Source organism: Chrysemys picta, unplaced genomic scaffold (assembly GCF_011386835.1).
Source record: "Chrysemys picta bellii isolate R12L10 unplaced genomic scaffold, ASM1138683v2 scaf226, whole genome shotgun sequence".
NCBI classification, from domain to species: domain Eukaryota; kingdom Metazoa; phylum Chordata; order Testudines; family Emydidae; genus Chrysemys; species Chrysemys picta.
In genome coordinates, this window is record NW_027052933.1 from 26,252 (window position 1) to 94,000 (window position 67,749).

At 49.0% G+C, this 67,749-nt stretch overlaps 5 long non-coding RNA genes across 7 annotated transcripts; 1 reads left to right on the plus strand and 4 right to left on the minus strand.

Moving 5' to 3' along the window:
* Window positions 1-1,125: 1,125 nt before the first annotated feature.
* Window positions 1,126-7,849, minus strand: LOC103307292 (uncharacterized). Of its 2 annotated transcripts, XR_010595776.1 has the most exons (6): window positions 7,523-7,849; window positions 5,950-6,397; window positions 5,649-5,735; window positions 4,981-5,107; window positions 4,353-4,466; window positions 1,126-4,022 (listed from the first exon to the last, which is right to left on the minus strand). It is a non-coding gene; the product is annotated as an uncharacterized LOC103307292 (long non-coding RNA). The 2 variants fall into 2 exon arrangements; XR_010595775.1 differs by lacking the exon at window positions 5,950-6,397 and having other exon boundaries at window positions 7,523-7,838.
* A 5,339-nt stretch (window positions 7,850-13,188) lies between these two features.
* On the plus strand, window positions 13,189-20,362 carry LOC135978365 (uncharacterized). The gene is made up of 2 exons (XR_010595777.1): window positions 13,189-14,095; window positions 18,987-20,362. It is a non-coding gene; the product is annotated as an uncharacterized LOC135978365 (long non-coding RNA).
* On the minus strand, window positions 13,590-16,502 carry LOC135978366 (uncharacterized). Its single transcript, XR_010595778.1, has 2 exons — window positions 15,749-16,502; window positions 13,590-15,444 (listed from the first exon to the last, which is right to left on the minus strand). It is a non-coding gene; the product is annotated as an uncharacterized LOC135978366 (long non-coding RNA).
* Window positions 20,363-27,012: 6,650 nt separating the features above from the next.
* On the minus strand, window positions 27,013-38,002 carry LOC135978364 (uncharacterized). Of its 2 annotated transcripts, none has more exons than XR_010595774.1 (5): window positions 37,733-38,002; window positions 33,130-33,217; window positions 32,574-32,700; window positions 31,951-32,064; window positions 27,013-31,614 (listed from the first exon to the last, which is right to left on the minus strand). It is a non-coding gene; the product is annotated as an uncharacterized LOC135978364 (long non-coding RNA). The 2 variants fall into 2 exon arrangements; XR_010595773.1 differs by having other exon boundaries at window positions 27,013-31,617.
* Window positions 38,003-39,323: 1,321 nt separating this feature from the next.
* On the minus strand, window positions 39,324-44,922 carry LOC135978362 (uncharacterized). The gene is made up of 3 exons (XR_010595768.1): window positions 44,786-44,922; window positions 43,732-43,791; window positions 39,324-41,121 (listed from the first exon to the last, which is right to left on the minus strand). It is a non-coding gene; the product is annotated as an uncharacterized LOC135978362 (long non-coding RNA).
* Window positions 44,923-67,749: the final 22,827 nt, after the last annotated feature.

Here is a 67,749-nt window from a genome sequence, read left to right on the forward strand (position 1 = left end):
GCAAACTAGACACAATCAACTCCGGTTTGAATAAGGACTGGGAATGGCTGAGCCATTACAAACATTGACTCTATCTCCCCTTGTAAGTACTCTCACACTTCTTATCACACTGTCTGTACTCGGCTAGCTTGATTATCACTTCAAAAGTTTTTTTTTTTTCCTCTTAATTAATTGGCCTCTCAGAGTTGGTAAGACAACTCCCACCTGTTTATGCTCTCTGTATGTGTGTATATATAGCTCCTCATTATATGTTCCATTCTATATGCATCCGAAGAAGTGGGCTGTAGTCCACGAAAGCTTATGCTCTAATAAATTTGTTAGTCTCTAAGGTGCCACAAGTACTCCTGTTCTTCTTTAAGCAGTTATAGGGTCACTCCTCTGCATGGATTCTCTGATGTAAAACTAGTGATGACCTCTATTTAGAACATTTTTCCATAGTCTAAGCACTTACAGGGGTCTCTCTCAGGGATGGATTGCCTGATGTTTAGAAGGGCTGATCTGTTTCTGAAACCTTTCCCAGAGTCTTATGGCCTTATGGTCTCCCTCTTGTATGGATTGCTTGATGTTTAACAAGGTCAGACCTCGGTATGAAACTTTTCCCAGTCTAAGCACTTATGGGGTCTCTCTCCTGTGTGTATTCTCTCATATTAAACCAGAACTGATCTCCATGGGAAACTTTTCCCACAGTCCAAGCAGTGATGGGGTCTCTCTCCTGTGTGGATTGCCTGATGTTTAAGAAGGGTTGGCCTCTCTTTTTCCACAGTCTAAGCCAGGGATGGGCAAACTTTTTGGCCTAAGGGCCACATCGGGGTTGCAAAAATGTATGGAGGGCAGGGTAGGTAAGTCTGTGCCTCCCCAAACAGCCTGGACCCCGCCCCCTATCCTGCCCCCTCCCACGTCCCGCCCCCTGACTGCCCCTCAGAACTACTTACCCATCCAACCCCCTCTGCTCCTTGTCCCCTCATTAACCCTCCCAGGACCCCTCCCCTTATCCAACCTGTCCTACTCCCTGACTGCCCCCATCCCTATCCACACCCCCACCCTGACAGGCCCCCTGGCACTCCCATACCTATCCAACATCTCCCTCTGTTCCCCATCCCCAAACCGCCACCCCATCCAACCGCCCCCTGCTCCCTGACTGCCCCCTGGGACCCCCACCCCCTTACCATGCCGTCACCAGCCACGCCACCATGCTGCCTGGCAGAAGCAGTAGGCCAGAGCGCTGGCGGCACGGTGTGCTGAGGCTGCGGGGGAGGAGGGACAGCATAAGAACGGCCGTACTGGGTCAGACCAAAGGTCCATCTAGCCCAGTATCCTGTCTACCAAGAGTGGCCAATGCCAGGTGCCCCAGAGGGAGTGAACCGAACAGGCAATGATCAAGTGATCTCTCTCCTGCCATCCATCTCCACCCTCTGACAAACAGAGTCTAGGGACACCATTCCTTACCCATCCTGGCTAACAGCCGTTAATGGACTTAACCTCCATGAATTTATCCAGTTCTCTTTTAATCCTAGCCTTCACTACCTCCTCAGGTAAGGAGTTCCACAAGTTGACCGTGCGCTGCATGAAGAAGAACTTCCTTTTATTTGTTTTAAACCTGCTGCCTATTAATTTCATTTGGTGACCCCAGTTCTTGTATTATGGGAATAAGTAAATAACTTTTCCTTATCTACTTTCTCCGCATCACTCATGATTTTATATAGGGGCAGGGGAGGGGCCGGGGGCTAGCCTCCTCAGCTGGAAGCTCAGGAGCTGGGCAGGACTGTCCCAGGGGCCAGATGTGGACTGTGGGCCATAGTTTGCCCACTTCTGATCTAAGCATTTATCGGGTCTCTCTCCTGTGTGGATTGCCTGATGTTTTACAAGGGATGACCTCCGTATAAAACTTTTCCCACAGTCCAAACACTTATGAGGTCTCTCTCCTGTGTGGATTGCCTGATGTCTGACAAGGACTGACCTCTGTATGAAACTTTTTCCACAGTCTAAGCACTTGTGGAGTCTCTCACCTGTGTGGATTGCCTGATGTGCCATAAGACATGATCTATGTGTGAAACTTTTCCCACAGTCCAAACATTTATGGGATTTCTCTCCTGTGTGGATTTTCTGATGTTTAGCAAGGCCTGACCTCCGTATGAAACTTTTTTCACAGTCCAAGCACTTATGAGGTCTCTCTCTGGTGTGGATTGCCTGATGGCTGAGAAGGCCTGACCTTCGTATGAAACTTTTTCCACAGTCTAAGCACTTATGAGATCTCTCTTCGGTGTGGATTGCCTGATGAACGACAAGGCCTGACTTCCGGATGAAACTTTTTCCACAGTCTAAGCACTTATGAGGTCTCTCTCCAGTGTGGATTGCCTGATGATCAAGTAGGGTTGACCTCCGTATGAAACTTTTCCCACAGTCTAAGCACTTGTGGGGTCTCTCTCCAGTGTGGACTGCCTGATGTCTGACAAGGTCTGACCTCTGTATAAAACTTTTTCCACAGCCTAAGCACTTGTGGAGTCCCTCACCTGTGTGGATTGCCTGATGTGCCATAAGATATGATCTGTGTGTGAAACTTTTCCCACAGTCCAAACATTTATGGGATTTCTCTCCTGTGTGGATTTTCTGATGTTTAGCAAGGCCTGACCTCCGTATGAAACTTTTTTCACAGTCCAAGCACTTATGAGGTCTCTCTCTGGTGTGGATTGCCTGATGTCTGACAAGGCCTGACCTTCGTATGAAACTTTTTCCACAGTCTAAGCACTTGTGGGGTCTCTCACCAGTATGGATTGCCTGATGGCTGAGAAGGCCTGACCTTCGTATGAAACTTTTTCCACAGTCTAAGCACTTATGAGATCTCTCTTTGGTGTGGATTGCCTGATGAATGACAAGGCCTGACTTCCAGATGAAACTTTTTCCACAGTCTAAGCACTTATGAGGTCTCTCTCTGGTGTGGATTGCCTGATGTATAAGAAGGCTTGACCTCTGTATGAAACTTTTCCCACAGTCTAAGCACTTGTGGGGTCTCTCACCAGTGTGGATTGCCTGATGTCCGACAAGGACTGACCTTCGTATGAAACTTTTTCCACAGTCTAAGCACTTGTGGGGTCTCTCACCAGTATGGATTGCCTGATGTCTGACAAGGCCTGACCTTCGTATGAAACTTTTTCCACAGTCTAAGCACTTATGAGATCTCTCTTCGGTGTGGATTGCCTGATGAATGACAAGGCCTGACCACCGGATGAAATTTTTTCCACAGTCTAAGCACTTATGAGGTCTTTCTCTGGTGTGGATTGCCTGATGTATAAGAAGGCTTGACCTCTGTATGAAACTTTTCCCACAGTCTAAGCACTTGTGGGGTCTCTCACCAGTATGGATTGCCTGATGTCTGACAAGGCCTGACCTCCGTATGAAACTTTTTCCACAGTCTAAGCACTTGTGGGGTCTCTCACCAGTGTGGATTGCCTGATGTCTGACAAGACCTGACTTTCGTATGAAACTTTTTCCACAGTCTAAGCACTGGTGGGGTCTCTCACCAGTGTGGATAGCCTGATGTCTGACAAGGCCTGACCTTCGTATGAAACTTTTTCCGCAGTCTAAGCACTTATGAGGTCTCTCTCCAATGTGGACTGCCTGATGATCAAGTAGGGTTGACCTCCATATGAAACTTTTTCCACAGTCTAAGCACAGATGGGGTCTCTCACCAGTGTGGATAGCCTGATGTCTGACAAGGCCTGACCTTCGTATGAAATTTTTTCCACAGTCTAAGCACTTATAGGGTCTCTCTCCAGTGTGGATTGCCTGATGTTTAACAAGGTCTGACCTCCGCATGAAACTTTTTCCGCAGTCTAAGCACTTATGGGGTCTCTCTCCAGTGTGGACTGCCTGATGATCAAGTAGGGTTGACCTCCATATGAAACTTTTTCCACAGTCTAAGCACAGATGGGGGCTTCCCACAGAGGTCCCCTGTGATTCCCCGTGTCCAGGAACTTCCTGCTGTTGATTCCCCTCCTCGTTCTCACTCATTCTCTCATCACCTGCTGGGAGAGAGAGAATCCAGACAGGAGTCATTGTGCTGGGGAGAGATTAAGAGGAATAGCAGCAAGGAAAAACCAACATACTAAAGCTGCAGAGACGGAGCAATTGGATTCTGCCTCCACTTCCCAACCAAACATTCACAGAGAAGGAAAGTTGGGAAGGAAACTCCTGCAGATAACAGGACACATGGAAAGTGATGTCATTGATATCTGCTGCCTGCAGCCCTGCCCTGGGTGAGATGAGGAAGAGCAGAGGGCACTTATTGATACTACATTTTTGGGATTCTCTACTTTGTCCTTCATTCCCCAGATGGTTTGTGTGTCAGTCCTCACCTGTGTGGGCGCCTCTCGGGATCTCTCTTTCCTCACAGGACTGGAGATCGGGCACCCACGGCTCTTCCCCTCGTTCCAGCCGGGTGATCAGGTCTGGTTTGGGAAGGGGGAATCCTGTGCAGGGAGTGAAATCAGACCAGATCAGGGTGCATGGAAGATTGAGAGAGCGTCTGTCAGAAAGGACATTCCATGAGTGGAACCTGTCCCTGTGCTGTGCTGGGGAATGTGGAATCTAAGGGGACGGGAACGTGGACACTGAGACCCCTCGGGGGAGGCAGACATCTGGTGAGGTGAGAGGAACTGTGATACACACCCAGCTCTAGTGTTAAACCCCTGCCTATTTTTAAACCTGTGGAGCTCAGAGCCCTCCACAAGGCTGGAGCTGTTCCCAAGGAGGAGGGAGAAGAGGGATTCTGTGAGTGACTGAGGAACAACACAGACAGGACAATACACGGCTTTTCCACCTTGCAAACTAGGAATGTTGGGTGGGGATGATTTAATATGTGCCTTAGGTTTGGACACCCAGGTCTCATTGGAGAGTGATGAGGGAAGAACCTGACCGGTGTCAGACACGCAGACCCCCTCCGCCCCCAAGCTTCCAATAACCAAGGGGGCGGGAATCCCTTACCCAGCGATGTCACTGTCTCATAGTTCTCCCGCATGACATCCCTGTAGAGGGCTCTCTGAGTGGGGTCCAGCAGAGTCCCCTGCCCCTGGGTGAAATACACAGCCACCTCCTCGAAGGTCACTGGCATCTGAAACAACAAGTGTCCCTCACTCAAAACCTGCTGCCCCAGCCGCAATCCCACTAGACATGGGGAAGGAGGGCCAGAGAAGCAGAATCCTCCCTCCACCCTGCTCAGAGCAGCCAGGAGGCTTCAGGGGGTAGCGAGAAGATGAGAGCTTGTTGTCCCCCCCAGCAGAGAGAGGTTGGCACATTTCCCACACGCCTGCCAGCCACAGGCTGATACGGGAAGCAGAGCTCTGAGCTGGGGACAGGGACAGAAATCCCAACAGCTTCCATTTGTATTTCACAGCAGCCTCTGGCAATGGGGTCAGGCTCCAGCACTGGGAGTCTGGTCAGTTTCCCCAGCCCTGCTCAGCGGGGTGTTTCCTGGTTCAGAAATGGGGGAATGTTTCCCCTCCCCCACACCCGCCACCAATGGGCCTGTTCAGAAAATCAGGCCCAGGTTGATTATGTTCCAGCAGGCTTATCAGACCCTGTCCCACCCTGTGCGTTTAACCCCTCTGCAATACCCCTCCCCCACCACCAAAAGCTCCCTAAAACTCCCCTACCTGAGCCAGCTCCATCACAGCCATTTCCCTGCCCTGTCTCCTGGAAGATGGGCCCATCTGGAACAAACGTGGATGTGATTCCTCGGCCTGTCGGGGCAACAGGGGCGATGGAAGAGATTACAGAAGGGGCTTGAGTCTATGTCCCTCCCCAATTCCCGCCAGGCTCTCTCTCTGCAGACAGACGCTATGATTCTATGACTGCCATGAAAAATCCAGTTAGTTCATTACCTCCACAGCCAGCCCCTCCAGCCCCCATTAGAACTAAACCCACCAAGTCCCTTCTAAATGGGGCCAAACTCACCAGCTGGTCCCTGAAAGGGGCTCTTTGTGCAGAGTCATTTCGCTGCCCGACTCCAGCCCTTTCCCCAGGTCTCTCCATCACCTGGAGGCTCAGGCTCAGGGGCGGGTATGGTTAGACTGGTTCCAGCCACTGGAGAAAGTGCCCCTGGGCTGGTCTCAGAGGGGTGTGATGAAGCGGAAATGTTCTGAATGTTTTTTTTTAATACCACGTGTGTGCCTCAGTTTCCCCATGTGTTACTCAAATATCAAGCTGGTGGGATACAGGTGTGTGATCATTGCAGAGACTTCTGGAGGGCGGGTATGACTGCAGAGTGGCTGCGTGGGCATAGAGAATGGCCAAAACTCTGTATCCTGGCAAGCAGTGGCCGAAAACGGTCCTCTGCAAGGAGGCAGCCAGCCGAAGGTGTTGGAGAACAAAGAGAGAGGGGGAGACCAGGTGACCTGTTTTCCTGGGAAAGAGAGAAAGCACAGAGGAGGGGCAGCTGGGCATCATTGGGGATGGGGGGCTGGAAGCGGTCAGTCTCGTGGTTTGGGACTCACAGGGGAGAGTCCAGGACTCGGGATTCCCCCCCGCCAAATGGACTTTGTGAATGCTCCTGATTTCTGTGCTAACAAGCTCTGTTCTGTGCTGTGTTCCCAGCGACCAATAAACCCGTCTGTTTTCCAAGCTGGCCGAGAGTCACAGCTGACTGCGGAGGTGGGGTGCACGGCCCCTGTGGGGGAGCGTGTCAGGCTTCTCCTTAGGCTGCCCCCGGGGCTCAGGCTGGGGCCGTGCGCCCTTCCTGGGCTCCGAGTCTGAGGCCACATACTCAGTGGGTGGAGGGGAAGTTGGGTGGTGCTCAGGGGCTTGGGTCCTGCCTCTACAGTGGTAGGGGGGGGAAGCTTTCCTCCCTCAGCCCTAGGTTCAGGAGCACTGCCAAGTTTTCTGCTGCCCCGAAATGCCGCGCCTCCCTCCACTGAAAAACCGCCATGGTCACCGCCCCCCAAATCACAGTGCCCTAGGCGACCCCCTAGGTCACCTAATGGGTTGCGCCGGTGTATCAGCACAAACTGGCTGTACCACATTCTTATCGCCGGCTCCCAGCCCCAGGCAGGGTGGCTGAAATAATCTGGTGGGCACTGAGCCATTGAACCAAACTATAAAACGTGGATAGGATGGAAAGCCCTTCAAGCCAGGGGGTGCGGCAGGGCCCCACCAGCCTAGATTCAGCACCTGTGCTGCCCCCACCACCCTGGTTGTGCCCCTGGGACCCGCTCCTTCCCCGGCCCCCAGCTGGGGCCCCCCACCCGGCATTCAGTTTGGCCCCGACCACCTTCTGCCCCTCCCTATTTGCCCCCCTCAGATCTCCCTGAGCTGCAGCCTCCGTCCACAGCAGCGCGGCCAGGGGCAGGGAAACAAAGCACCAGATGGGGGAGACGATGGGTGGTAGCGTGATCCCGCCCCCGCCCCGCACACACCTGGAACTGGCGGCAGCTTTCCCGGGCCCAGGGCGGGAATCGCAGCCAGCTCCACTGGGAGCAGCCTGGGGCCAAACCTCCCCCTGCAACCCCGGGGGTGGGCGGATCTATCTCACCTTCCCTCCGAGCGGGGCCCCCCTGGGGCAGGGCCTGGCCGGGCTGGGGGTTCTGCCCTGGGAGAGGCTCCTGGAGCAGCGGGAAGGGCCCTGCTGGAGATTCCCCTCTCCCGGCTGCAGCCAGGGCTCCGGGCTCCCAGCACCAGCCGCCGGGGCTCGGGGATCTCGCCAGGAGCCTGGAGCCAGAGTCACCGCAGCGGCTGCGAGTCACTTCCTGCTGTCGGGCCTGAGCCCAGCGATCGCTCTCCCGAGAGCCGCCTCCCAGCTGCTCCTGGGTCCTAGGGATCAACTCATCGAACTGCAGCATCTCTGTGTCGGCTCCTGTTCCACTCACAGGCTCTAATGTCAGAAGGGAGGGACCGTCTTTCATCTAGGCGGGGAATGAGTGTCACATTTTCCTAAAATACTGTGTTCTTCCCTTGCAATTGCATGTCCTGAACAAAGCTGTCTCTGATTCTGTTGCTTCCAACCTGAATGGAGTTCGCTTCTTCCACACCACTCTGACACTTTTTACCAAAATACTTAATAAACTTTAGGAGAAACCAGTAAACATGCACAAGGTAAGCGGTGAAATGGTCCTGCTATTGGGGGGAACTTTCCTGATTTAAACATCCCCCAGGTGGAATTGAATAGCAGAAGGATCTGAGTTCTCCCTCCCTCTTCCTTCACCCAGAGCCTGCCTCACCTTGAGGGCTCCCCTTCCACTCCCCTGTGTGGCAAAGTCCTTATAACCCCAACAAGGCTGGGCCCAGGCTTCCTGAGGGGCTCGCCCCCCCACCCTGGTTGTGACCACTGAGGACACGGGCTAGAGCGTCCCCACTCCGGGGCACTTCCTCCGCTCTGGACTCTTCCCTAACCTCTTCCCTGGCCATTGTCTATACCCCAGAACAAATGCAATTTATTAAACAGCAGCTAATAAAAGAAATCAGGAAACAATGGGAAAGGCGAAAGCAAAACTCTTAGCCCCACTCTGTGGGCACTGGGGAAGCACAACCAGCGGCTCTGGAATGTCAGGGCACTTCACAGCATACGCGTGAGCAGCACATTTCATTAGGGTGTGCACCCAGGGAATTTTATTTATTTATTAAGGCGAACATTTATTGAATATTCAATCAAAAAGGATATTATATTTATTCATCAAACTAAAGAAACTAAAACTTAACTAGTTTTTTTTAAATTAACATGTAAACTTTACTTAAAAAATACAAACTTAAAAAATGAGACACGGAATACCAAATTTTTGCTGTAACGATAACCAGGCGTATATAAAGATACAGTCAATTTTCATGATCTTTATCTTTAACCAGATAATGAGCTAACCCAAGTTGACCAAAACAGATTAAGGTTTCTTCATCTTCCTGTCCTAGAGAATGAGACGTCACTCACCAGGTGTTATGGACTTAAATTCCTCAATCACATCATTGTAATTAACTGATGAAGGCAATTCTTGTTCAATGTTCAAAATCATGAGTGAGTCGAGGCGCTGTTGGGAAATTGTACTTCTTAGTTTGTTTTTTACATGTGCTAGTTTCAAAAAGGCTCATTCACATGAATGGCTTGTAACAGGTAAGACTGCAAAGCATTGAATAGATTTATAAAAGGTCTGGAACATGGAAGACCGATCTGATTCCTTTAGCCAATCAAGCCACTCTCTGTTGGTGTTCGTCATGCTACCTTTAGGAACAGATCCGTCATAACCCCGAAGCAATCCGACTTCAGCTTCCAACTCATCCAAGGACACTTTAAATTTGTTGGCAATGATTCTCATATCATCCCTGCCAATGTCTAAGCTCAGCAGTTTTCCCATTGCAGTCACAATTTTACAAGTCTCCTGCTCAAATCGCTGGTCAATGCCAGTAATCATTGAGTCTAGGAGTGGGTAAAATGAAGTTATTCTCTCCAGCTCCTCTTTTGTATCAAAGTGATGCTGGGACTCAAATGCGTCATCAATACGAGTGGACGTTTTTCTCTTCTTAACTGGGGGAACCGATATATCATTCTCTACACACCTTTTCACACTGTCATTGAAAATAGATTGAAAATATTCTGGGCCACTTCTCATCGCAGCCAAAGAGTTACACAAGCATTTCACCACTGTCATTAGAGTAAGTAAATTGAGATCTGGAGTTTGAATAGCCTTACTCACTTTTACCACCATCTGGAGAATAGGGTGCATCATGTGAAGGGCAAAGATGAACTTGAATGAATTTAGTTCATGGATAAGTGAGTTGTTTCGATAATCTCTAGTAAAGCTTGTAAAATGATGGAGTAGTTTTATTTTACAGCAGCCACTGCTTCTGCTCTGCATGCCCTTCTTGTGTTCGACAGTGACTTCAAAATCTTCAACTAGGATCCTTCTTCTTGTGAAATCTTCTCCATTACAGCATGTCACACAGGACTCCCCTCCATGAAGGCATAAAGAGTCTGAATAACACTAAAAAAATCAAAGACAGTTCTGTTTTGTTTACTTGAAGTGCATGCATCTACTAGGACGAGGTTCAAACAATGCGCATAGCAGTGTACATAGAGTATTTCACTGTTTCTTTCTTTACTTTCCATTTGAACTCCCGCAGTAAATCCAGACATAGTAGATGCACCATCAAAACAGACGGACATCACCAGTCAATTTTAAGACTGCCAAGGACGTCATTTAACTGGTCAAAAATAGACTGAGCATCAACTGTTAATAGTCTCTGAACAGACACAAAATGTTCAACTGGACTATGTTTTTCATGGTCAAAATACCGCACCACAACGGACATCTCTTCGCGGTGTCCACAGTCAGGAGTGTCACCGGCAATTATTGAGACCATTTTTCCATTTAGTGAAGACACAATCTTTTGTGGCACAACATTGTGCAAGGCCACAATTAAATCATTGATGTGGGTGTGCCTCCCTCCGTGCTCTCCTGCCCAGCGTGCCGTCGTGGCAGGGCGAAGTGAGGCTGCAGAGGAGGGGGGACAGCTGGAGGGGCCGGGGGCTAGCCTCCCTGGCCGGGAGCTCGCAGGCCAGGCAGGACGGTCCCGTGGGCTGGATGTAGCCTGTGGGTCGTAGTTTGCCCACCTCTGGATTAGGCCTCCTGCTCAGGCCCTGGCTATGCTTCAGGGATTCTGCGGATCAGACACATGCTCCGGCGGTGGCCACATGCCCTCAGGTGACAGGACCTTCTTCCCAGTGTCCCTGTATAGGTGCAAATCCAGACGGCAAATAAAAAGCCGCACACACTTGATAATCTCTGTAAGATGATTGGAGGGGAAGGGGGACAGACTTCTGATCTTTGAGCACTTCTGGCTGCTGACCTAGTTTTGTCCCTGCCCTCCCCCAGGGTTCCACAGGGTGCAGGCCGTGGACTGCGACATCCCATGGTGGGTGGGGGTGAGGGAAATGCCAGTAAGACGGAGATGACTTCATCAGCTTCTACGTCCGGCCTCAGGCACCTTACCCCTGTCTGCATCCCGACTCCCCCTCTTCCGGAGCCATGGTCTTTCTCCCAGCCCCACCTCAAGGGGGCGGGAGGGGCGCACAGACAGTTTAAAAAGTATTCCACTGAGCCCAGAGCAATTCCAGCTGCCACGCCTGTGCTTTGCAAGGCTAAACCAGTCATGGTGGCAGCCAGGATGGTGGGCAGATGCCCATGTTATGAACTCCTTAACATGTTACCAGTACAATTTTAATAGTTGAAACGGTTACTTTTTACATGCTATTTTCATCTCTAGTCTGGACACCTTCCTTGTAGCTTCTGAGCCTCTAGGCGGAAGCCTCCACAAACCCCCAAAGCTTCCCTGACTGGGTGGGACAGCCCCTTCCCCACTCCTACCCCATGGGGTGGGGGAGCTGCCATTGTATCTTTGCCTCTCCTTCTCCCCGACCCCCACCCTCTTTCCCTCCCTTCCCCAGCCAGTCTGCTCTTGCTTTCACAACCTCCCCGCAGCCTCCTCTCCCCATGTCCCACCTTTTTCTCAGTGACCCCCCCAGAGTGTCCCTCTATTGTAGCCCTGTTCCCATCTGGCTCCTAAGTCTTTCCTAATTCCCCTGCATCGCCCCATCCCCCCTTCAGCCATTCCCTGCCTCCTGCATCTGCCCCTGACCCATCCCTCATCCCCCCTCAATCGCACCTTATCTACACCCCCTTCCCCTCTTCAGCCCTCTTTCAGTTCCCCCTTCCTCTTCCCCCTCCCAGGTGTCACTGTCCCAGCCCTCAGTGCAGCATGGGTTGGCTTCCCCCTGCTCTGCACACAATGAGAGATAGGAACCTTCCCTGTAGGAATGTGCTACCTGTACCAGTTGCTGATCTGTAACTGGTTTGTAAGAAATGGCTATTGTAAAAAAACTGCTCTCTGATGTAGCAAATGACTACAGATAGCAGTTTGTCCCCTGCACTCATTTCTTGTCCCCTGCACTCATGGCAGGACTAAGTATTATCTTCTAGACCATTCCTGGCAGGTGTTTGTCAGGTGAATGACCCCCTGACCAGTCAATTTTTGCCCCCTGCTTAGACCCTGGCTGCCCCTCTCCTCCGATTTGCCCCCTTTTTACCCCTGTAAAAAGCAGTCAGCACAATCTTACACTTAGTAAGGGCAGGATGAAGGGAAGTGGCTTCAGCAGATATTATTGAGCATGCTCAGTGCACCATAAGTAGCACATTCCTACATGGAGCAGTTTTCTATACTGCACCTGCAGGAGTGTTAATTAATCTACCCCAATGGGTGATAATAGCTATGTCCATGGGAGAACCTCAAAACATAAATAAATGCCAATTGACTCTCCTTCGGCAGGAGGTAGGGAAAAGGGAAATGCCAGCCAGAGGGGATTTCCCTGTCAGATAAGATTTCCAACTCTCCCAGGCCAGGCGCTAGGGTGACCAGATGTCCCGATTTTATAGGGACAGTCCTGATTTTTGGGTCTTTTTCTTATATGGGCTCCTATTACCCCCCACTCCCTGTCCTGATTTTTCACATTTGCTGCCTGGTCACCCTACCAGGCACCATTGCTGCAAATGGCATCTAGTCCAGGAGAGTAGGCAACCCCACTGGCAAATGAAAAATTTTCCCCACAGACCCTAGAAGAGGCTGAAAAGCTGAAGAATGATCAACTCTGGTCTGAGCATGAGCAGCACGTACAGCAGGGCGGGGGAAGGGAGGCTAAGCAATGGTGGTTGAAGCATGAAGGGACAGAGGAATCTTTAGCGCATCTGGCATGTAAATATCTTGCAACTCTGGCTGCAACAGTGTCATAAGATTGCCTCTTCTCACTTGCAGCATTATCGCCTGCAAACGGAAACAAACCTGTTTGTCTAAGCGATTGGCAGAAAAAGAAGTAGAATTGAGAGGACTTCTAGGCTCTAAAGATTTTAATTGCTTTATTTTTGAGTGCACTTCTATACCAAAAATAATCTATGTTTCTAAATTACACTTTCATGATAAGGAGATTGCACTACAGTACTTCTATGAGGTGAATTGAAATACACTATTTTTGCTTTTCATGTTTACAGTACAAATATTTCTAATACAAATAATATAAAGTGAGCACTGTACACTTCCTATGCTTTATTGTGATAGAAATCAATAGATATTAAAATGTAGAAATTTAACAAATTTCAATTGGTATTCTGTTATTTAACAATGTGATCCATCGAGATTAATTTTTCTACCCACAATTATTTTTGAGTTAATCATGATTAATCAACCACACTGCTATTTCTTCCATTTTCTTAACAATACAAGTTTAAATTTCAAAGTTCTAATCTATATAACTTGGAATGGCCCCAAATACCATTTACAGACTTCTCTAACATGTCTCTAAAGGTTGAAATCTGGGTCAAATAGCCTGCAAGGTTCTTAACTCTTTCGGGCCAGGTTGTAGGGCTGAAGAATGAAATCACCCTTTTAATAAATTACACCTACCAATATGGCTCGGCATACTTGCAATGAAATTACTGTAATGAAACCACCTTTTACTATTAATGAAATTGTCTTTTTATAAATGAAACGGTGTTAACCACCTTTGGACAAATTATGTGTTAGTAGCTTATGAAGAATTGCTTTGGAAGAATTTGTTACTGTAACTCTTTTCTTTTAACAGATTTAAAAATTTTATTAAGATGATGTTAAAAAAAATAGTGAACAGAGTTTGAGCCTAGAAGTTTCTGGTTATCAGGGAATAACATACAGATTATTGAAGGTGCAAAGTTTGTTTTAAGATAAAGTGGCATGAGGAATACATAATGTGCAATATCCCCGATTGGGGGTAAAGGGTTGATGGGTCAGAGTACAGACATTGAGATTTTAGGGTATGAAGTTCATAAAGTGCCTATGTTCAGGTGTGGATAATAATGAGTGGATATGATGAGGAGGATGGATTGACCCTCATTTGGTGAGATTTAATGCTCAGGGAGTTTATGATTCCAGTTCATATGATCCAACGGAGAAGGTCACTTGGTCCCTTTCTCGTAGTGGGAGAACGATGTCACTCTGGCTCACGCTTCCTGGTACTGTCGGTGGCCGGTGATGTGCTTGATGTAGATGTTCCTGGACCATCGGATGGCGTCTGAGACCATGAGTCACCGCATGAGACGTACGTAGCGTCGACCCCTTCATATTGTGACTAAATCCCCCATCTTAAACCACTGATACATTGTAACTAAAGCAACTCCATATTGTAACTGAAACTGTTTAAAGTTAGGTGTGTGTGTTTCATTTAAAAGTGTGAATGTGGGCGTGTGATGGGATCAGTCCCTGAGGCCAGCTCATCTCAAAGACCAGCTGCCAGCACCACCGTGATGGCTGAAGAACAATATGGGTGAAACTTGCAAAAGAACCCACCCAAGAGAAAGAAAAACAAAAGCCCCATCAAGAAAAAGATCAAAGTCACATCTGCCATTAACTGATGACTCATGGTCATACAGTGTCCAGGGGCAGTGGGACAGGACAGGATCTATGGACAGAAACATATAAAAAGATGGGTGCAAAACCATAGGGTTTAGTTCTTCTTCCCGTTCTACATTCATCCTCCAGGAGCATCGGTGCACACCGACAGGACCCAGCTACCCCCCTCATGACTAGACCACCTGGCCAGTGGATTAGTACGAGCAACTGAGGCTGGTGGGGTCTCTCTCCTTTGTGGATTCTCTGATGTGAAACAAGGGCTGACCTCAGTATGAAACTTTTTCCACAAATTAAGCAGTTATGGGATCTGTCTCCTGTGTCGATTGCCTGATGTCTAACAAGATGTGACCTCTGTATGAAACTTTTTCCACTGTCTGAGAAATAACGGGGTCTCTCTCCTGTATGGATCCTCTGATGTGTTATAAGATTTGATTTGTTTGTGAAACTTTTCCCACAGTCCAAACACTTATGGGATCTCTTTCCTATGCGGATAGCCTGATGTCTGACAATGTCTGACTTCCATATAAAACTTTTTCCACAGTCTAAACATTTATGGAGTCTCCCTCCTATGTGGCAGTGCTACCTTCCAGTTCAAGTAGTTCTTGCCCTCAAGGCATTGATAGGGTTTCTCTCTTGTGTGGCTTCTCCCATGGTTATTAAGATATGAGCAGTTATTGAAGTTTTCCCCATGGTCCAAGCACTGAAGTGATTCGTCTCCAGTATGAATTGTTTGAGGCGTAACAAGCTGTGGTCTCAGAATGAATCCTTTTCCATAACCAAGGCATTCATAGCATTTGTCTTCCTTCCAGGTTGTCTGCCGGGCTGTGGGATCCCTGTATCCTTCCCCACAGCTAATAGATTAATCAATTTGCTCCCTTGAGTGGTTTCCCAGAAGCCTTTCTGACCTCTGCCAATTTCCCCACTCTTCTCCCTGTTCCAAGCATTGGGAAAAATTCCCTTCAGCTCTTCCCACAAAGGTCCCCTCTGGTTCCACTTCCCCTGCTGGGAGAGAGACAATCCAGTCAGGAGTCATTGTGCCTGGGAGAAAGAAAGAGGAATAGCATGGAGGGAAAACCCAACATACTAAAGCTGAATTTGAAATTAAGGTTTTATAATAGGATTCTACCTCCACATCCCACCCAAAAATTCACAGAGAAGAAACATTGGGAAGGAAACTCCTGCAGGTAACAGGACAGGTGGCAAGCGATGTTAGTCATATCTGCTGACTACAGCCCTGCCCTGGGTGAGATGAGGAAGAACTGAGGGCACTTACTGATACTACATTTTTGGGATTCTCCACTTTTTCCTTCATTCACCAGATGGTTTATGTGTCAGTCCTCACCTGTGCAGGCACCTCTCAGGATCTCTGTTTCCTCACAGGCCTAACGATTGGGCACTCATGGCTCTTTCCCTCATTCCAGGCGGGAGATCAGTTCAGGTTTGGGAAGGGGGGACCCTGTGCAGGGAGTGAAATCAGACCAGATCAGGGTGTGTGGAGGATTGAGAGAGTGTCTGTCAGAAAGGACATTCCATGGGTGGAACCTGTCCCTGTGCTCTGCTGGCAGAACATGGAATCCAAGAGGATGGGAACATGGTCACTGAGCCACCTTGGGGGAGGCAGACGTCTGGGGAGGTGGGGGGAATTGTGACGCCCTCACTAGGAGTTCCTAGGATCTGTGCTCTCTGGGGGCCCTGCTGACGCATACCCAGCTCTGGAGTTAAACCCCTGCCCATTTCTAAACCGGCAGAGCCCAGAGCACTCCACATGGCTGGAGCTGTTAGCAAGGAGGGAAGTGAACAGGGATTGTGTGTGTGAATGAGAAACAACACAGACAGGACAATACAGGGCTTCTCCGCCTGGAAAGCGAGGAGGGTCAGATTGGGATGATTCAGTATATCTGGTAGGTTTTGACACCCTGTTCTCACTGGAGAGTGTATGGAGATGCAAGTCTCTTTCACACGGCAGCTGTGCATTACGGAGCCCATTCCCCTCCAATCTAACTGACCAGGGAAGAAGCTGACCAGTCTCAGACATGCAGACCCCAGGACTCCACACCCTATCCAATTCCCCCTGTCCCCTGACTGCCCCGACCCCTATTGAAACCCCCCCCTTTTCAGGCCCCCCGAGATTCCCACACCTATCGAACCACCCCCTGCTCCCTGCCCCTGGAAACCCTGCCCCTTATCCAACCCCCACCCCTGACCGCTTACTGTGCTGGTCAGAGCACCAGGACTAGTACCTGTGCAATCCGGCTGGAGCCAGCCACACCACCACGCAGTCTAGAGCACTGGCGGCATGGCAAGTTGAGGCTGTGGAGAAGGGGGGACAGCAGGGGAGGGGCCAGGGGCTAGCCTCCCTGGCCAGGAGCTCAAGGGCTGGGCAGGACGGTCCCGTGGGCCAGATGTGGCCCACGGGCATAGTTTGCCCACCTCTGCACTAGTCACAGGGAAAAATAAGCAAAACAGAGAAGCTCTGGGAGGGCCAGAAAAGCAGAAATCCCCCCACACCCCGCTCAGAGCAGCCAGGAGGCTTCAGGGGGTGGGGTGAAGGTGAGAGCTCCTTTTCCTTCACAGCAGGTGGAGCAGGGCAGGGTCTTCTCATTTCCCACACGCCTGCCAGCCACAGGCTGATACGAGAAGCAGAGCTCTAAGCCAGGGAGAGGGACAGGAATCCCAACAGCTTCCCTTTGTATTTCACAGCAGCTAGTGGGGTGTTTCCAGTGTCAGAAATGGAGGAATGTCCCCCTCCGCCCCTAGCCAATGGGCCTGTTCACAAAATCAGGCCCAGGTTGATCATTTTCCAGCAGGTTTATCACACCCTGTCCCCAAACTGCCTCACACTGTGTGTTTCGTGCCCCTCCCCCTCTATAGCAAATCCTCCTCTTCCCCCACCCCGCGCAGCTCCCTTCAACTCCCCTACCTGAGCTGTCTCAATCACAGCCATTTCCCTTCTCTGTCCCCTGGAAGACCGGACGATCTGGAACAAAATGTGGATGTGATTCCTTAGCTTGTCAGGGCGAGAGGGGCAATGGGAGAGGTTACAGAAGGGGCTTGTGTCCATGTCCCCCGTCTCTCCCTGCAGACAGACGCTCTGAACTCTGCCACAATGGGAAAACCCTCAATCACTTTATCACAATACAGACCTGCCCCCCCCACCTCAGCACTGAACACCCTGCAACACCAGTAGGTCCCTAAAAGGTGTCCTTTGTGCAGAGTCATTTCTCTGCCTGGCTTCAGCCCTTTTCCCAGGTCTCTCCATCACCTGGGATCTCAGGCTCAGGGGCTCGTATAGTTAGAGTGGTTCCAGCCACTGGAGAAAGTGCTCCTGGGCTGGTTTAAGAGGGGTGTGATGAAGCTGGAATGGTCTTAATGGTTTCTCTGAATATCATGTGTGTGCCTCAGTTTCCCCATGTGTTACTCAAGTATCAAGCTGGTGGGATACGGGTGTGTGATCATTGCGGAGACCTCTAGAGGGCAGGTGTGATTGTAGAGTGGCTGCCTGGGCATAGAGAATGGCCAAAATTCTGTATCCTGGAAGCGATGGCCTGACCCCGTCCTCTGCAAGGAACTAGCCAAAGGTGTGGGAGAACAAAGAGATAGGGGGAGGCCAGGTGACCTGTTTTCCTGGGAAAGAGAGAAAGCACGGAGGAGGGGCAGCTGGATGTCACTGAAGATGGGGGGCTGGAATCGGGTCAGTCTCTTGGTTTGGGAATCAGCGGGGAGAGCCCAGGGCCGGATCCGGTCTCTGGATGCTCCCCAAGATGGACTTTGATTTCTGTGTTAACAAGATCTGTTCTATGCTGTGTTCCCAGCCTGCCTCCCCCAGCCCCAGGTTCACCCCCCGCCAGCTGTACCCTGTTCTTATCCCTGGCTCCTAGTCCCAGGCAGAGGCACTGAAACAATCTGTACAGTGTGTGTGTGTGGGGGGGGGGCACTGAGAGCCATTGAGAAACCCCTTCAAGCCAGGGGGTGTGGCAGGGCCCACCAGCCTAGATCAAGCACATCTGCCACCACCATCCCCCGCCATGATTGTGCCCCTGAGCCCCTCTCCTTTCCCACCTCCCAGCTGGGGCCCCCCACCCTGCATTCAGTTTGGCCCCTGCCAACCAGAGGGCTGGGGAGGGAGGACAGCTATTGGACACCAGAGGTTGTACCAAGTAGACTCCTCAAAAGTGGGTGTGCTTGTCCTGGCTTGTTGCTCCAAAGCTCTGTAATAAAGTTATTTTACTGGAAGGGTGTATGTGGCATACATTGAATAATAAGACTAAAGTACTGTATAATGGCAATGTGTATGTGTTCATTGTTGGGAAAAGGTGTATGAGTGAAGAGTGGAAGTTTCTTTTGTAGGTTAAAAGAAGCCAAGAAGGGGAGAAGGAAAAAGAACAGAACAAGTTAACTAAAAAAACTATAGCTAGCAAACTCAGTCCAAAGATAAGACACTGGCTCCGTTCAAGGACACTGCTCACAGCTAAGACTTGGCTGACAACCAAGAAGGGGGGGCTTGAATGTGCCCAAGCAGCTGTAAAATCTGCAAAACACTGCCAGGCATTAATGAAATGTGTTAGTTTCTTTTCTCACAGGTAAAAGAAGCGCTACCCAAAGACCCTATCAGCCCTGCCACTCCTTGGAACCAGGAGAATGGATCTATGTAAAGCTCCACCAATGAAAGACTGCTTTGGCTCCACACTGGAAAGGCCCTTACCAAGTCCTGCTGACTACCAACACTACTATGAAGTGCCAAGGATTGACTGCCTGGACCCATGCGTCTCACTGCGTCTCCTTTTGATATTTCTTTTCTTCCTTCTGAACAGCAGGAGAGAAGGACAAGGTGATGTGCTGGTAACCTCTCCCTTGTCCAGTGACAGAGCTAACCTGCATTCAGTATTTGATACAGAAACCAAAGCACTACAGGGTGATGTGCTGGTAATCTCTCTCCTGTATGATGCTGAGCCACGATTCCTTCAGGAAAGAAGGAGGAAGACTCACTCCGCTGAAATTGCCAAAGTCCAGGAATTCCTGACTACAAAAGACATTAAGAACTGACCCTGGTGAAGAAACAAAAAATTATACACTGGCAGGAAGAAACTTTTGGGACTCATGTTTGGGAATGTGGTATTGATTGAATTTGGGGGTGTGACAGTGTACCCCATAAGGCTTTATGGGGAGGTGGTGCTTATAAATTTATGTATGACATAACTGGAATATGTTTTGTGCTGCCTGTGCCATGTAACATATCTCCGTAAGAGTTATGGTCTACTATATCTATTCATCCTATTTGTACATATATATCATTTCCTACTCGAGGTTAAGAATATGGGCTGTATGCTTGCCTGATTTCTAAGTAAGCTTTGTGAGGCATTTGGTCAACTTCTTTAGGAAGGAATTCGCCAGGTTAAGTACCTGATCAGGAGACACTTAGGGAACAATGCATCTTGGAATGCTCCAATCCACATGAGAAGTCTTCCTGGAGACATGCAAGATGCCATGTGGACAATGGTGTCGGCCTGCAAAGACTGAGTCATGCAGGGGCATGTGACTTGCCCAGGTGACTCCAAAACTCCATCTTGGAGCTGGGCTTTGCATAGGAGGGAGGAGGGGGGTCTCCACCCACAAGAGAGAGTCTACTTAAACCTGTGGGAGACCCCTCCATTTTGTCTTCAGCTGGCTAAAGAAGGAGCCTCTCCACCCCCCCGCCCCAGGATACTTGAAGGAGACTGAAACAAAGGACAGTAACTGCAGGGGGTGTGAGTGATAGCTGGACCCAGGCTAAAAGGAGATTCGCCTGTAAAAGGGAGCACTCTGGAACTGGTGAGGAAATTATCTGTATTCAGTTTAATTAGGCATAGATCTGCGCATTTTATTTTATTTTGCTTGGTGACTTACTTTGTTCTGTCTGTTACTACTTTGAACCACTTAAATCCTACTGTCTGTATTTAATAAAATCACCTTTTATTTAGTAATTTACTCAGAGTATGTATTAATACCTGGGGGAGCAAACAACTGTGTATATCTCTCTATCAGTGTTATAGGGGGCGGACAATTTATGAGTTTGTCCTGCATAAGCTTTATGCAGGGTAAAACGGATTTATCTGGGTTTAGACCCCATTGGGAGTTGGGCATCTGAGTGCTAAAGACAAGCACACTACTGTGAGCTGTTTTCAGGTAAACTTGCAGCTTTGGGACAGGAGATTCAGACTCTGGATCTGTGTCTGGAGCCAGACGGGAGTGTCTGGCTCAGCAAGACAGGGTGCTGGAGTCCTGAGCTGGCAGGGAAAACAGAAGCAGGGGTAGTCTTTGCACATCTGGTGGCAGCTCCCAAGGGGTTTCTGTGATCCAACCCGTCACAGGGGGTTTATTCCACAGGCTGCGCCCTGTGTTTTTGGATAAGTCCTTCAGCATGTATTGCCCTACCTAACTGGATTTTAAATGACAAATACCAAAGGCACCTTGTTGCCACTGCCCCCGCCAACCCCTCCATTACACTATTACCCCTGTAAAACATCTAAATACAGACAATGCCATATATCTGATAAAACCCAATGGCCAAGGCCTTCACACTTTAGTGATTTATTTAAATATTGTCTGAAAAAGTTTATTTTTAAGTTTCAGGATATCCCATATAAGCGAACAATTGAGTGGAAAAAGACTGGTCAAAGGAGATAAAAGTATATGACATCACTACAAATGAGCTTCAAGAATTTGAAATTAAGGTTTTATAATAGGATTGATATAATGGCCATTCGAGGGGTCTGTAGTATATCAGGGGGAAGGGTTCCTTGTTGTTTTGGTTACCCAATTAGTAAATAATCAGACTCATACTCAGAGAGTGTGTTCTGCCACTGGAAATTTTACCGGTATTGAAATGATCTCAGTAAGTAACTAAGGCTTGGTCTACACTAACCCCCCAAATCGAACTAAGGTATGCAACTTCAGCTACGTGAATAACGTAGCTGAAGTTTCAAGTACCTTAGTTCGATCTTACCTCGGTCCACACGCGGCAGGCAGGCTCCCCCGTCAACTCCGCGGCTCCCCATTGACTCCGCGGTACTCCTCTCGTCTAGCTGGAGTACCGCAGTCGACGGCAAGCACTTCCAGGTTCGACTTATCGCGTCCAGGTTGGTGTGGGCTTCCACATACTGAATCCTGCCATGTCCATGGGAAGGATGCATGTGGGACTGGATTATTCACCGTGACATCTGGGAGATTAGACCACCTGGTAATGCCTAGCCAATTTCTTGTTAGTGCTCCTGGAATAACTCCTGATATTTGGATTGGAATAGGGAATCAGTGGACATTTTGGCCCTTGGAACTCCTGCAGCTTCAGTATGTAAGGAAATTGAAGCAAGGGGAAGCTGTCACAATCAGGGCCGGCTCCAGGCACCAGCTTGGCAAGCAGGTGCTTGGGGCGGCCACTCAGGAGAAGGGCGGCAGGTCCAGCTATTCTGCGGCAATTCAGCGGACGGTCCCTCACTCCCGCTCACGGCTTTTTTTTTTTTTTTTTTTTGGCTGCTTGGGGCAGCCAAAACCCTGGAGCCGGCCCTGGTCACAATGTTTAACAAAGTGTGTTGAGCAGATATGGGACAAGGAACTACCCTGACAGGACAGTTGCTATTCCAAGCTAATGATAGCTGCGTATACATTAAGGCCACCTCTTTGCTAGACTTACATTTTAATCTCACCACGGCCACAGTAAATCACATTATTTATTGTCCAGCAGACAAAGCCCTACAATTAGATCTTAGGTATCAGATTTCTTTTAATTGGACCACTTTGATATCCGACCGGTTTCAAAATTTACGCTTACTCCTACCAGAGGTTCAGAAAATTTCTGACTTAGAGTCAAATCCATGTGCTTCAGAATATATATCAAATGAAAAACATGATTTCATACGGCCTATAGAGTGTCTATTTTGTGTACTAATTATGATGTGATGTGCTATGTAACTAAGGCAGTGAAACAACCCCATCATATTATTACAATGGGGGCATTACTGCTTGCATTCCTTTTGTTTAGTGTAGGAATATGTTGTTGTAAGGCAGTGGTTCCCAAACTTTAACAACCTGTGAACCCCTTTCACTAAAATGTCAAGTCTTGGGAACCCCCTCTTAAAAATAATATTTCCAGGGATTTTCTCCTTTACCTGAGTATAAATTATAAAAGCAGTGATCTTGGAAATATAAAATTTATTTTTGTGACATGCTTATTGAATGATTTGAGGACAATTTCCTGAAGGGACCCTTACCCTTAAAGAGCTTTTCTGGCTCCGACATTTACATTTCTACACAGGGTGGTTTGGCCCACAGAAATAAAAATCGGCACATCTTCCATGTGTTTTTGGACCAATGGAAAAAACCAGGTACAATTCAAGTGACTTTTAAAATTGTCTATGAAACCGAGTTAACAAAATAAATGATCTTATGAATGACCAGAAAATATACGTCTCAAGTGAAAAAAACTGTAACTGGGCTTCTTTGCAAAGAAATTGTAAGTGTTCTTACAGGAAAAGCCACAAACTGTCTGGAAAGGAAGAGTAGACTGAATTACTTGCCTCAGTGAAATTAAATATCCAGAGAATTGCTGGGCCTGTGATGATGATGACTAGGGCTTGCTCACCTGTGGCTCCCCCTCCCCGTGCTGTGGAGGCATGGCCAGCCAGGTCTGCATCTGCAAGCAGGCCCCCTGCCTCAGGTGCACCTCCCATTGGCTGTGCTGGCCAATAGACTGGGAGCCTCCCGACCAATGGGCTGGGGGGCGGGAGCAAAGGGCTTGATTGTAGGGAACTCTGGAGTAGGGGAGGCAGTGGGGGAGGGAATTGTCTGGCACAAAGGGGGGACTCTCTGGAGGGGATGACAGGGGCACAGGGGCCATTGGGGGGTCTCTCAGGGGGACAGAGGATTGGGTGGGTCTCTGTGGGATGGGGGGAGTGATGGACGGAGCCAGCCACAGCCCGGGTCTGCTCTGCGGAGGGTGGGGGGTTGCTATAGCCCCCTCAGGAAGCCCCCTCTGTCCTGTGTATTTTATGCCACCCTGGGGTGCCCATCGCTGCTCCCTTCCCCCTCCCCCGGCTCCATCTGTCTGTCCCCACAACTCACCAGCTGTGTCTGTCTCTGTCTGACAGTGACAGGCTCCTTCTGCTCTCTCTCTGCCTGGGGCTGAGAGCTGCTGCCTGGGACTCCCTCCCCCTCCCTGCTGGGGAGGCGTGGCCAGGCAGCTCTGGCACCACCCACTGCAGATCCCATTGGCCGGGGTTCCTGGCCAATGGGCTGGGAGCCAGGTCAGAGCTGGGGCCTCTCAGCAGCTCACAGTGATGGGGGGGGAGAGCTGCCCCCGAGATGAGCGCGCCCCACATTGCCGACCCATGGCACGGGGATCCCCAAAGCACGGGGCCTGGGGCCCAAACATTGGTGGAGCTGGGTCCACCTTCAGGAATATTGGTGGAGCATGAGCACCACGGGCCCATATAACTCGCCACCTATGGGTGCTGGGGCATATTCCTGTGAAAGTGAAACTAAGCCAGTTCCAGTGCCCAGAGAGAGCCATGGCTGCAGAGCTCTATGCTTTTCATGGAGATGGATTACCAGGAGTGCTCCAGCCATGGAGTCCGGGTGCTCTACGTGCCTTGCCAGTGTGGACACCTCAGGAGTTAAGATGCCCGGGGCTGATTTAATGCGCTCTAACTTGCAAGTGTAGACAGGGCCTAAGTTACCCTGAGTAGACCCAGGTTCAGTTCCCTGCTCTGTGTGAACTCAGGCAAGTCACTTATTCTGTCTGGTCCTGACTTTCCCTTTTGTAAAATGGGGGTAAGAGCCCTTCCCCATCTGCAGCAGGGCGAGGCTCAGCACATTGAAGTTTGTGCGGTGCTCAGGTAGTGCCATGATGGGGGCCAGAGAGGGGCCTGCAATAGCTACAGAAGTGCAGCTGTTTCCTGTTTACGTCAAATCACAAAACATCACATTGGGGTTGTTGCAAACTTTCCTGATTTCACACTGACTCCTTCACTTGCTGGTGTTTCTCTTAATGCCCCAGCACACATTCACAGTAAAAGTTTTAAACAAACAATTTAATACTGGTACACAGTGATGATTATTGTGAAGCTTGGTTGAGGTGGAGGAGTCAGAGGGTGGGATATTTCCCAGGGAATGCCTTACTGCTAAATGATGAACGAGCAATTGGCTGAGCCCTCAATGGTTAACTCTCACACTCTACAAGGCAGCAGAAATGAAGGGAGGGGAGACAGCATGGCAGAGACAGAGACACACACTGTGTGTGTATGTGTGTGTGAGAGAGAGAGAGAGAGGCGCATTTCCCCTTTAAATAAGCTGACCCATTCTTAAGTACGCTGCCTTGTTAAGTTAATCAGCAAGCTGCTGCCAGGAAGTTCCCTCCATCATGAGCCCTGTCATGTGTCCCCCTTGATCTATGGAAGATGGGGTAAGCGGGGTGAAGGAGCAAGGGGGAGGGGGGATGCCCTGACATTAGCCCCCCCTCTTTCTTCCCTCCCCCCAACACAGCAAGCAGGAGTCTCAGGGAGCCGCTCCAAGGCAGCGGGCAGGAGCAGCACATGGCAGTGGGGGGAGGGACAGCTGAACTCCGGGCAACTGGGAACTTAGGGGAGCAGGGAGCTGATGGGGCGCTGCCGGCCCACCCTGGTTCCAAGGTCCCACCAGCTAGCTGTAACGGGCTGCTCTTCCTGCAAGCAGTGGACAAAGCAGGCGGCTGCTTAAGGATGCTAGAAGGGAGCATTGCACAACTTGAAATGAGCGTGTTTCCTAATTGATCAGCAACGTAACAATGAAACATTAACCGGGACGACTTTAAGTGAGGAGATACTGTATTTGCCTTCTGGCTTCTCAGATCTTTAAAATGCGATCTGAGCGCAGCCTAAAGTTTTTCTGTGCGACCAAGAAAGCCGGAAACTTCCTTTGTTTAGGAAAGGAAAGCCAAGAGTCTCACCTCATAATATGCTTCCAGGAGCTGGGGCTTTAACAAACACAACAAATACAATGAGACTCATTATAAAATCATGAGTGTTGGAAACACCGCATCTCTACACTGAGCCAGAGCTGCCTTACTGTACATGAGAATCAGGCCTTTGAAACATTGATATCAGCTTAACCTAGGTTTTGTCCTGTGAGTTTCATATCACTGGACTTGGAAGAATTAGACTTTTATCGGTTGATGTCTGTAAATGTTGATTTCACACAAACCAGGAAAAAATACTCCCATTGCTAATAACTGAAATTTACCAATAGGCCCAGTAAGAACAATGCTGCCTGAGAACGTATTAGACATTGATTTAAGAATATTTCCTCTGCATATTTTGACATGTGATGTTGACAATCTCTATTTTAATGGGTATGAAGCTTTAACTTTTTGAATCTGTCTCTACTGTCATTAAATAGTTATTGTCTGACCCAAATATTGTCTGATCCCGCCCTAAATCTCCCACCACTGTGAACATTTAAATTGATAACAATTGGAATGAAATGCTTAAAGGCCAGATTTTTGTGAAAGTTTAAATCAATAAATATAAAATTGCTTAAAAATAAAAATTCTGCCAAGCCTGACTATCCCACCTTAGACACACAACTCCACACAGGGAGCCATGGCCATAGAGAACCCCCAGGAAAGTCTCCAGGAGGAAGCTCCATGTCCCATTTGTCTGCAGTATTTCACAGAAGCTGTCACTCTGCAGTGCAGGCACGTCAGCCAGTGCTGGGAGGGATCCGATACAGCCGTCTCCTGCCCTCAGAAACTGTGCAACAGAGAAACGTCAGGCTGAACATGCAGCTGGCAAACATGGTAGAAATCGCCAATCGGCTGAGTTTACAAGCAGCAAAGGGAGCAGGAGACGGGGTGTGTGGGGAACACCAGGAGACTCTGAAACTTCTGTGAAGAGGATCAAACCCCCATCTGTCTGGTTTGCCATCTGTCCTGGGCTCACAGAACTCACACGGTGGTTCCCATAGAGGAAGCTGCCCAGGAGTACAAGGTAGGGAATTGCTGTCACGTTTAATGGGTAATGACTTTGGATTTTAATTACAGGCTAATTTCACTGAAAGTTGCCTGGCAGAGGCATGATGCATCATTCAGCTCTGTAAACCCTTCATGGTATGGGAGATGCTGCAACAAAATAACTGATTTGACAGAGAGGCAACAGAGGCAAGTCTGTAACGATAACTGATGTGGGGAAATGTCCTCTGAGATTCTGATGGGAATTCCTGAAAATCTTCATCATATACAGTATTCTACCAATCCCAAACAAGCAGACACATCACCCACCAAGTTAATGATACTTCAGTTCTTACCCAAATACCCGCTTACAGCCAATTCTTGTTAATGAAACAACCATTTATTAAAAGAAGAAAAGACAGTATTGGCTAAAAGGTCATTAGACATACAAATGCAAACAGAGTCCTTAGGTCAGCTTCACCATAGAGATGGCACGTTAGAATTGAAGAGAGTCCTTTTCAGTATCATTTCATCATGTTCTAGTCCAATATCCAAATGTTCAATATCAGGGCAGTCCAGAGGGGACTGAAGATCTCAGTCTTACGACTCAAACGCCTCCTAAATAAAGCTTTAAAAGATCTGAGATAAAAGGATCAGGTCTCAAGAGTTTATATAGACATTTTTGCAGCCTCTCGACAGCAGGCAGTCCTTGGGTGAACAATAGGTTTTGGAAGTAACCTCCTACTTCACAAACATCACAGGTAATAAAACTACATGGATTAACATAAGGTAATTAGCAACAGAGGGTCCTGTGGCACCTTTAAGACTAACAGAAATATTGGGAGCATAAGCTTTCGTGGGTAAGAACCTCACTTCTTCAGATGCAAGTCTTGCATCTGAAGAAGTGAGGTTCTTACCCACGAAAGCTTATGCTCCCAATACTTCTGTTAGTCTTAAAGGTGCCGCTGGACCCTCTGTTGCTTTTTACAGATTCAGACTAACACGGCAACCTCTCTGATACATAAGGTAATTAATTATCCATGAAGCCGTTCATAGACAGTTTACCACAAACTTTAAAGAGCTATATATATACACAATGACATTATTACACCCAAGTTTAATCTAAATGTTAACATTTCCCTCTTGTATGGATTGCTTGATGTTTAACAAGGCCGGACCTCCATATGAAACATTTTCCACAGTCTAAGCACTTGTGGGGTCTCTCTCCTGTGTGGATTACCTGATGTGCCAGAAGATTTGATCTTTGTTTGAAACTTTTCCCACAATCTAAGCACTTGTGGGGTCTCTCTCCAGTGTGGACTGTCTGATGTGCCATAAGATATGATCTTTGCATGAAACTTTTCCCACAGTCCAAACATTTATGGGATTTCTCTCCAGTGTGGATTAACTGATGTCTAACAAGAACTGACCTATGTATGAAACTTTTCCCACAGTTTAAGCATTTATGGGATCTCTCTCCGGTGTGGACTGCTTGATGTTTAACAAGGTCTGACCTCCGTATGAAACTTTTCCCACAATCTAAGCACTTGTGGGGTCTCTCTCCAGTGTGGACTGTCTGATGTGCCATAAGATATGATCTTTGCATGAAACTTTTCCCACAGTCCAAACATTTATGGGATTTCTCTCCAGTGTGGATTAACTGATGTTTAACAAGAAATGACCTATGTATGAAACTTTTCCCACAGTTTAAGCATTTATGGGATCTCTCTCCGGTGTGGACTGCTTGATGTTTAACAAGGTCTGACCTCCGTATGAAACTTTTCCCACAGTCTAAGCACTTATGAGGTCTCTCTCCAGTGTGGACTGCCTGATGATTAAGTAGGATTGACCTCTGTATGAAACTTTTTCCACAGTCTAAGCACTTATGGGGTCTCTCTCCAGTGTGGACTGCTTGATGTGCCAGAAGATTTGATATTTGTGTGAAACTTTTCCCACAGTCCAAACATTTATGGGATTTCTCTCCTGTGTGGATTATCTGATGTTTAACAAGGGTTGACCTCTGTATGAAACTTTTCCCACAGTCTAAGCACTTATGGGATCTCTCTCCAGTGTGGATTGCCTGATGTGCCATAAGATTTGACCTCCGTATGAAACTTTTCCCACAGATTAAGCATTTATGGGGTCTCTCTCCAGTGTGGATTGCCTTATGTGCCATAAGATTTGATCTTTGTGTGAAACTTTTCCCACAGTCCAAACATTTATGGGATTTCTCTCCTGTGTGTATTGCCTGATGATGAAGTAGGGTTGACCTCTGTATGAAACTTTTTCCACAGTCTAAGCACTTATGGGGTCTCTCTCCAGTGTGGATTGCTTTATGTGCCATAAGTGTTGATCTTTGTGCAAAACTTTTCCCACAGTCCAAACATTTATGGGATTTCTCTCCTGTGTGGACTGCTTGATGTCTAACAAGGTCTGACCTCTGTATGAAACTTTTCCCACAGTCTAAGCACTTATGAGGTCTCTCTCCTGTGTGAATTGCCCGATGATCAAGTAGGGCTGAACTCCGTATGAAACTTTTTCCACAGTCTAAGCACTTATGGGGTCTGTCCCTAGTGTGGACGCCTTGATGTTTAACAAGGTTTGACCTCCATATGAAACTTTTTCCACAGATTAAGCACCTATGTGGTCTCTCGCCAGTGTGGATTGCCTTATGTGCCATAAGATTTGATCTTTGTGTGAAACTTTTCCCACAGTCCAAACATTTATGGGATTTCTCTCTTGTGTGGATTGCCTGATGATCAAGTAGGGTTGACCTCCGTATGAAACTTTTCCCACAAATTAAGCACTTATGGGGTCTCTCTCCAGTGTGGATTGCCTTATGTGCCATAAGAGTTGATCTTTGTGCGAAACTTTTCCCACAGTCCAAACATTTATGGGATTTCTCTCCTGTGTGTATTGCATGATGTTTAAGAAGGGCTGACCTCCGTTTGAAACTTTTTCCACAGTCTAAGCACTTATGGGGTCTCTCTCCAGTGTGGACTGCTTGATGTATAAGAAGGGCTGACCTCCGTATGAAACTTTTCCCACAGATTAAGCACTTATGGGGTCTCTCTCCAGTGTGGATTGCCTGATGTACAACAAGGTGTGACTTCTGTATGAAACTTTTTCCACAGTCTAAGCACTTATGGGGTCTCTCTCCAGTGTGGATTGCCAGATGTTTAACAAGGTCTGACTTCCGTATGAAACTTTTTCCACAGATTAAGCACTTGTGGGGTCTCTCTCCTGTGTGGATTACCTGATGTGCCAGAAGATTTGATCTTTGTTTGAAACTTTTCCCACAATCTAAGCACTTGTGGGGTCTCTCTCCAGTGTGGACTGTCTGATGTGCCATAAGATATGATCTTTGCATGAAACTTTTCCCACAGTCCAAACATTTATGGGATTTCTCTCCAGTGTGGATTAACTGATGTCTAACAAGAACTGACCTATGTATGAAACTTTTCCCACAGTTTAAGCATTTATGGGATCTCTCTCCGGTGTGGACTGCTTGATGTTTAACAAGGTCTGACCTCCGTATGAAACTTTTCCCACAATCTAAGCACTTGTGGGGTCTCTCTCCAGTGTGGACTGTCTGATGTGCCATAAGATATGATCTTTGCATGAAACTTTTCCCACAGTCCAAACATTTATGGGATTTCTCTCCAGTGTGGATTAACTGATGTTTAACAAGAACTGACCTATGTATGAAACTTTTCCCACAGTTTAAGCAATTATGGGATCTCTCTCCGGTGTGGACTGCTTGATGTTTAACAAGGTCTGACCTCCGTATGAAACTTTTCCCACAGTCTAAGCACTTATGAGGTCTCTCTCCAGTGTGGACTGCCTGATGATTAAGTAGGATTGACCTCTGTATGAAACTTTTTCCACAGTCTAAGCACTTATGGGGTCTCTCTCCAGTGTGGACTGCTTGATGTGCCAGAAGATTTGATTTTGTGTGAAACTTTTCCCACAGTCCAAACATTTATGGGATTTCTCTCCTGTGTGGATTATCTGATGTTTAACAAGGGTTGACCTCTGTATGAAACTTTTCCCACAGTCTAAGCACTTATGGGATCTCTCTCCAGTGTGGATTGCCTGATGTGCCATAAGATTTGACCTCCGTATGAAACTTTTCCCACAGATTAAGCATTTATGGGGTCTCTCTCCAGTGTGGATTGCCTTATGTGCCATAAGATTTGATCTTTGTGTGAAACTTTTCCCACAGTCCAAACATTTATGGGATTTCTCTCCTGTGTGGACTGCTTGATGTCTAACAAGGTCTGACCTCTGTATGAAACTTTTCCCACAGTCTAAGCACTTATGAGGTCTCTCTCCTGTGTGAATTGCCCGATGATCAAGTAGGGCTGAACTCCGTATGAAACTTTTTCCACAGTCTAAGCACTTATGGGGTCTGTCCCTAGTGTGGACGCCTTGATGTTTAACAAGGTTTGACCTCCATATGAAACTTTTTCCACAGATTAAGCACGTATGTGGTCTCTCGCCAGTGTGGATTGCCTTATGTGCCATAAGATTTGATCTTTGTGTGAAACTTTTCCCACAGTCCAAACATTTATGGGATTTCTCTCTTGTGTGGATTGCCTGATGATCAAGTAGGGTTGACCTCCGTATGAAACTTTTCCCACAAATTAAGCACTTATGGGGTCTCTCTCCAGTGTGGATTGCCTTATGTGCCATAAGAGTTGATCTTTGTGCGAAACTTTTCCCACAGTCCAAACATTTATGGGATTTCTCTCCTGTGTGTATTGCATGATGTTTAAGAAGGGCTGACCTCCGTTTGAAACTTTTTCCACAGTCTAAGCACTTATGGGGTCTCTCTCCAGTGTGGACTGCTTGATGTATAAGAAGGGCTGACCTCCGTATGAAACTTTTCCCACAGATTAAGCACTTATGGGGTCTCTCTCCAGTGTGGATTGCCTGATGTACAACAAGGTGTGACTTCTGTATGAAACTTTTTCCACAGTCTAAGCACTTATGGGGTCTCTCTCCAGTGTGGATTGCCAGATGTTTAACAAGGTCTGACTTCCGTATGAAACTTTTTCCACAGATTAAGCGCTTGTGGGGTCTCTCTCCTGTGTGGATTCGCTGATGTAAAATGAGGTGTGACCACCACATGAAACTTTTTCCACAGTCTAAGCACTTATGGGATCTTCTCACAAAGGTCCCCTGTGATTCCCCGTGCCCAGGAACTTCCTGCTGTTGATTCCCCTCCTCGTTCTCACTCACTCTCTCGTCACCTGCTGGGAGAGAGAGAATCCAGACAGAAGTCATTGTGCTGGGGAGAAATTAAAAGGAATAGCAGCAAGGAAAAACCCCAAACCCCTGAAGCTGCACAGATGGAGCAATTGGATTCTGCCTCCACTTCCCACCCAAAAGTTCACAGAGAAGGAAAGTTCAGAAGGAAACTCCTGCAGGTAACAGGAGAGGTGGAAAGCGATGTCAGTCATATCTGCTGATTGTAGCCCTGCCCTGTGTGAAATGAGGAAGGAACTAAGGGCACTTATTGATACCACATTTTTGGGATTCTCAAATTTGTCCTTCATTCCCCAGATGGTTTCCGTGTCAGTCCTCACCTGTGTGGGCGCCTCTCGGGATCTCTCTTTCCTCACAGGCCTGGAGATCGGGCACCCACGGCTCTTCCCCTTGTTCCAGCCGGGTGATCAGGTCCGGTTTGGGAAGGGGGAATCCTGTGCAGGGAGTGAAATCAGATCAGATCAGGGTGCATGGAGGATTGAGAGAACGTCTGTCAGAAAGGACATTCTGTGAGCGGAACCTGTCCCTGTGCTGTGCTGGGGAATGTGGAATCTAAGAGGACGGGAACGTGGTCACTGAGACCCCCTCGGGGGAGGCAGACATATGGCGAGGTGTGGATAATTGTGACGCACACCCAGCTCTAGTGTTAAACCCCTGCCTATTTCTAAACCCGTGGAACCCAGAGCCCTCCACATGGCTGCAGCTGTTCCCTAGTAGGAGGGAGAAGAGGGATTCTGTGAGCAACCGAGAAACAACACAGACAGGACAATACACGGATTCTCCACCTTGCAAACTAGGGGGGTCGGGATGATTTAGTATGTGTCTTAGGTTTTGACACCCTGGTCTCATTGGAGAGTAATGAGGGAAGAACCTGACCAGAGTCAGACACACAGATCCCCCCACACACCAACTTCCAATAACCAAGGGGCCAGAATTCCCTTACCCAGCGAGGTCACCATCTCGTAGTTCTCCCACATGACATCCCTGTAGAGGGCTCTCTGAGTGGGGTCCAGCAGAGCCCCCTGCCCCTGGGTGAAATACACAGCCACCTCCTCGAAGGTCACCAGCATCTGAAACAACAAGAATCCCCCACTCAAAACCTGCTGCCCCACCCACAATACCACTAATCATGGGAGGGAGAGACAGAGAAGCAGAATCTTCCCCGCACGCTGCTCAGAGCATCCAGGAGGCTTCAGGGAGTGGGTAAAAGGTGAGAGCTCCTTGTCCCCCCCACAGTACATGGAGGTGGGCAGGGTCTTTTCATTTACCACATGCCTGCCAGCCACAGGCTGATATGGGAAGCAGAGCTCTGAGCTGGGGACAGGGAGAGGAATACCAACTGCATCCCTTCGTATTTCACAGCAGCCTCTGGCCAGTGGGGTCAGGCTCCAGCACTGGGAGTCTGGTCAGTTTTCCCAGCCCTGCCCAGCGGGGTGTTTCCTGGTTTAGAAATACAATACCCCTCCCCCACCACCAAAAGCTCCCTAAAAATCGCCTACCTGAGCTGGCTCCATCACAGACATATCCCTTCCCTGTCCCCTGGAAGATGGGACAAACTGGAGCGAAACGTGGGCGTGATTCCTCAGCCTGTTGGGGCGAGAGGGGCGATGGGGGAGGTTACAGAAGGGGCTTGAGTCCATGTCACCCCCTGATTTCCCCCAGGCTCTCTCTCTGCAGACAGATGCTAAGATTCTAGGACTCTACCATGCTGGGAAAAAACCCAGTTAGTTCATTACCACCCCGGCTGAAGGGATATTAAAGAAGGGATTAACAGTGATTCCCCCAAGTGACAGTGACCCCCTCATAATTTGTCCCCCGCACTTTAATATCCAACAGTTTCACCAAGTACCAAAATCTTTTGGGTCTTCTGTTAAAACTTGTAAGCTACTGTCTGTAGAAACCATTGATTATATCTATCCTGTGAAAGATACTTTACTACTATGTAAAACTTACAAACAAGTTAACTGACTTTGTTCTTGAAGTAATTGATACAATGCAAACAAACACTATAAGCCGTTAAGTGACTTTCACTTCATTCAATGGCTCCTAGGACGGACCCCCACCCTCTGTGATTAAAGGGCCGGGAGTCTCAAATGAATTAGCACACACCCTGAAAGTGGTGGAGACAGTAAATTAAAATATGGTTAAGATATGGAATGTATGCTGATGAATGCTTGATATACATGAATGGTTAGGGAGGTGCCAGTCTAGAAAAGGAGTATCCATCGGCCGAAGAATGTGTCGAGTAGGACCACCAGACAACCCCCGGAGGGTAAACTGGGATCCACCCCATCACCTGGAAGGATGAGAAACACAAACTTTGGACAGCGTGGAGCCACCAGGAATGTGCCACTTTGGACAGGAATGTGCCATCTGCTGATTGAGTCAGCAACAGCAGGATGAAACAGCTCCCATAGACTAACATAGGAATTAATTCCTATAAGAATGGACTCTAAAGACTGATGACTTTGAGTCTCTGGTTCTGCTGCCAGCCTGCAGGGGCATCAGGTGCACCTGACACAGACTTGGCTCCATCCTCATGACCAAGATACCTGGCCAGTAACTTGGCATGAGCAACTTCTAGGCTGGTAACTATAACACCTAGACAGAACTTGAATGAATGGTTGTGTGAATGAATCTCTCTCTCTATATATATATATATGTGTGTGTGTGTATAAGAAATAAGTAGTCAAACAACGTTGTTTACTTTTATCTTTTGCTTTATCAGTATATTTACAATAAATGTGGCATCTTTGCCTTATCCCTCTTAATAAGATCCTGCTGGTTTTTATTCTATTGGTATAACACGGCCAGGCCCCCACATCCCCCATTAGAACTAAACCCACCAAGTCCCTCCTAAACCTCCCCAGAACAGCATCTCTGAGCCAAACGCTGGAAAAAGAGCAGAATCAAAGGAGTCACTTTAGGGCACTGCCCCACAGTGTATTGTAACCCCTCTAGCTCTCCCCCGTCTCCCTCAGTCCTGCGGTGCTCAGCAGAGTGAGCAACTGGCTTTTCCTCTCTCAGCTCCTCCCCTTGTTCCCAGGAGAGCTGACTGCCCCGGGGGTGCAGGGAATGGATCTGGGCAGGGCTGGGAGCTGGGAACCTCCCTCCCCACTTCTTGCTCCTGCTGCCCTTCAAGTCTCTCTGCTCTCCCCTTTTATCTTCTTCCCTCACCCTGGGAGAATGGGCGACTGCCCCATTGTCGTGGGCCTTTGCTCTCCTTAGGCAGCTCAGCCACTGACACTGGTAACGGGGGTTGAACCCGGATCTGTCACTGAGGGCAGCAGCTCTGGGACTCACAGACACAGGGAGCCCCTCCCCTTGTAGGCCAAACTCACCAGCTGGTCCCTGAAAGGGGCCCTTTGTACAGAGTCATTTCCCTGCCCGGATCCAGCCATTTCCCCAGGTCTCTCCATCACCTGGAGGCTCAGGCTCAGGGGCTGGTATTGTCAGAGTGGTTCCAGCCACTGGAGAACGTGCCCCTGGGCTGGTCTCAAAGGGGTGTGATGAAGTGGGAATGTTCTGAATGTTTTCTGTGAATACTGAAGGTGTGCCACAGTTTCCCCACGTGTTACTCAAGTATTGAACTGGTGGGATACAGGTGTGTGATCATTGCAGAGATCTCTAGAGGGTGGGTGTGACTGCAGAGTGGCTGCCTGGGCACAGAGAATGGCCAAAATTCTGTATCCTGGCAAGCTATGGCCAAAAACGGTCCTCTGCAAGGAGGCAGCCAGCCGAAGTTGTGGGAGAACAAAGAGAGAGGAGGAGGCCAGGTGACCTGTTTTCCTGGGAAAGAGAGAAAGCAGGGAGGAGGGGCAGCTGGGCGTCACTGAGGATGGGGGGCTGGACGTGGGTCAGTCTCCTGGTTTGGGACTCATCGGCGAAAGCCCAGGGCTCAGGGGTCTGGATTCCCCGCCCAGATGGACTTTGCTGATTGCTTCTGATTTCTGTGCTAACAAGCTCTGTTCTGTGCTGTGTTCCCAGCGAGGAAATAAACCCGTCTGTTTTCCAAGCTGACTGAGAGTCACCGCTGACTGCGGAGGTGGGGTGCACAGCCCCTGTGAGGAGCGGGTCAGGCTTTTCCTTAGGCTGCCCCCGGGGTTCTGGCTGGGGCCATATGCCCTCCGTGGGATCCAGGGATGGGGAGGCTGGGGCCACATGCTTAGCAGGTGGGGAGGTTCTTGGGGGTTCTCAGGGGCTGGGGTCCTGCCCCTACACTGGGTGTAGGGGGCTTGCCTCCCTCAACCCTAGGTTCACCCCCCGCCGGCTGTACCACATTCTTATCCCTGGCTCCGAGTCCCAGGCAGGAGGGCTGAAACAATCCGTACCATGGGGGGCGCTGAGAGCCATTTAACCAAACTGTAAATACTGGATAGGATGGAAACCCCTTCAAGCCAGGGCGGCACTTTCCAAGGGGCGGCACTCCAGCCTCCCCCCTTTTTTTTTTCGCTTGGGGCGCAAAAACAGGAGCTGATCCTGAACCAAGTTGTTCCCTGTCAGCTGAGGCTTTCAGGCTGAGCTGGAGCTGACGCTGCAGTTCTGGCTGCAGTCGCTAGATGGCGCTCATGGCAGCCGGAGTCGCACAGGCTGGACAGCAGTTCAGGCTGCCCGGCCGCTGGAGAGCCGGAGCGTCATCCCCGGAGCTGAGCCCGGCTGCGGCGGCGAGAGGGGCTCAGCTCCGGGGGATGATGCTCCGAGCCGCCCGGGCAGCCTGAACTGCAGCCCAGCCTGGGGGTGAGGAGCCGGGGAGGGGGGAGGGAAGTGGGGCCCGGGAGGCAGGGAGGGGGGAGGGGTCCTGCTGCTCTGAGTCTCCCCAGGGCGGCGCGGCGTTTCCCCGCCCGAGGGGGCTGTGCAGGCGCCGCCGGGCTGGGCGGGGGGGCGGATCCTGGCTCGCGCGCTGACAGGGCGATTGGCTGGGCAGCCCGAGCTGCCAGGGAGCTGCCGCCGCCCCCTCCTGCCCCCTACCCAGCCCGCCGCGCACCTCCCCTGCCTCAGCCCCGCGCTGCCTGCCCTGGGCAGGGAGAGACAGAGCCGGCTCTGAGTGGGGCAGCGGGGGATACTGCCCTGCCGGGGGACCCCCGCAGCTCAGGTATCTGGGGGGTCAGTGTCTGTCCTCTCGGCTCTGCCTGCAGGGGGCTGGGGAAGCAGCTGTCAGCGCCTGCCCCTCTCAGCCCTTGCACCCCCCATCCCGCTCACAGCCCCTCCACTTATACCTCCCCCAACGCTCCTTCACCGCACCCCTTCCCCTTGTACTCTCCCTTCACCCACACATCTCCCCTTGTACCCTCCCCCAGCCCTCTCCTCCCGCACCTCCCCCCTTCCCCGCACCTCTTCTCCCGCAACCCTCCTAATACCCCCTCTCCTCCTCCACCCTCCTCCGCGAGTACATCACACCCCGCCTCTCTGCCAGTGTAGAGCCCCCAAGCACCCCACACCCGCTCCTCTGCATGAACCCTCTTTACTAGATCCGCATCCCTTTCCGGGTACAAAATTTGAGGATTAGTCCCTATGCCTTCCATGTGCATTTGGAGCACTAAAGATGGGGTTGCGGGGGACGGGGTGGGTGAGATTTATACTAAAGTGAAATAAAAATAGGAGAAATGGTTTGATCCCCACTGCAAGTGTAAACAGGGATTGGTGTGGTGAACGAGGAGATCACGTTTCGGGGGGGGAGCCCAGGGCTGGGGCGGCAGGGGGTGTGGGAGGGAACTGGTGAGAGGGGGAGCCCAAGGCTGGAGTGGGGGACAGCCAAAAAATTTTTTGCTTGGGGCTGCAAAAAACCTAGAGCCGGGCCTGCGCTGAGCACCTCTCCTTCCCCGACTCCCAGCTGGCCCCCCCCCCGCCACCCTGCATTCAGTTTGGCCCCTGCCACATTCTGCCCCCCTCAGATCTCCCTGAGCTGCAGCCTCCGTCCAGATCAGCGAGGCCTGGGGCAGGGAAACAAAGCAGCAGATAGTGGGTGGGTGATAACGTGATCCTGCCCGCACACACCGGGAGCTGGCGGCAGCTTTCCCGGGCCCAGGGCGGGAATCGCAGCCAGCTCCGCTGGGAGAAGCCTGGGGCCAAACCTCCCCCTGCAGCCGGGCGGGTGTCTCTCACCTTCCCTCCGAGCGGGGCCCCCCTGGGGCAGGGGCCGGGCCGGGAAGGGGCCTGGCCGGGCTGGGGGCTCTGCCCTGGGAGAGGCTCCTGGGGAGCAGCGGGAAGGGCCCTGCTGGAGATTCCCCTCTCCCGGCTGCAGCCAGGGCTCCGGGCTCCCAGCACCAGCCGCCGGGGCTCGGGGATCTCGCCAGGAGCCTGGAGCCAGAGTCACCGCAGCGGCTGCGAGTCACCTTCCTGCTGCCGGGCCTGAGCCCAGCGATCGCTCCCCCCAGAGCCGCCTCCCAGCTGCTCCTGGGTCCTAGCGATCAACCACTTGCCTTGACTTCTTCTCTCTGTTCAGCTTCTGTTACACTCACAGGCTCTAAGGTCAGAAGGGCCCATCATGAGCATCTAGCCCGGGGATTCTCACAACCAAAATTTTTGGCGGCCTCAGAGTAAGGCCAGCAGCTGTCACTGGTGGCCGCTCCAACACATTTTCCCAAAATACTTAATGAACTTTAGGAGAAACCAGTAAACATGCACAGAGGTAGACGGGAAAACTTTCCTGACTTAAACACCACCCGGGTGGAATCGAATAGCAGAAGGATCTGAGTCCTCACTCCCTTCACCCAGAGCCTGCCTCACCTTGCGGGCTCCCCTTCCACTCTCCTGTGTGGCAAAGTCCTTATAACCCCGACAAGGCTGGGCCCAGGCTTCCTGAGAGGCTCGCCCCCCAACCTGGTTGTGACCACTCAGAACACGGGCTAGAGCATCCCCACTCTGAGTACTTTCTTCGCTATGGACGCTTCCCTGACCTCTTCCCTGGGCATTGTCTATAGTTCAGAACAAATGCAATTTACAAAACAGCAAGTAATAAAAAATCAGGACACAATCAGAAAGGCGAACGGAAAACTCTTAGCCCCACTCTGCAGGGCTGGATTAACTTTTTGTGGGCCCAGTGCCTAACCTATTTGTGGGCCCCCACGGGGCAAGGTGCAGGAGGCGGAATGGTCAGTCTCCAGAGGGAAGGGCAGGCGGGCAGGGCACAATGAGGCACAGTACAACAGGAGCAGCGCTGTTCTGTGCAGCCCAGCAGAGGACACTGTTTACAAACCAACCCAGCTTCTCCCTCTGCCCCCGCTTCCCTTCTCCCCTTCTCTTCCCCATCCCATGCCCCTAGCCCACCACTCCATCTCCCCGTTCCTTCCCCCTACCCCTTTCCCCCCTGACCATGCTTCCCCTTTTGGCAAGAAGAGCCATTCTCCTCCCCAGCTGCTCCTCACTCTTCCTCTGCCTCTTGCACGTCTCCCCTGCTCTCCCCAGGTGTGTCCATCTCTCACTGCATGGCTGAGAGCCCCGGTCCTGGAGCAGGCTGACAGCTGGCAGGGATGCTACAGAAACAGTGGCACGAACTCTGTTCTGAATATCAGCAACTCCTCAGTGTCCAACTCTGCAATTGGCTCTCCGGGTGGAGGGGAGTCGGCTGAGCGCCTGTGTACAGATCTCTCCAGAGCCACTGCAGCTTCAGTCTGCCAGATCCCAAAACTTCAGTTTTGTCAAAATCAAAATGTTTTGCAGCAGTATATAGATTTTAGTGACATTTTTAATCATTTCAGTTCCTGTTGCCAACATGGTACCGCGTCATATTTCATAAAAGGTGACCAGCAAACCAAAATAAACCTCCGGGATCAAAATGAAACAATAGGAGGGGTCTGAACTGAAGCTTTTTTGTTCCCTTTTGAAATGTTTTTTTTTTAAATTTCAAAATTGCCAATATTCAACCAGCTCCAGTTCGGTAGTGTTCCTATTCTAAAGTTATGGGGAGCGAGAGACACACTCGTGGGAAACTGAGGCACTGACAGAGGAGCAGGGAATTCACAGTGGAGGCAGGAACTGACTGCCCCTCACCAGAGCCCCAGTCATGTGTTTTACCCACAAGCCATACAATAGCATTTAACACCCCTGTGGTGGGAAGAACATCTCAACAGCCCAACACTGTGGCATTTAATTTCAAAAGGGGGAACTATGCAAAAATGAGGGGGTTAGTTAAACAGAAGTTAAAAAGTACAGTGACTAAAGTGAAATCCCTGCAAGCTGCATGGGCGCTTTTTAAAGACACCATAATAGAGGCCCAACTTCAATGTATACCCCAAATTAAGAAACACAGTAAAAGAACTAAAAAAGAGCCACTGTGGCTTGACAACCATGTAAAAGAAGCAGTGAGAGATAAAAAGACTTCCTTTAAAAAGTGGAAGTCAAATCCAAGTGAGGCAAATAGAAAGGAGCATAAATGCTGCCAAATTAAGTGCAAGAATGTAATAAGAAAAGCCAAAGAGGAGTTTGAAGAACAGCTAGCCAAAAACTCCAAAGGTAATAACAAAATGTTTTTTAAGTACATCAGAAGCAGGAAGCCTGCTAAACAACCAGTGGGGCCCCTTGATGATCGAGATACAAAAGGAGCGCTTAAAGACAACAAAGTCATTGTGGAGAAAGTAAACGGATTCTTTGCTTCAGTCTTCCCGGCTGAGGAGGTTAGAGGGAGTCCCAAACCTGATCCGGCTTTTGTAAGTGACAAATCTGAGCAATTGTTACAGATTGAAGTGTCACTAGAGGAGGTTTTGGAATTAATTGATAAACTTAACATTAACAAGTCACCGGGACCAGATGGAAGTTGCGGAACTATTAACTAAGGTTTGTAACCTGTCCTTTAAATCGGCTTCTGTACCCAATGACTGGAAGTTAGCTAATGTAACGCCAATATTTAAAAAGGACTCTAGAGGTGATCCCGGCAATTATAGAACGTTAAGTCTAACGTCGGTACTGATGAAATTAGTCAAAACAATAGTTAAGAATAAAATTGTCAGACAAATAGAAAAGCTCTGTGGTAGGAATTATTTGGGGGCAGGTCTCTGGGCTGGTCTAGAGGAGGGCAGATGAGATTATATCTCTGTGATCCCTTCTGGCCTTGGAATCTAGGCATTAGTCTGATTTCTCCGCTTCCTGGGAGGTTGAACACATGGAGTGGGTCTGATCTCCCTGGGGGAAGCAGGAATTACACTGATGCCCAGCGTGGAGGCAGAGCTGGGGCTGTGGACTAAAAGCGATCACGTGGATTCACATCGCAGCTCGCTCTACCTTCCCCGGCACCTGTGGAATGGAAGAGGCGCTGAAATCCAGCGCCTTTCAACACTAAGGGGAGTGGGGGGGACCCCAGCCTCTCCACATACAGATGCTGATCAGAGCGATCACATATGTCAATCAAGTTTCACATCTATGGCGAAGGGGTGATCGCAGTGGTGCAGGGGGACACTGGAAAGGTATTTCTCTGAATCCAATGGATGTGAAATCAGCTGTGCACTAACGCTGATGGCTCCCACCCCCGAAGGGCCCCCGCCAATCCATGCTGATACCTGCAGGAGAGAGCAGGGGGGTGAAGAAGAGCGGGCCGGTACTGCCACTGTGAGAGCCTGGGGGAAGCACAAACAGCACCTGTGGGATGCCAGGGCAGCTCACTGTCTGTCCCTCCCATGTCCCAGGCCTCCTGCCCAGGCCCTGACTGTGCTGCAGGGATTCTGTGGCTCAGACACGTGCTCTGACGGTGGCCACACGCCGTCAGGCTCTAGGTGACAGGACCTTTTTTCCCAGTGTCCCCAGAAAGGTACAAATCCAGAGGACAAATAAAAAGCCTCCGAACTTGGTAATCTCTGTAACTGATTGGGGGGGACTGGGAGTGGTAAACTCATGATCTTTGAGCACTTATGGCTGCTGACCTAGTTCTGTCCCTGCCCTCCCCCAGGGTTCCACGGGGTGCAGGCCATGGACTGGGACACCCCCGGGGGGTGGGGAATTCCAGTATGATGAGGATGACTTCATCAGCTTCCATATCCAGCCTCAGGCCCCTTACCCATGTCTGCATCCTGACTCCCCCTTTCCTGGAGTCATGGCCCTGCTCCCAGCCCCACCTCAAGGGGGTGGGGGGGCACAGACAGGGATAAGGGGGGCACTGCACCCCTACTCTAAAAAGCATTCCACTGGGCCCAGAGCAATTCTAGCCTCTCCCCCTGTGCTTTGCGGGCCTTAACCAGTCATGGCGGCAGCCGGGATGCTGGGCGGGGGAGAGAGCCGGGATCCTGGGCGGGGCCTGTGTTGTGAATTCCTTTAACATTTAACCAATACAATGTTAATAGTTGAAACAGTTACTTCTTTAAAATGTTATTCACATCCCTAGTCTGGACACCTGCCTTGTAGCTTCTGAGCCCTTAGGCAGAAACCTCCACCTACCCCCAAAGCGTCAGTGATATTTGCAGTAAAAGAATTCCCCTCTGTCTGGGTGGGGCAACCACTCCCCTTCTCCTTCCCCGTGGGTTGGGGGAGCTGTCCTTGTATCTCTCCCTCTCCTTCTCCCCGACCCCTACCATCTTTCCCTCCCTCCCCCAGCCAGTCTCCATTGGCTCTCACAGTCTACCCCCAACCTCCCCCGACATTCCTGCTTTCCCTCACAGTGACCCGTCCCCCCCCCCCCCCCACACACACACACAGTTTCCTTCTATTGCAGCCCTGTTCCCATCTGGCCCATAAGTCTTCTCTATTCCCCTGCATTGCCGCATCCCCTCTTTAGCACCCTGCCCTGCCCACTGCATCCCCCTCCTGCCCCCGACCCATCCCTCATCCTCCCTCAATCCCCCCTCTACACCCCCTCCCCCTCTTAACCCTCTTTCAGCTCCCCCAAGGTGTGGCTGTCCCAGCCCCCAGCACATCATGGGTTGGCTTCCTCCCTCCTCTGCACACAGTGGTAGCTGGCGGGTGTCGAATAGGAAACTGTTCCCTGTAGGAATGTGCTACCTGTACCAGTTGCTGATCTGTAAGGGGTTTGTAAGAAACTGCTATTGGGAAAAAACTTCTCTCTGATGGAGCAAATGACTACAGATAGCAGTTTGTCCCCTGCCCTCTTTTCTTGTCCCCTGCACTCATGGCAGGACTAAGTATTATCTAGACCATTCCTGGCAGGTGTTTGTCAGCTGCATGACTCCTGAACCAGGCGAAGGCAGCGGTGGCTCCAGGCACCAGTGCACCAAGCGTGTGCCTGGGGCGGCAAACCGCGGGGGGCAGCCTGCCGGCCCCTGCGAGGATGGCAGTCAGGCTGCCTTCGGCAGCTTGCCTGCGGGAGGTTTGCCAGTCCCACGGATTTGGAGGCAATTCGGCGGCAGGTACACTGAAGCCGCGGGACTTGGGATCTCCCGCAGGCATGCCGCCGAATCCGCGGGACTGGGGACCTCCCCCAGGCAAGCTGCTGAAGGCAGCCTGCCTGCCATGCTTGGGGCGGCAAAAAAGCTAGAGCCACCTCTGGCCCCACCCCCTCCATGGTCCCACCCTACTTCTCCTCTTCCCAACAAGGCCCTGACCCCTGACCAGGCTGGGAACAATGGCCCCTGTGGAGAGCCCCTGATGCTCCACCTGGCCTGGGCTGAGGTCTAGGGGCCTTGAGATCAGCCCCCGGTACATATTCTTGCTCCCCAGAGTGCACCGCCCAGGGCAGATGGAGAACAGGCTCTAGCTTCTGGCCAGAGGGCAGGGCCTTGTGGGAAGAGGAGCAGGTGTGGAGCCATTGAGAGGGGCCAGGACTGGGAAGAGGCTGGTGCCACAGGCAGGGGCTGTGCTACACAGGGGGGAGCTGATCAGCTGCACCGTCACAAAGCACTGCCATTGCCTTCAATGCTCCACGCCTGCCCGAGGCTTGCAGTGTGTGTGTGGGGGGGGCAACATGGCCCCCTTCCCTCAAACTATGCCCAAGTTAAAAAGTAGAGGGGGCTGGACATCCCACTTTTAAAATTGGGGGGAGCCATTGGCCCCTAGTCCCCCATGTTCCAGTGTGGATCTCCTCGCTGTTTGATGTGTGTGTTTTTAGGGCTGTGTGTGTCATGGTCGCTGTCAGTTTGTTGGTAACTTTAGCTGCAATCTCATGAAGATGTTTTCTCTGGAATTGTCTCATAATTTAAAAACTATCTAAGCTGCAAACTCACCCTGTCAGTGTACTCTTAGGGATCCTCCTCTTTTTGTCTCTAGTGCAGACGGCAGAGTGTCTGGAGAGGGAAAGGAGAAAAGAGGTGAGATTTCAGGCTTTTATATTTATAACAGCGTCCCCACTCTGATCTCCTAGAATTGTGTTTTAATTATGATAGAGAAACACACCGAGACACACTCCAGTATTTAATATAAAAAGGTCTGAAACCGTCTCTTTCCTCTCTCATTCAGGCATCTCCCAGCAATGAGTTAGGCAAAAAGATTCTTTTCCCCCAAGAATCAGGCAAGCACAGACAATACTGAAGGGGGTTTATTTATGGTACCGGGAAGACTGACAAGCAGCTTCAAAGATATGGTGCTATAGTGGCCAGTTATATACATTCTCTTATCAATTCATTTGCATTTATCTGTGCATACAGAGACTGACATTGTTACAAGTCAAAAGAGAACCTTGAACAAAGATAAAAATAAGAACAATACGTACATATAGAGGCCATCCTAATTGCATCAAACAGCTATGACTACCTTACTGGGGAAGGAGGCGGGGTGTGGGGGGGTAGAGATTAGTACTTACAGATATCCAGTGGGCTGTGAACGGAGGGTTTATTCTGTTCTAAGAACTAAGTTACTGGGTGGGCATTAACCATATAAGCTTATCAATTGCCAGTGCCGTTTGTGCTACTGAAATATTCCTGCTTGCTTGTCTCGTCCTGATCCTGTTTTCCTCACTGAACTGTCGCTTTCCATGGGCACAAGCTTTGTTCCTTCTTACCGATAAGCTGAACTAAGTTATCATGTATTGACAGAAACTATGTCCTTGCTTCTCAGCAGTTTCTGTCTTTTCTGCTGCCTGAATTTTAACTCCTTCCTGGCAAATGGAACCAAAATCCTTGCAGCCTCACAACCAACCCAGGACAGACAATGTATAAGTGAGATTTATTTTTCCCTCCCATCCAGGGCCGGCTCTAGGCACCAACAAAACAAGCAGGTGCTTTGGGCAGCATATTTGCAAGGGGCGGCATTCGCGCCATCCTTTTTTTTTTTTTAACTCACTTCCTCCCTTCTCACAACCCTGCAGAAGCGGAGCCATTGAGCAGCTGGGGATCCAGCATGGGAGCTGAAAACCTGCAGGCCCCTCGGAGCTGTAGTTCCTTGCCTAGCTCCCTGCCTATAGAGCCAGCCCTAGAGCAGGGAAAGAACTACATTTCCCAGCAAACCCTTGGCAGCTATCAACAGGAAAGGGAAGGAGTATGGTAGCTGAAACCTCATGCTGCAGCTTGTTGTGAAGGGAGAGCTCACTGCTAGAGCGGGGTGGCCTGGGAAGTATGCCCAAGGAGTAGAAGGCTTTGGCCCAGATATCCCCTTCAGAAGATATCCCCAGACTGGATTAGGGATCCTGGTGTGACCTCACCTTGCAGCCCCCAAAGAAGGAATTGGGGGGGACTAAATGGACAGTGCCCCTGTCTATCTGAAGCCTAGTAAGGGAGGTACGTGGATCCCACTAGAATTTAAAATGAAAAGTAAGGGAGGGGAGGCTCTGCTAGAGGACCTGGTCAGCTTTAGATACAGTATCAGGCACTCAGGAGGATTTCCACTTCTGAGCCATGGAAGCAGAAACTGACTTTTCCTTTCCAGATATAGCTAATATTCAGAAAGGGAATCTAGCACCTGCCTTCCAGATTTGAACACCTCAACATTCAGGAGTGCTCAAGCTCAATTTGGGCAGCTGTTACTTCATTTCTCCCAAATCTAATATACTGATCCACTGTAATTTACTGAAGAAAAAGTAGGATAAAATTGAGCAAGAAATGATTCCCAGTGGTTATTAGGACTGGAATTGCTATTTTCAACAGCCATTGCCTTTTTTTTTTAGTTTAATTTGTTTGAAAGGAAGACAGTGATATCGCATTGGCAAATTCCCCATAGAAACAAATAGTGGAACAAAAGAATAATAAAGGCACCTCAACTTTTCCTCATTTATGTAGGACAGTCTTATAATATGCATCCAGATATCCTCCAATCACACAAGCTGAAAATTGTTCCACTTTACTGCAGTTCTGTAACCATATGGGAACCAATCCTGTCTGTGTTCTGTGCACATCCAAAATTCCTGCTGAATGACCCGTCCTGGGAGCTAGTTACCAGTGACCCAGGGCTGAGGTGGCAGGAGGGTGCAAGTTGGGGGAGAGCCCAGGGATGGGGCAGCAGCGGGGTGGGGGGAAAGGGGCAGCCCAGGGATGGGGCAGCAGGTGGGCACGGGGAGGGGAGCCAAAAATTTTTTTTGCTTGGAGCAGGAAAAAACCTAGAGCCAGCCCTGGGCAAAGGGAGGCTAAGCAATGGTGGTTGAAGCATGAAGGGATTTTGTTAGTCTCTAAGGTGCCACAAGTACTCCTGTTCTTCTTTTAGCACATCTGGCATGTAAATATCTTGTACCTCAAACTGAAACAGTGTCATAAAATTGCCTCTTCTCACTTGCAGCATTATCGCCTGCAAATGGAAACAAACTTGTTTGTCTAAGCGATTGGCAGAAAAAGAAGTAGCACTGAGTGGACTTATAGGCTCTAAAGTTTGTAATTGCTTTATTTTGAGTGCACTTCTATAACAAAAATAATCTACATTTCTAAGTTACACTTTCATGATAGGGAGATTGCACTACAGTATTTGTATGAGGTGAATTGAAATATACTATTTTTGCTTTTCATGTTTACAGTACAAATGTTTGTAATAAAAATAATATAAAGTAAGCACTGTACACTTTCTATTTTTTGTTGTGATAGAAATCAATAGAAATTAAAATGTAGGAAAACATCCAAAAACATTTAACAAATTTCAATTGGTATTCTATTAATTTTTCTACTCACAATTATTTTTGAGTTAATCATGATTAATCAACCACACTATTATTTCTTCCATTTTCTTAACAATACAAGTTTACATTTCAAAGTTCTAGTCTCTATTACTTGGAATAGCCCCAAATACCATTTAAACACTTTTCTAACATGTCTCTAAAGGCTGAATCTGGGTCAAATATCCTGCAAGGTTCTTAACTCTTTCAGGACAGGTTGCAGGGCTGAAGAATGAAATCACCCTTTTAATAAATTATACCTACCAATATGGCTCGGTATACTTGCAATGAAATTACTGTAATGAAACCACCTTTTTTAATTAATGAAATTGTCTTTTTATAAATGAAACGGTGTTAACCACCTTTGGACAAATTATGAGTTAGTAGCTTTCTCTGTGTTCAAATTAAATGTGCCATGTTGCCTTCTCCCTCAAACAAGACTCCAGTGAATTCTCCAGTGTTTAATGAGGGGGATCTCAGTGTGCAACTTTTGCCACAGTCCAAGTACTTATGGAGTCTTGCTCTTGGGTGGATTTTCTCATTTAAAACAAGGACTGATCGGTTTATGAAATGTTTCCCACTGTCTAAGCACTTTTGGGGTCTCTCTCCTCTGTGGATTGCTGGCTGTTTAACAATGTTTGACCTCCGTATAAAACTCTTTCCACAGGCTAAGCAGTTATGGGGTCTCTCCCCTGGGTGGATTCACTGATGTAAAACAAGGGCTGGCATCTATTTGAAATGTGTTTCCACAGTCTAAGCACTATGTGTCTTTTGCCTGATGTTTAGAAGGGCTGATCTGTTTCTGAAACCTTTCCCAGAGTCCAAGCACTTATGGTCTTCCTCCTGTATGGATTGCTTGATGTTTAACAAGGGTTGACCTCTGTATAAAACTTCTGCCACAGTTTGAGCACTGATGGGGTCTCTCTCCTGTGTGGATTCTCCAATGTACAGCAAGGCCTGACCTCTGTATGAAACTTTTTCCACAGTCTAAACACTGATGGGGTCTCTTTCCAGTGTGGATTGCTTGATGTTCAACAAGATTTGACCTCCGTATGAAACTTTTCCCACAGTCTAAGCACTTATGAGGTCTCTCTCCAGTGTGGCCTGTCTGATGACTAAGTAGGATTTGACCTCTGTATGAAACTTTTCCCACAGTCTAAGAACTTGTGGGGTCACTCTCCTGTGTGGATTCTCTGATGTGAAACAAGGGCTTACCTCAGTAGGAAACTTTTCCCACAAATTAAGCACTTATGGGATCTTTCTCCCGTGTGGATTGCCTGATGTCTAACAAGGTCTGACTTGCATATGAAACTTTTACCACTGTCTGAGCAATAATGGGGTCTCTCTCCTGTATGGATCCTCTGATGTGTTATAAGATTTGATTTGTTTGTGAAACTTTTAACACAGTACAAACACTTATGGGAACTCTCTCCTATGTGGATTGCCTGATGGTTAGCACGGCCTGAATTCCACATAAAACTTTTCCCACAATCTAAGCACTTATGGGGGTCTCTCTCCTGTGTGGATAGCCTAATATCTGACAACATCTGACTTCCATATAAAACTTTTTCCACAGTCTAAGCATTTATGGAGTCTCTCTCCTATGTGGCTTATCAGTGCTACCTTCCAATTCAAGTAGTTCCTTCCCTCAAGGCATTGATAGGGTTTCTGTCTTGTGTGGCTTCTCCCATGGTTATTAAGATCTGAGCAGTTATTGAAGTTTTCCCCATGGTCCAAGCACTGAAGTGATTTGTCTCCAGTATGAATTGTCTGAGGCATAACAAGCTGTGGTTTCAGAATGAATCCTTTCCCATAACCAAGGCATTCATAGCGGTTGTCTTCCTTGGAGGTTGTCTGCTGGGCTGTGGGATCCCTGTATCCTTCCCCACATATACTAGCTTCATCAATTTGCTCCCTTGAGTGGTTTCCCAGAAGCCTCTCTGACCTGTTCCAATTTCTCCACTCTTCTCCCTGTTCCAAGCACTGGGAAAAATTCCCTTCAGCTCTTCCCACAAAGGTCCCCTCTGGTTCCACTTCCACTAGGGTTACCATCCGTCCGTATTTCCCCGGACATGTCCGGCTTTTGCGTCTCTAAATAGCCGTCTGGGAGGAATTGGTAACAAGGTTAAAATGTCCGGGGAGGTTTTCTCCCTCGCCTCCCTCCCTCCCTTCCATGCAGAGTGTGGCTGCTGATTGGGCGGCTAGGCCGATTGACCCACTCCCATTGGCCTCCAGCAGCCAGAGCCCTCCCTCACTCTGTAGTCCTTTGTAACACAAACCCGCAGTGTGTTTTGCAAACACGTGGAGCCAGAATGGTAAGAGGAGTCGGGGGGGCACTCAGGGAGCAGGGGGGTGTTGGATGGGTCCCCAGCCTCCACCTGCCATCCCCCCTCTGCGCATCCCCCCCTCCGTGGGTCCCCCATCCCTGTCTGCCTCTCCCTTGTCTGCGTGTACTGCCAGAGACAGCAGCAACTGCTGTCTGCTGCCCCCGGGTCCTAGTGCCCCCATCCACTAATGGGAAGACAGGCTGCCCTTACCCTGCCCTTCCACCCTAGCCCTGAGCCTCTCCAACACCCCAACCCCCCCAGCCCCAGCCCTCATCCCCACACACCCTAATCCTCTGCTCCAGCCCTGAGCCCCCTCCTGCATCATGAACCCCTCATCCCCAGACCCACAGCCCTCACCCCTGCATCCCCTCCTATCCCCAAACTCCCTCCCAATCCCCCTCCCCTTCCCACACACCCCCTCCTGCCCTCAAACTTCCTCCCAAAGCCTGCCTTCCTCCCTTTGCACCGCCTCTCACCCCCAAACTCCATCCCAGAGCCTGCACCCCTCACCCCCTCCTGCATACCCACCCCCTGCCCCAGCCCGGAGCCTGCACCCAGCACCCAAACTCTATCCCAGAACCTGCACCCCTCCTGCACCCTAATCCCCAGCCCAGGACCTGCACCCCAGACCTCCTCCCCCCACCCAACCCCCCTCCCAGAGCCTTAGGCAGGTGGGGTGGGGGGTTCTGGGCACCACCAAAATTTCTACAACCCTGCCACCCATGCAAGTGAATAAGAGTCAGGGCAGTCAGGGGACAGGTAGGGTCCTGGGGGGTCAGTTAGGGTAGGGGGTTCTCAGCAGGGGGCAGTCAGGGGACAAGAAGCAGGGGGGGTTGGGGTTCTGAGGGGAGCAGTCAGGGGGTGGGAAGTGGGAGGGAGTGGATGGGGCAGGGTGGGGCTAGGGCGGGGCTCCCCCCCCCCCCAGTGTCCTCTTTTTTGTTTGTGGAAATATGGTAACCCTAACTTCCACTGCTGGGAGAGAAATAATCCAGTCAGGAGTCATTGTGCCTGGGAGAAAGAAAGAAAGAGGAATAGCACAGAGGGAAAACCCAACATACTAAAGGTGCAAAGACAGCGCAATTGGATTCTGCCTCCACATCCCGCCCAAAAATTCACAGAGAAGAAACTTGGGAAGGAAACTCCTGCAGGTAACAGGACAGGTGGAAAGCGATGTCAGTCATATCTGCTGACTACAGCCCTGCCCTGGGTGAGATGAGGAAGAACTGAGGGCACTTACTTATACCACATTTTTGGGATTCTCCATTTTTTCCTTCATTCACCAGATGGTTTGTGTGTCAGTCCTCACCTGTGCAGGCGCATTTCAGGATCTCTGTTTCCTCACAGGCCTAACGATCGGGCACCCACGGCTCTTCCCCTCATTCCAGGCGGGAGATCAGTTCAGGTTTGGGAAGGGGGAATCCTGTGCAGGGAGTGAAATCAGACCACATCAGAGTGTGTGGAGGATTGAGAGAGTGTCTGTCAGAAAGTACATTCCATGGGTTGAACCTGTCTCTGTGCTGTGCTGGGGAATGTGGAATCCAAGAGGATGGGAACATAGTCACTGAGCCCCCTTGGGGGAAGCAGACGTCTGGGGAGGTGGGGGGAATTGTGGTGCCCTCACTAGGAGTTCAGGGCCGGCTTTAGGCCAATTCCACCAATTCCCCCGAATCGGGCCCCGCGCCTAAGAGGGCCCCACGCCCAGTGGCAGGGCCGCCGGGAGGGAGGGGAGAAAGAAGTGGCCAAGAATCCCTTCCCTGGCTAGAGGCTCCTTTTTAATTTTTACTCACCTGGTGGCGCTCCGGGTCTTCGACGGCACTTCGGCAGCGGGTCCTTCACTTGCTCCGGGTCTTCGGCAGCACTTCGGCAGCAGTGCCGCCGAAGACCCGGAGCGAATGAAGGACCCACCGCCGAAGACTAGGAGCGCCGCCCGGTGAGTACAAGCCCCACGTGTTTTTTTATGTGGTTTTTTTTTTTTAGTCATCCCTGCCGGGGCCCCGTCGAAACTGTTCGAATCGGGCCCCGCACTTCCTAAAGCCGGCCCTGTAGGAGTTCCTAGGATCTGTGCTCTCTGGGGGCCCTGCTGACGCATACCCAGCTCTGGAGTTAAACCCCTGGCTATTTCTAAACTGGCGGAGCCCAGAGCCCTCCGCCTGGCTGGAGCTGTTACCAAGGAGGGAGGTGAACAGGGATTGTGTGTGTGAATGAGAAACAACACAGACAGCCTGGAAAGCGAGGGGGGTTGGGTCGGGATGATTTAGTATATCCCTTAGGTTTTGACACCCTGGTCTCACTGGAGAGTGTATGGAGATGCAAGTCTCGCTCACACGGCAGGTGTGCATTACAGAGCCCATTCCCCTCCAATCTAACTGACCAGGGAAGAACCTGACCAGTGTCAGACATGCAGACCCCACGGCTTCTAATAAGCGAGGTGACGGGAATCCCTTACCCAGTGAGGTCACCATCTCGTAGTTCTCCTTCATGATGTCCCTGTATAGGGTTCCCTGAGCGGGGTAAAATACACAGCCACCTCCTTGAAGGTCACTGGCACCTGAAACAACAAAGAGTCCTGCACTGAGCACCTGCTGCCCCAGCCACAATCCCACTAGTCCAGGGATGGGGAAACTTTTTGGCCTGAGGTCCACATTGGGATTTGGAAACAATATGGAGGGATGGGTAGGGAAGGCTGTGACTCCCCCAAATAGCCTGGCCCTGCCCCTATCCACCCCCTCCCACTTCCCATCCCCTGACTGCCCACCTCAAAATCTCCAACCAATCCAACCCCGCTGGCTTTCTCTCCCATGACCTCCCCATCCCAGGACCCCCCACCCCTAACTGCCTCCCAGGACCCCACACCCTATCCAATTCCCCCTGTCCCCTGACGGCCCTGACCCCTATTGACACCCCCCCTTTCAGGCCCCCCGAGACTCCCACACCTATCGAACCACCCCTGCTCCCCATCCCCTGACTGTCCCCTGGAAACCCTGCCCCTTATCCAACCCCCACCCCTGACCGCTTACCATGCTGCTCAGAGCACCAGGACTAGTAGCTGTGCAATCCGGCTGGAGCCAGCCACACCACCACGCAGTCTAGAGCACTGGCGGCATGGCAAGTTGAGGCTGTGGAGAAGGGGGGACAGCAGGGGAGGGGCCAGGGGTTAGCCTCCCTGGCCAGGAGCTCAAGGGCCGGGCAGGACGGTCCCGTAGGCCAGATGTGGCCCACGGGCCATAGTTTGCCCACCTCTGCACTAGTCACAGGGAAAAAATAAACAAAACAGAGAAGCTCTGGGAGGGCCAGAAAAGCAGAAATCCCCCCACACCCCGCTCAGAGCACCAGGAGGCTTCAGGGGGTGGGGAGAAGGTGAGAGCTCCTTTTCCTTCACAGCAGGTGGAGCAGGGCAGGGTCTTCTCATTTCCCACATGCCTGCCAGCCATAGGCTGATATGGGAAGCAGAGCTCTGAGCCAGGGACAGGGACAGGAATCCCAACAGCTTCCCTTTGTATTTCACAGCAGCTAGTGGGGTGTTTCCTGGGTCAGAAATGGAGGAATGTCCCTCCCCCTCCGCCCCTAGCCAATGGGCCTGTTCACAAAATCAGGCCCAGGTTGATCATGTTCCAGCAGGTTTATGACACCCTGTCCCCAAACTGCCTCACACTGTGTGTTTCCTGCCCCTCCCCCTCTACAGCAAATCCTCCTCTCTCCCCCCGCCCGCGCAGCTCCCTTCAAGTCCCCTACCTGAGCTGTCTCAATCACAGCCATTTCCCTGCTCTGTCCCCTGGAAGACCGGACGATCTGGAACAAAATGTGGATGTGATTCTTTAGCTTGTCAGGGCAAGAGGGAAGTTACAGAAGGGGCTTGTGTCCATGTCTCCCGTCTCTCCCTGCAGACAGATGCTCTGGACTCTGCCACACTGGGAAAACCCTCAGTCACTTTATCACAATACAGACCTGGCCCCTCCCCCCAGCACTGAACACTCTGCAACACCAGTAGGTCCCTAAAAGGTGTCCTTTGTGCAGAGTCATTTCCCTGCCCGGCTCCAGCCCTTTCCCCAGGTCTCTCCATCACCTGGGAGCTCAGGCTCAGTGGCTGGTATAGTTAGAGTGGTTCCAGCCACTGGAGAAAATGCCCCTGGGCTGGTCTCAGAGGGGTGTGATAAAGCTGGAATGGTCTTAATGTTTTCTCTGAATAGCATGTGTGTGCCTCAGTTTCCCCATGTGTTACTCAAGTATCGAGCTGGTGGGATACGGGTGTGTGATCATTGCAGAGACCTCTAGAGGGCAGGTGTGACCGTAGAGTGGCTGCCTGGGCATAGAGAATGGCCAGAATTCTGTATCCTGGCAAGCAATGGCCTGCTCCCGTCCTCTGCAAGGAACCAGCCGAAGGTGCTGGAGCACAGAGCGAGAGGGGGAGGCCAGGTGACCTGTTTTCCTGGGAAAGAGAGAAAGCATGGAGGAGGGGCAGCTGGATGTCACTGAAGATGGGGGACTGGAAGCGGGTCAGTCTCTTGGTTTGGGACTCAGCGGGGAAAGCCCAGGGCCTGATCCAGTCTCTGGATTCTCCCCAAGATGGACTTTGATATCTGTGTTAACAAGATCTGTTCTATGCTGTGTTCCGAGCCTGCCTCTCCCAGCCCTAGGTTCACCCCCCGCCAGCTGTACCCCGTTCTTATCCCTGGCTCCTAGTCCCAGGCAGAGGCGCTGAAACAATCTGTACAGTGTGTGTGGGGGGGGGGCACTGAGAGCCATTGAGAAACCCCTTTAAGCCAGGGGGTGTGGCAGGGCCCCACCAGTGTAGATCCAGCACATCAGCCACCACCATCCCCCACCATGATTGTGCCCCTGAGCCCCTATCCTTTCCCACCTCCCAGCTGGGGCCCCCCACCCTGCATTCGGTTTGGCCCCTGCCCACCAGAGGGCTGGGGAGGGAGGAAAGCTATTGGACACCAGAGGTTGTACCAAGTGGACTCCTCAAAAGTGGGTGTGCTTGTCCTGGCTTGTTGCTCCAAAGCTCTGTAATAAAGTTATTTTACTGGAAGGGTGTATGTGGCATACATTGAATAATAAGATAAAGTACTGTATAATGGCAATGTGTATGTGTTCATTGTTGGGAAAAGGTGTATGAGTGAAGAGTGGAAGTTTCCTTTGTAGGTTAAAAGAAGCCAAGAAGGGGAGAAGGAAAAAGAACAGAACAAGTTAATTAAAAAAACTATAGCTAGCAAGCTCAGTCCAAAGATAAGACACTGGCTCCGTTCAAGGACACTGCTCACAGCTAAGACTTGGCTGACAACCAAGAAGGGGGGGCTTGAATGTGCCCAAGCAGCTGTAAAATCTGCAAAACACTGCCAGGCATTAATGAAATGTGTTAGTTTATTTTCTCACAGGTAAAAGAAGCGCTATCCAAAGACCCTAGCAGCCCTGCCACTCCTTGGAACCAGGAGAATGGATCTATGTAAAGGTCCACCAATGAAAGACTGCTTTGGCTCCACGCTGGAAAGGCCCTTACCAAGTCCTGCTGACTACCAACACCGCTGTGAAGTGCCAAGGACTGATTGCCTGGACCCATGCGTCTCACTGCGTCTCCTTTTGATATTTCTTTTCTTCCTTCTGAACAGCAGGAGAAAAGGACAAGGTGATGTGCTGGTAACCTCTCCCTTGTCCAGTGACAGAGCTAACCTGCATTCAGTATTTGATACAGAAATCAAAGCACTACAGGGCGCTGTGCTGGTAACCTCTCTCCTGTATGATGCTGAGCCACGATTCCTTCAGGAAAGAAGAAGGAACACTTGCTCCGCTGAAATTGCCAAAGTCCAGGAATTCCTGACTACAAAAGACATTAAGAACTGACCCTGGTGAAGAAACAAAAAATTATACACTGGCAGGAAGAAACTTGTGGGACCCATGCTTGGGAATGTGGTATTGATTGGATTTGGGGGTTTATTCCACAGGCTGCGCCCTGTGTTTTTGGATAAGTCCTCCAGCATGTATTGCCCTGCCTAACTGGATTTTAAATGACAAATAGCAAAAGCACCTTGTTGCCACTGCCCCCGCCATCTCCTCCATTACACTATTACCCCTGTAATACATCCAAATACAGACAATGCCATATTTCTGATAAAACCCAATGGCCAAGGCCTTCACACTTTAGTGATTTATTTAAATATTGTCTGAAAAAGTTTATTTTTAAGGCTCAGGGTATCCCATATAAGTGAACAATTGAGTGGTAAAAGACTGGCCAAAGGAGATAAAAGTATATGACATCACTACAAATGAGCTTCAAGAATTTGAAATTAAGGTTTTATAATGGGGTTGATATAATGGCCATTCCAGGGGTCTGTAGTATATCGGGGGAAGAGGTCCTTGTTGTTTTGGTTACCCAATTAGTAAATAATCAGACTCATACTCAGAGAATGTGTTCTGCCATTGGAAATTTTACCTGTACTGAAATGATCTCAGTAAGTAACTAATAATAATTTAATGTTAATGCCTCTTGAAAGTACCTGAGAATATTTAAACAATAGATGTGGTATAATGCTATCCCTGAGAGAGATGTACTACAATATGGAATAACAATAATTAATGCCACATTAGGGATTGTGAGATTCACCCTGCCCTATCCAGTTTTCAAATCACTTCCATGTATCCAAATTGCTCCAGGGGAGCTGCTATTTGGCGAGCACAGCAAAGGGCACAGATGTTAGTCTCCTCCAGGAAGAAAAGAGGTTTAGCTGGACACTTATGGGATGGTGCAAATAGTGCAGCAACAATTTGGAATATTCTTAAGGGCCAACAACATGATGAGAAATTAGGGCAACTAGAAAAGGCCACTGGTCTTATTACTGGAGCACAGTTGACCCAGGTGCAAGCTGGAGTTGGTGAATTACATGTTATTTCTGCCCTTAGTTCAATGACCCAGGAGCTGTTGACAGAGATGGTATTAAAAATTACTGAGGCAGAAAAGGAATTGCAGTGGGATCTAGCATGTTCAGAGATTCAGGATTTTCTGAATGAACAGCTGATGGCCATTCGGAGTGACCTTGAGCATCAGGCATGGCCCACTGCCCTTATCAGTGCTTCAGGAGTACCATCTGATCTGTGGCCATGGAGACATACTTGGAGATTTTCAGGATGGATGTGCAAGTACTGGCAGTGCTCCTTCCAAGCATATGGGCCGGTTGGTGTGGGCTTCCACATACTGAATCCTGCTGTGTCCATGGGGAGGATGCATGTGGGACTGGATTATTCACCGTGACATCTGGGAGATTAGACCACCTGGTAATGCCTAGCCAATTTCTTGTTCGTGCTCCTGGAATAACACCTGATATTTGGATTGGAATAGGGAATCAGTGGACATTTTGGCCCTTGGAACTCCTGCAGCTTCAGTATGTAAGGAAATTGAAGCAAGGGGAAGCTGTCACAATCAGGGCCGGCTCCAGGCACCATCTTGGCAAGCATGTGCTTGGGGCGGCCATTCAGGAGAAGGGCGGCAGGTCCAGCTATTCTGCGGCAATTCGGCGGACGGTCCCTCACTCCCGCTCACGGCTTTTTTTTTTTTTTTTTTTTGGCTGCTTGGGGCAGCCAAAACCCTGGAGCGGGCCCTGGTCACAATGTTTAACAAAGTTTGTTGAGCAGATATGGGACAAGGAACTACCCTGACAGGACAGTTGCTATTCCAAGCTAATGATAGCTGCGTATACATTAAGGCCACCTCTTTGCTAGACTTACATTTTAATCTCACCACGGCCGCAGTAAATCACATTATTTATTGTCCAGCAGACAAAGCCCTACAATTAGATCTTAGGTATCAGATTTCTTTTAATTGGACCACTTTGATATCCGACCGGTTTCAAAATTTACGCTTACTCCTACCAGAGGTTCAGAAAATTTCTGAGTCAGATCCATGTGCTTCAGAATATATATAAAATTTAAAAACATGATTTCATACAGCCTATAGAGTGTCTATTTTGTGTACTAATTATGATGTGATGTGCTATGTAACTAAGGCAGTGAAACAACCCCATCATATTATTACAATGGGGGCATTACTGCTTGCATTGCTTTTGTTTAGTGTAGGAATATGTTGTTGTAAGGCAGTGGTTCCCAAACTTTAACAACCTGTGAACCCCTTTCACTAAAATGTCAAGTCTTGGGAACCCCCTCTTAAAAATAATATTTCCAGGGATTTTCTCCTTTACCTGAGTATAAATTATAAAAGCAGTGATCTTGGAAATATAAAATTTGTTTTTATGACATGCTTATTGAATGATTTGAGGACAATTTCCTGAAGGGACCCTTACCCTTAAAGAGCTTTTCTAGCTCCGACATTTACATTTCTACACAGGGTGGTTTGGCCCACAGAAATAAAAATCGGCACATCTTCCATGTGTTTTTGGACCAATGGAAAAAACCAGGTACAATTCAAGTGACTTTTAAAATTGCCTATGAAACCGAGTTAACAAAATAAATGAGCTTATGAATGACCAGAAAATATAAGTCTCAAGTGAAAAAAACTGTAACTGGGCTTCTTTGCAAAGAAATTGTAAGTGTTCTTACAGGAAAAGCCACAAACTGTCTGGAAAGGAAGAGTAGACTGAATTACTTGCCTCAGTGAAATTAAATATCCAGAGAATTGCTGGGCCTGTGATGATGATGACTGGGGCTTGCTCACCAGTGGCTCCCCCTCCCCGTGCTGTGGAGGCATGGCCAGCCAGGTCTGCATCTGCAAACAGGCCCCCTGCCTGAAGGGCACCTCCCATTAGCTGTGCTGGCCAATAGACTGGGAGCCTCCCGACCAATGGGCTGGGGGGCGGGAGCAAAGGGGGAGATTGTAGGGAACTCTGGAGTAGGGGAGGCAGTGGGGGAGGGAATTGTCTGGCACAAAGGGGGGACTCTCTGGAGGGGATGACAGGGGCACAGGGGCCATTGGGGGGTCTCTCAGGGGGGCAGAGGATTGTGTGGGTCTCTGTGGGATGGGGGAGTGATGGACAGAGCCAGCCACAGCCCGGGTCTGCTCTGCGGAGGGTGGGGGGTTGCTATAGCCCCCTCAGGAAGCCCCCTCTGTCCTGTGTATTTGATGCCACCCTGGGGTGCCCATCGCTGCTCCCTTCCCCCTCCCCCGGCTCCATCTGTGTGTCCCACAACTCACCAGCTGTGTCTGTCTCTGTCTGACAGTGACAGGCTCCTTCTGCTCTCTCTCTGCCTGGGGCTGAGAGCTGCTGCCTGGGACTCCCTCCCCCTCCCTGCTGGGGAGGCGTGGCCAGGCAGCTCTGGCACCACCCACTGCAGATCCCATTGGCCGGGGTTCCTGGCCAATGGGCTGGGAGCCAGGTCAGAGCTGGGGCCTCTCAGCAGCTCACAGTGATGGGGGGGGAGCTGCCCCCGAGATGAGCGCGCCCCACATTGCCGACCCATGGCACGGGGATCCCCAAAGCACGGGGCCTGGGGCCCAAACATTGGTGGAGCTGGGTCCACCTTCAGGAATATTGGTGGAGCATGGGCACCACGGGCCCATATAACTCGCCACCTATGGGTGCTGGGGCATATTCCTGTGAAAGTGAAACTAAGCCAGTTCCAGTGCCCAGAGGGAGCCATGGCTGCAGAGCTCTATGCTTTTCATGGAGATGGATTACCAGGAGTGCTCCAGCCACGGAGTCCGGGCGCTCTACGTGCCTTGCCAGTGTGGACACCTCAGGAGTTAAGATGCCCAGGGCTGATTTAATGCGCTCTAACTTGCAAGTGTAGACAGGGCCTAAGTTACCCTGAGTAGACCCAGGTTCAGTTCCCTGCTCTGTGTGAACTCAGGCAAGTCACTTTTTCTGTCTGGTCCTGACTTTCCCTTTTGTAAAATGGGGGTAAGAGCCCTTCCCCATCTGCAGCAGGGCGAGGCTCAGCACATTGAAGTTTGTGCGGTGCTCAGGTAGTGCCGTGATGGGGGCCAGAGAGGGGCCTGCAATAGCTACAGAAGTGCAGCTGTTTCCTGTTTACGTCAAATCACAAAACATCACATTGGGGTTGTTGCAAACTTTCCTGATTTCACACTGACTCCTTCACTAGCTGGTGTTTCTCTTAATGCCCCAGCTCCAGCAATCCTGTGATTATGTGACCATCTCAGCTCTCACTTCAACGAAGGTCAGTTTCTCACTCTCATGGCTGAATAGAAAAAATTGACAATGTAACCAAAGCGAACCCTGAAAGCTCGGAAACAAAGAAACATACGATCCAGAATGTAATTTTTTAGAAGAAAAAAACCTCATTTCCTTCAACCAATCTCATGATCTTTGATTACGTGCTGCTGGCAATACTGCCTTGGCAGCGGTCAGTTTCTGTTGTCAGTCCTCTTGTCTCCAGCAAAGGCTCTAAGGACCTACATAAAAAAATGAAAGTTCTAATTTATCTCTTTAGTTCACCGCCAATCCTGGGGGGGCTGTGCTCATTTGCTGCTTGGACCCACAGTCCAGCTCCATGCGCATTCCCACACCTTGGCCTCTCTATTTCCTTTTCCATTAACTCTGCTGTTTTAGATAAATGATCACACTAAATTAGGGGCTTTCCATGGGTAGCAGATAGAGATTTAAGGCCTGAGTTCTCAGTGGCACAGGATTGCTAACCCCAAACTTTTGAAAATTATGAGTCAGGACCCTGAAAATGCTGTGATTGCCTTTTATGAAACATACGCATAATAATAAATGTTGAATTCTTTCTACAGGAACTCTTCACTTAACGTTGTAGTTATGTTCCTGTAAAATGCAACTTTAAGTGAAACGATGTTAAGTGAATCCAATTTCCCCATAAGAATTAATGTTAATGAAGGCGTTAGGTTCAGGGAATATTTTTTCACTAGACAAAACACTAATATATATATATATATATATATATATATATATACACACACACACACACACACACACACACATTCACAGTAAAAGTTTTAAACAAACAATTTAATACTGGTACACAGTGATGATTATTGTGAAGCTTGGTTGAGGTGGAGGAGTCAGAGGGTGGGATATTTCCCAGGGAATGCCTTACTGCTAAATGATGAACGAGCAATTGGCTGAGCCCTCAAGGGTTAACTCTCACACTCTACAAGGCAGCAGAAATGAAGGGAGGGGAGACAGCATGGCAGAGACAGAGACACACACTATGTGTGTATGTGTGTGTGAGAGAGAGAGAGGCGCATTTCCCCTTTAAATAAGCTGACCCACTCTTAAGTACGCTGCCTTGTTAAGTTAATCAGCAAGCTGCTGCCAGGAAGTTCCCTCCATCATGAGCGCTGTCGTGTGTCCCCCTTGATCTATGGAAGATGGGGTAAGCGGGGTGCAGGAGCAAGGGGGAGGGGGGATGCCCTGACATTAGCCCCCCCCCTCTTTCTTCCCTCCCCCCAACACAGCAAGCAGGAGTCTCAGGGAGCAGCTCCAAGGCAGCGGGCAGGAGCAGCACATGGCAGTGGGGGGAGGGACAGCTGAACTCCGGGCAACTGGGAACTTAGGGGAGCAGGGAGCTGATGGGGCGCTGCCGGCCCACCCTGGTTCCAAGGGCCCACCAGCTAGCTGTAACGGGCTGCTCTTCCTGCAAGCAGTGGACAAAGCAGGCGGCTGCTTAAGGACGCTAGAAGGGAGCATTGCACAACTTGAAATGAGCGTGTTTCCTAATTGATCAGCAACGTAACAATGAAACATTAACCGGGACGACTTTAAGTGAGGAAATACTGTATTTGCCTTCTGGCTTCTCAGATCTTTAAAATGCGATCTGAGCGCAGCCTAAAGTTTTTCTCTGCAACCAAGAAAGCCAGAAACTTCCTTTGTTTAGGAAAGGAAAGCCAAGAGTCTCACCTCATAATATGCTTCCAGGAGCTGGGGCTTTAACAAACACAGCAAATACAATGAGACTCATTATAAAATCATGAGTGTTGGAAACACCGCATCTCTACACTGAGCCAGAGCTGCCTTACTGTACATGAGAATCAGGCCTTTGAAACATTGATATCAGCTTAACCTAGGTTTTGTCCTGTGAGTTTCATATCACTGGACTTGGAAGAATTAGACTTTTATCGGTTGATGTCTGTAAATGTTGATTTCACACAAACCAGGAAAAAATACTCCCATTGCTAATAACTGAAATTTACCAATAGGCCCAGTAAGAACAATGCTGCCTGAGAACGTATTAGACATTGATTTAAGAATATTTCCTCTGCATATTTTGACATGTGATGTTGACAATCTCTATTTTAATGGGTATGAAGTTTTAACTTTTTGAATCTGTCTCTACTGTCATTAAATAGTTATTGTCTGACCCAAATATTGTCTGATCCCGCCCTAAATCTCCCACCACTGTGAACATTTAAATTGATAACAATTGGAATGAAATGCTTAAAGGCCAGATTTTTGTGAAAGTTTAAATCAATAAATATAAAATTGCTTAAAAATAAAAATTCTGCCAAGCCTGACTATCCCACCTTAGACACACAACTCCACACAGGGAGCCATGGCCATAGAGAACCCCCAGGAAAGTCTCCAGGAGGAAGCTCCATGTCCCATTTGTCTGCAGTATTTCACAGAAGCTGTCACTCTGCAGTGTAGGCACGTCAGCCAGTGCTGGGAGGGATCCGATACAGCCGTCTCCTGCCCTCAGAAACTGTGCAACAGAGAAACATCAGGCTGAACATGCAGCTGGCAAACATGGTAGAAATCACCAATCGGCTGAGTTTACAAGCAGCAAAAGGAGCAGGAGGGGACGGCGTGTGTGGGGAACACCAGGAGACTCTGAAACTTCTGTGAAGAGGATCAAACCCCCATCTGTCTGGTTTGCCATCTGTCCTGGGCTCACAGAGCTCACACGGTGGTTCCCATAGAGGAAGCTGCCCAGGAGTACAAGGTAGGGAATTGCTGTCACGTTTAATGGGTAATGACTTTGGATTTTAATTACAGGCTAATTTCACTGAAAGTTCCCTGGCACAGGCATGATGCATCATTCAGCTCTGTAAACCCTTCATGGTATGGGAGATGCTGCAACAAAATAACTGATTTGACAGAGAGGCAACAGAGGCAAGTCTGTAACGATAACTGATGTGGGGAAATGTCCTCTGAGATTCTGATGGGAATTCCTGAAAATCTTCATCATATACAGTATTCTACCAATCCCAAACAAGCAGACACATCACCCACCAAGTTAATGATACTTCAGTTCTTACCCAAATACCCGCTTACAGCCAATTCTTGATAATGAAACAACCATTTATTAAAAGAAGAAAAGACAGTATTGGCTAAAAGGTCATTAGACATACAAATGCAAACAGAGTCCTTAGGTCAGTTTCACCATAGAGATGGCACGTTAGAAATGAAGAGAGTCCTTTTCAGTATCATTTCATCATGTTCTAGTCCAATATCCAAATGTTCAATATCAGGGCAGTCCAGAGGGGACTGAAGATCTCAGTCTTACGACTCAAACGCCTCCTAAATAAAGCTTTAAAAGATCTGAGATAAAAGGATCAGGTCTCAAGAGTTTATATAGACATTTTTGCAGCCTCTCGATAGCAGGCAGTCCTTGGGTGAACAATAGGTTTTGGAAGTAACCTCCTACTTCACAAACATCACAGGTAATAAAACTACATGGATTAACATAAGGTAATTAGCAACAGAGGGTCCTGTGGCACCTTTAAGACTAACAGAAAAATTGGGAGCATAAGCTTTCGTCGGTAAGAACCTCACTTCTTCAGATGCAAGTCTTGCATCTGAAGAAGTGAGGTTCTTACCCACGAAAGCTTATGCTCCCAATACTTCTGTTAGTCTTAAAGGTGCCGCTGGACCCTCTGTTGCTTTTTACAGATTCAGACTAACACGGCAACCTCTCTGATACATAAGGTAATTAATTATCCATGAAGCCGTTCATAGACAGTTTACCACAAACTTTAAAGAGCTATATATATACACAATGACATTATTACACCCAAGTTTAATGTAAATGTTAACATTTCCCTCTTGTATGGATTGCTTGATGTTTAACAAGGCCGGACCTCCATATGAAACATTTTCCACAGTCTAAGCACTTGTGGGGTCTCTCTCCTGTGTGGATTACCTGATGTGCCAGAAGATTTGATCTTTGTTTGAAACTTTTCCCACAATCTAAGCACTTGTGGGGTCTCTCTCCAGTGTGGACTGTCTGATGTGCCATAAGATATGATCTTTGCCTGAAACTTTTCCCACAGTCCAAACATTTATGGGATTTCTCTCCAGTGTGGATTAACTGATGTCTAACAAGAACTGACCTATGTATGAAACTTTTCCCACAGTTTAAGCATTTATGGGATCTCTCTCCGGTGTGGACTGCTTGATGTTTAACAAGGTCTGACCTCCGTATGAAACTTTTCCCACAATCTAAGCACTTGTGGGGTCTCTCTCCTGTGTGGATTACCTGATGTGCCAGAAGATTTGATCTTTGTTTGAAACTTTTCCCACAATCTAAGCACTTGTGGGGTCTCTCTCCAGTGTGGACTGTCTGATGTGCCATAAGATATGATCTTTGCATGAAACTTTTCCCACAGTCCAAACATTTATGGGATTTCTCTCCAGTGTGGATTAACTGATGTTTAACAAGAAATGACCTATGTATGAAACTTTTCCCACAGTTTAAGCATTTATGGGATCTCTCTCCGGTGTGGACTGCTTGATGTTTAACAAGGTCTGACCTCCGTATGAAACTTTTCCCACAGTCTAAGCACTTATGAGGTCTCTCTCCAGTGTGGACTGCCTGATGATTAAGTAGGATTGACCTCTGTATGAAACTTTTTCCACAGTCTAAGCACTTATGGGGTCTCTCTCCAGTGTGGACTGCTTGATGTGCCAGAAGATTTGATCTTTGTGTGAAACTTTTCCCACAGTCCAAACATTTATGGGATTTCTCTCCTGTGTGGATTATCTGATGTTTAACAAGGGTTGACCTCTGTATGAAACTTTTCCCACAGTCTAAGCACTTATGGGATCTCTCTCCAGTGTGGATTGCCTGATGTGCCATAAGATTTGACCTCCGTATGAAACTTTTCCCACAGATTAAGCATTTATGGGGTCTCTCTCCAGTGTGGATTGCCTTATGTGCCATAAGATTTGATCTTTGTGTGAAACTTTTCCCACAGTCCAAACATTTATGGGATTTCTCTCCTGTGTGTATTGCCTGATGATGAAGTAGGGTTGACCTCTGTATGAAACTTTTTCCACAGTCTAAGTACTTATGGGGTCTCTCTCCAGTGTGGATTGCTTTATGTGCCATAAGAGTTGATCTTTGTGCAAAACTTTTCCCACAGTCCAAACATTTATGCGATTTCTCTCCTGTGTGGATTGCCTGATGTTTAAGAAGGTTTGACCTCTGTATGAAACTTTTCCCACAGTCTAAGCACTTATGGGATCTCTCTCCGGTGTGGACTGCTTGATGTCTAACAAGGTCTGACTTCTGTATGAAACTTTTCCCACAGTCTAAGCACTTATGAGGTCTCTCTCCTGTGTGAACTGCCCGATGATCAAGTAGGGCTGAACTCCGTATGAAACTTTTTCCACAGTCTAAGCACTTATGGGGTCTGTCCCTAGTGTGGACGCCTTGATGTTTAACAAGGTTTGACCTCCATATGAAACTTTTTCCACAGATTAAGCACCTATGTGGTCTCTCGCCAGTGTGGATTGCCTTATGTGCCATAAGATTTGATCTTTGTGTGAAACTTTTCCCACAGTCCAAACATTTATGGGATTTCTCTCTTGTGTGGATTGCCTGATGATCAAGTAGGGTTGACCTCCGTATGAAACTTTTCCCACAAATTAAGCACTTATGGGGTCTCTCTCCAGTGTGGATTGCCTTATGTCCCATAAGAGTTGATCTTTGTGCGAAACTTTTCCCACAGTCCAAACATTTATGGGATTTCTCTCCTGTGTGTATTGCATGATGTTTAAGAAGGGCTGACCTCCGTTTGAAACTTTTTCCACAGTCTAAGCACTTATGGGGTCTCTCTCCAGTGTGGACTGCTTGATGTATAAGAAGGGCTGACCTCCGTATGAAACTTTTCCCACAGATTAAGCACTTATGGGGTCTCTCTCCAGTGTGGATTGCCTGATGTACAACAAGGTGTGACTTCTGTATGAAACTTTTTCCACAGTCTAAGCACTTATGGGGTCTCTCTCCAGTGTGGATTGCCAGATGTTTAACAAGGTCTGACTTCCGTATGAAACTTTTTCCACAGATTAAGCACTTGTGGGGTCTCTCTCCTGTGTGGATTACCTGATGTGCCAGAAGATTTGATCTTTGTTTGAAACTTTTCCCACAATCTAAGCACTTGTGGGGTCTCTCTCCAGTGTGGACTGTCTGATGTGCCATAAGATATGATCTTTGCATGAAACTTTTCCCACAGTCCAAACATTTATGGGATTTCTCTCCAGTGTGGATTAACTGATGTCTAACAAGAACTGACCTATGTATGAAACTTTTCCCACAGTTTAAGCATTTATGGGATCTCTCTCCGGTGTGGACTGCTTGATGTTTAACAAGGTCTGACCTCCGTATGAAACTTTTCCCACAATCTAAGCACTTGTGGGGTCTCTCTCCAGTGTGGACTGTCTGATGTGCCATAAGATATGATCTTTGCATGAAACTTTTCCCACAGTCCAAACATTTATGGGATTTCTCTCCAGTGTGGATTAACTGATGTTTAACAAGAACTGACCTATGTATGAAACTTTTCCCACAGTTGAAGCATTTATGGGATCTCTCTCCGGTGTGGACTGCTTGATGTTTAACAAGGTCTGACCTCCGTATGAAACTTTTCCCACAGTCTAAGCACTTATGAGGTCTCTCTCCAGTGTGGACTGCCTGATGATTAAGTAGGATTGACCTCTGTATGAAACTTTTTCCACAGTCTAAGCACTTATGGGGTCTCTCTCCAGTGTGGACTGCTTGATGTGCCAGAAGATTTGATCTTTGTGTGAAACTTTTCCCACAGTCCAAACATTTATGGGATTTCTCTCCTGTGTGGATTATCTGATGTTTAACAAGGGTTGACCTCCGTATGAAACTTTTCCCACAGTCTAAGCACTTATGGGATCTCTCTCCAGTGTGGATTGCCTGATGTGCCATAAGATTTGACCTCCGTATGAAACTTTTCCCACAGATTAAGCATTTATGGGGTCTCTCTCCAGTGTGGATTGCCTTATGTGCCATAAGATTTGATCTTTGTGTGAAACTTTTCCCACAGTCCAAACATTTATGGGATTTCTCTCCTGTGTGTATTGCCTGATGATGAAGTAGGGTTGACCTCTGTATGAAACTTTTTCCACAGTCTAAGCACTTATGGGGTCTCTCTCCAGTGTGGATTGCTTTATGTGCCATAAGTGTTGATCTTTGTGCAAAACTTTTCCCACAGTCCAAACATTTATGGGATTTCTCTCCTGTGTGGACTGCTTGATGTCTAACAAGGTCTGACCTCTGTATGAAACTTTTCCCACAGTCTAAGCACTTATGAGGTCTCTCTCCTGTGTGAATTGCCCGATGATCAAGTAGGGCTGAACTCCGTATGAAACTTTTTCCACAGTCTAAGCACTTATGGGGTCTGTCCCTAGTGTGGACGCCTTGATGTTTAACAAGGTTTGACCTCCATATGAAACTTTTTCCACAGATTAAGCACCTATGTGGTCTCTCGCCAGTGTGGATTGCCTTATGTGCCATAAGATTTGATCTTTGTGTGAAACTTTTCCCACAGTCCAAACATTTATGGGATTTCTCTCTTGTGTGGATTGCCTGATGATCAAGTAGGGTTGACCTCCGTATGAAACTTTTCCCACAAATTAAGCACTTATGGGGTCTCTCTCCAGTGTGGATTGCCTTATGTGCCATAAGAGTTGATCTTTGTGCGAAACTTTTCCCACAGTCCAAACATTTATGGGATTTCTCTCCTGTGTGTATTGCATGATGTTTAAGAAGGGCTGACCTCCGTTTGAAACTTTTTCCACAGATTAAGCACTTATGGGGTCTCTCTCCAGTGTGGATTGCCTGATGTACAACAAGATGTGACTTCTGTATGAAACTTTTTCCACAGTCTAAGCACTTATGGGGTCTTTCTCCAGTGTGGATTGCCAGATGTTTAACAAGGTCTGACTTCCGTATGAAACTTTTTCCACAGATTAAGCACTTGTGGGGTCTCTCTCCTGTGTGGATTCGCTGATGTAAAATGAGGTGTGACCACCACATGAAACTTTTTCCACTGTCTAAGCACTTATGAGATCTTCCCACAGAGGTCCCCTGTGATTCCCCGTGCCCAGGAACTTCCTGCTGTTGATTCCCCTCCTCGTTCTCACTCACTCTCTCGTCACCTGCTGGGAGAGAGAGAATCCAGACAGAAGTCATTGTGCTGGGGAGAAATTAAAAGGAATAGCAGCAAGGAAAATCCCCAAACCCCTGAAGCTGCACAGATGGAGCAATTGGATTCTGCCTCCACTTCCCACCCAAAAGTTCACAGAGAAGGAAAGTTCAGAAGGAAACTCCTGCAGGTAACAGGAGAGGTGGAAAGCGATGTCAGTCATATCTGCTGATTGTAGCCCTGCCCTGGCTGAGATGAGGAAGGAACTAAGGGCACTTATTGATACCACATTTTTGGGATTCTCAAATTTGTCCTTCATTCCCCAGATGGTTTGTGTGTCTGTCCTCACCTGTGTGGGCGCCTCTCGGGATCTCTCTTTCCTCACAGGCCTGGAGATCGGGCACCCATGGCTCTTCCCCTTGTTCCAGCCGGGTGATCAGGTCTGGTTTGGGAAGGGGGAATCCTGTGCAGGGAGTGAAATCAGACCAGATCAGGGTGCATGGAGGATTGAGAGAACGTCTGT